Source organism: Phaethon lepturus, unplaced genomic scaffold, assembly GCF_000687285.1.
Source record: "Phaethon lepturus isolate BGI_N335 unplaced genomic scaffold, ASM68728v1 scaffold5261, whole genome shotgun sequence".
Lineage (NCBI taxonomy): Eukaryota > Metazoa > Chordata > Aves > Phaethontiformes > Phaethontidae > Phaethon > Phaethon lepturus.
The window spans coordinates 3,857-65,053 of record NW_010519707.1 but is presented as its reverse complement, the minus strand read 5'-3'; the positions used below and the strand labels follow the sequence as shown (position 1 = coordinate 65,053).

Sequence of the window (61,197 nt, the reverse complement as noted above, 5' to 3'; positions counted from 1 at the left end):
AAGGCCCGGGCTGTCCCGCCCGCCACCGTGTCCCAGCGACCCGCCGCTGCGCTGCCCCGCAGCACGCCAGGGGAACAGGCGTTCCTCTCTAGAAGCTTGTCTCTCTTTTCCTCCAGCCAGCGACCGTTTCGTTTCGCAGGGTTTCCTCACTTAGAGCGGGGTCAGGCCGGGCGCTGCAAGACGGTGTGCTGCGCTCGGTGCCGAGGGTTCACGCATGCCAGCAGCCTGCCTGAGCCGATGCAAGATAATCCCCAGCGCTTGGCTTCCGAAGGCCACTGGCACGGCATCTGCCCAGGCGTTTGCAAGCCTCCTTCCCTTCCCCTGCATAAGTGCATCTTTCATCCCTTTCTGTTGCAGGAGCTCTGCTGTTTCTCTCCAGCTCTTGCTTGAAGCTGTAGGCTGCATGTCCTAACATGTCCTGCTTCTCCATCCTGCAAGGGATGCATTTAATCCTGGAAAGGAGTTCTGTGGCCCTTCTCTACATGCAAAAAGCATGGTGACCCCTCTGCCTGCAGCCCTGGGCAGGCTGAGAGCTGTGGTCTGCACCTGAATCCAGTTCATCTCGCATGAGTCAAGATTAGGAGGATTGTGAACCTGGAAGCCCAGATAGCTGCTTGAAATTTTGAATTGTTGGCATAGTTGGGTATTACCACATTGCGAATAGAAATGCTGCCCAGGTTGTGTGTAGGCCTGAGTATGTTTAACCAATAGGCGTATAAGCATAAATAACTTCATTATGGCCGTGCTGAAGTTTGGGAGCTTGGAAAGACGCATCCAGGTTACCGATGTGAGGTTGATGGAGTATTTTGCTAAGGGGGTGTGCTCAAGGAGAAAGCCAATTAAGCTGCAGTGGTCCAGAGACAATTTTAAGCTAGTGCAGGGCATCAGCTTGGTAATGAATTGTGCCAGTGGATAAATTACATACGTAGTATGTATACATAGTATACATACATTAGTATGGCTAAAATTGAAGTAGACCACTCCTAAATGGGGATGGCCTTGTTATTTGAATACAACTCTTTGAGATGACTTGGACTTTGTAGGGGTTTTTTTGTCTGCTCGTTTAGCAGCAGTTTGCACTCTCTCCATTGTTGAAATATGTGCAGAATGTGAGCTACCTTCTCACTTTTCTTCTAGGCTGTTAATGTTTTTCTTCTGTACTAGGTGAACTTGAGTGGAGACAGAGGAGGAAAGTTTGTGGTACTCTTCTAGTTTGTGCTTACAAGAAAGCTCAGATTTATGGAGTTACCAGCTTGCGATGTTGCTTTCCATATATTGCAGAAGCTCAGAATACAGTTGTGTAATGCCCTCTGAACTTTGCTAGACTGGTAGAGTTTGATTTACTCGCCATGTGGGGAGTAGGGAAAAGCCTCAAGGTATCATAAGGGTTAAAAAGCAAACATACAGCATCTTTAGTCTAAGATACTGTATTCTTTGGAGAAATTGGAAAAATTGGTTACCATGATGCAAGCTACGAACCTGGTAATTTGTTTGCTGTTCTTTAGTAAATATATATATTTGCTATATATAGCAAATATATGTCCGTATCTTGATCTTATGTGATTAAGGAGAGAGAAAAGGGGGGGGGGGAGAAATGCAAGCAAATTAATACATGTTGCTGAATAGGTGACATGCTGGAAATTCACGTAATAACTTGCTTCATGTAGAATTGTGCCCATACTTTCAGCAAGTTTTATGGATTGGGGTGATCTTTCCCATTTTGTCTGTGAGAATGTAATTATTATAAAATAGTTACCAGTGCTTTTTAATTATTGTTAGTTTTTGTTAACATCCTGTTTTATATGTTCTAGCTGAAAGTCATTGCTATTGATGAACAGTTGAGAGTCATTTATGAGGATAATGTTCATTTTGATAAAGACCTTCCGGAATTTAAGTAAGACTTTTTATATTTTACTTGGGTAGTATAATTTAGAACTTTGGGGATTGGGGCAGAGAGGCTGTTGGCTTATTTGGTCTCACTGATATGTGTGGAGGCATGGAAAAAGTTCATGCCATGTTCATGTTTTGTACTTGGTGAGGGTAGTATATGCTTTTGCCTTGCTTGGTATGAAAATATGGCAAGAACTCCCAACAGGAAATTAGTAAAAAAAAAAAACTACCCCAAAATATTACTTATAAATAAACCGGATTTTTTTTCTTTTGGGGTTTTCATACTTGTGGACATGAGTTTCATTTAGGGATACAGAAGAAAGCACCTCCTTTGCGCAGAGTGGAATGCTGTGATAACAGCAAGTAAATTGCATGAAGGAGCTTCTAAAAGGCATTTGGAGACAAATTCTGTGGTTGCAAATCTCCCAATAGGATGTAAGATGACAGTATTTGTTTACTTCAGTTAGTAGGCTAGAGTTAACAAATGTCATCTTCTGTAATCTCAAGTTTCAATGAAGTACATCTACTTACGTGATGGTTTAACAGCAAAAATTGAATTTCACCTTCTAGATTCAAGCCACTAATGGTGACAGTTAGGAAACTTAGAAATAACTATGAATTACATGGAGTCAATGAGCACTATCAGCATTGGAGTCTATCAAAAATATTACTTCCAGGATCAGAGCTTTTCCTTGCAAATTAGTTACTTTGCAATTGGGTCAGACATTATTTATGTAACCTCCTAGGAGCTGGCTTTTACTTTTTCAGGTTTCAAAAACTGATTGTATCCTTGCTCGTAACATAAAAGCATTGCAGACTCTCTTTGGTTATTAGTAAATTTGAAGAACTTTGCTTGGTGGGGGAAAAATGCTTAATTTATTAAGAGAAAATACTATTTTTCTTTAGGACCCAAGGTGGAGTCTATATTCACAGTGACAGACTGACAGTCACTTCTCCCGTGCTAATGTGGGTCAAGGTATGAACAAGCTTTGTTTATTTCAACTTCTTCCTTGCTGTTACTGAAATGGAAATGTATTCCAAGCAATAGTGAAACTCGTCATTCAAATCTACATAGTACTTTTGCTTGTATTCCGTCTCTTTTAAGTGTTATTCTGTGTCTTTGGTATGCAAATATTGAAATTATCAAGAAATGTAGTGGAAGTTGCTAACATTTTGAAGGTTTTTTTGTTTGTTTATTCACTCTCTACTATTGTAGCAATTGTACATGTGATTAATCCTTTCCTGACTTTCCCTCATTTGAAAAAAGACAATTCTTTTTTCCCTCATCTTCTTGTTTCATATGCAAAAGGAGCAGATGATGCTTTGCCTACCTTAAATATGTGTCTTTGTAGCATCCAGGTTATTTGCACTATTTTTTTAGAATAAACTTTACTCACCAATTGATGTCTCAAATGGTAAGTGGTTAAAAAGCAATTTATTCAGTGATTCCCAGTCACTTTGACGGGTAGTTTTTTTGAAATACAACATTCTTTTCTATTTTAAAAGAAGGCCTTCCTTGCTTATGTGCAGATTCTGCAACACTTGCTCTCACATGGTACTATATAAATTTGTCTTACGAGTGTGATTTTAACAGTTAAGATATTTCAAAGGTCACAGACCCCCAGCTGGTGATCCATGGTAGTTGACAAAGGTTTTATAAATTTGGTTGAAGCTGGTCTTTTGAATCATAATGAACAGGGACAGTTGTAATTATTAAATGAATAATATGATGATATAGGTGTATGATGTTTCTTGGGAAATTTTGAAGTCTTGCAGTGGTTCATTTGTCAAGATAGTCTGGGAGATGCTGATCTGAATGAGCCTATGTAAAGACAGATTAATTTTGGTTTTAACATCCAGTAAAATGTGGCAAGAACAAAATTAGCCTAGATGCTTAAAGTGCTAAAATTCACTTGCATTAGCCTTATATTAAAGAGACCCTGAATTTTCAGCTGACACTGGCATCAGTGGTACTGAAGATACCTAAAATCTTGTAGGATGGTGTGCAGAGTGCACCCCATTAAGATTTCATAGATTTCCAAAGTAAGAACAGGAAAAGATAATTCTGCTTTGTGTCTGGCACTCTTACAAGTGGCTTTTCAATGAACTGGAATTCTTTAACTCCTGCCTCTTATTTAGGTTTCAAAGAATAGATCTTTGTCATTCATCTTGTTTAAAGACGTTTTTTTTTCCCTGTGTGATTCAACTTTTCTTTCATGGACTCTTACTTAGTAAATTAATTTATGCAGTGTCTTGAGAAGTCCATAGTCATTAGCTAATTTTTCATTGTCTGCCAATGAACTCTTTATCAGTCATGACATGAATTTACTGTTTAATTCCAGCGATTGTGAGTATGCATAATTTGATAGCTCATTACAGTCATTCTTGATTCTCTTTGTTCTTGTAGGCTCTGGATATGATTTTGGAAAAGATGAAGTCTTCGGGCTTTAAATTCTCTCAAGTCAGAGCTTTGTCTGGTGCTGGCCAGGTTAGTTTATAAAGAAAAAAATCAGTCTTTGTATATTTCTTCAATGGAGTATGAGGTACAGTGATAAATTTCATTTAAATAATTGTATCTCTGAAGACCATAATGACATCAAGTAAGACCAAAACTTCTATATAAGCATCCATTAAAAGACATGTTCCTCAGGGGAACTTAAAACCTGAAGCACACAGAGCAATCACTAGAAGGTAGTGGGAGTGGAGGATGAGGTTTACAGTGCAGTTGTTTAGAACAGTATAGTGTGTAACTAATTGGTTCCTGTTGTTCAAGTTCTTTGTAGATACAGATTCTGAAATGACTGGGGTCATCTTCAATTTCAGCATATCCAGGTGCGTGTGGAAATGGGGTAATAAAAATAGTGAGGAGCACAATTAGTTAAAGGCATAGTGACATCCGGTTGAGCACAGTTTTTGATGGCTAGGATAGAGATCTGCCTAAGAACAAAAACCAAATTATGATAGTCTTTGATCCATAAATGACAAAGATGCTGCCGTGATTTAGCCTGTAGTGTATAATGCCTTTTTTCTGAGATTTATAAAACCTATCCTGATGTTTAGTCAGCCAGTCTGCTAGTACTTTGGTGAAACAAGGAAGTCTTTTATAACTTTCACAAATGATATCCAGGGTGAGGATAGCACCAAAGTGTTAAGCTAATTCTGATGCATGAGGTTTAGGTTATTCATCTTGATATATCTGAGTCTAATTAATCAAAACTCTTGCTTTGATCTCCATGTTTCATTGACTTCAGTTGAAAGTCTGAGCAAAGTGTCTGAAAATCATGGCCTGTATCAAGGCTGTGTTATGAATTCTTCAGTGGAACAGAAGTTAGGGACTGCAAAGTAACCCCAGCTTACTCACATGAAAAAAGGAAGTACATTTCTAGATTGCCTGTGTTCCCTTTATTTTACCTGTTCTCCAACAAGGTGGGGGTATCAACTTGGTGCTACATTCAGATTCTTTCAAGTAGATCAGATTTCATTTAATTGCCCCTTTCCAACCCACATTATCTCTCTTCCTTTCCTCTTTGAAAAACCTTGTCTTTATGCTGCAGATTACTGCAGAGGTGCACTGATGTACCAGTGTTTGTCCAAAGAAGGGACAAACTTCATCTTGATTGTCTGCAGAACTGGCAGAGAGATGTGAAATACAATCTGAATGACACTGTGGTCAAGTAATCTGTGCCCTGGGGCTTCTATATGCACTTGGTATCATCAGGACTATTAGTGGATCACTGGATGGTGCTTTGCAGTTTGCCTGGGGTGTCCTACAGGTGCATAACTAGAGATGCCTGGCTTGAGGAAGCTGCCTGAGAGATGGAGCTTAAATAACCTTCTCAATATTATGCAGTCTATTAGTGGTGACTGGGGCAGGCATGTAACTGAAGAATCTGGGGGCTGTGCTGAAATAGCACAGAACTAACAGGCTTGACTGTGGAGCCCTGGCTACAGCTCAAAGAGCCCTCAGAGAAGTATCTAATACCATGGATTAGCAGTATAATAATAGTTCCCACTAGAAGTTGCTATAGTTCAAAATCATCATTGTCTTTTGACTCCTACATTTTCTAATTTAGTATATGCTTTGCTCAATCTTAGAGAATCTTTTAGTGAGGCACTTAATTTGAAAAGGTGCAGCTGTCATAGTTCGGAGAGAGTTCTCTGTCCTTAAAGTTTGAAATTCAGATCAGGATATGAACTTCATGGATTGGGAGGGCGTTTCCAACTTCTGTTTCTGTACTTTCTACAGCAACATGGGAGTGTGTACTGGAAAAAAGGAAGCATCCAAATTTTAAAGAATGTATCATCTGAACTGCCTTTACATCAATCACTAAAGGTAATGTGCATAAAAGACCTTTGAAGGGAGATCTACAATGTTCTTTTTCTGATACTTACACATTGCTTTTCTCCTTACGAACCTTTCCTTTTGTCTGGCTGAGTTGCGTGCCCCTGCAGCATAAAGTGAAATGCACTGGTTATTCCTTCAGCTCCAGGGCTTTTGACATTTCCTGTTCTCCTGAGTGACAGTATGTACTGCTTTAAAAGCTTAGATGTGCCAGTGGGTGTCCCAGAATCTTTCTGTGTCAGAGTCACAGCCTGTTTGTTCTTTCAGGAAACATAACATTTTTGTAAGCAACCTGTAAATATTTTATTTTTTAAAAAATATTTGTATTAACAAAAAGTTGTGGTGAAAAATATTCTCTTACCTGAGTTTACTTGCAGTGCTTGTGATTTCATTAGAAAATATTAAAGAAAAAAAGACAAGTTTACACTTACCTCTGAAAGGATGGAAGTGTAATGCTGTGTGGACACAAACTCACAAGAAGTACATTGTTGAACCTTGGCATATTCTGTGTGTGTGTTGTTGGTAAGTTTTGAACATAGATTTGACAAACTTTTATTTAAAAAGAAAAGTTAGGGAGGAATCAGCTTTCCTCTTGAAGACTCTTACTGTCCTTACTTCAAGATCAAAAAGGACAATTGTATGTTGAAAGGGAGACATTTGTGTAACTGATCTATTAAATTGTAAATTTTGGAAATCTCATCTGTGCAAGACTCATGGAAATGGAATTAAAATGCTCTCGGTGATGTACTAAGCCTCAGTTGCACTTCCAAATGGTTATGCCTGTCATTAAAGAGAAATCTGTTAGTAGAGCCTGTCATTAAAGAGAAATCTGTTAGTAGAGCTGCAGAAAGATAATCTGATTGTTTAGAGAGGAGTTCTAAAGAGTAGGGCTAAACTTGCATAAAAGGGGCCAGGGCTTTGGCTACCAAAGGAGTGTACTTGAGACACCATGCTGCGCGGTATGTGAAGTACACATCGTGCTGCATGTTACGTAACAGTAGAAAAAGCCTCTTCCTTCCCTCTGATGTCAGGTTTGGGTTAGGCTTTTCACCACTGGCTGACATGCTGCCCAATATCCACTTTCCTGTAATTATTGAGAGGAGACCAGAAGGCACGTCAGAGGACTGAACTGTGAGCTGATATGTAGGTCTGCTGTATTGCTGTTACTCTAGCAGGGACTTCCTAGAGATCAGACTTACTAATAAAGGATATTGTTCATTGCAGGCTTGTTTTTCTGTCAGTAACAGCCCCATCTGGATGGATTCTAGCACAGCTTCCCAATGCAGTGCTCTGGAGAAAGCAGTGGGGGGAGCACAGCGCCTAGCGAGTATCACTGGTTCTCGAGCCTATGAGGTAAGGAGCAGATGGGAAGAAGGTCCTCAGCAGTCTCCTGACAGAAGTTGTTCTGCCATTACGGTGGTGCCACAGCAGATAACGATCAGCCATTAACTAAAAAAGAGAGAGTTTCTTCAAAAACTCCAATGAAACTGTGCTTTGCAGTAGTCTCACAAAGAAAGATGTGGAAATTGTAAAGTGGAATTAGGCAAACACTGGAAATTTTGCTGTAGGAAGCAGCTGCGGTGAGCTGTTGCATTTGGCCAGTGGTTCCAAAATACAGTGGTTGGTGGCCATGCTTACAGTCTCAGGGCCTGGTTCTCCCCTGGGAGCTTCTGTGCAGCCACATTTCTGTTGGGATGGCAGTCCAGTTTGTGTTACAGGTTCACTTGGGGTTATGACCCCTCTGTTTGTGGATCATGGCTCTAGGTTACTTATGCAATTAAAAGATTGGCCTTTTAATGTTCCCTGAAGGCTAACAAGCAGCTGTTGACCTAAGAGAAGTGAGTTTTAGAAGTTCAGGACACTATTAAAGAGTACTCTGTCACTCATCTCCTCTTCCTGGCACTTCCCTCTCTCGTAATTCTGATAATGAGTTATGGAGTGGGAGTGGGGCTGCCTTCCAGGCATCTCAGCACCTGGCTACACTTACTGTTGGTTCAACAGAATAAGGCTCTAACCTCCCAAATTGCTGATTCTGTTTTTGAACCATCATGTAAGGTTTATGGCCAGCATTGAAATCAGACTTTGCATACCACTAACCGTTTATTTTTAACTTGCTAAAGGTTAAGGTTTCAGTGTTAGAAGTTTTTTGTTATTTGATGTAATATGTGGATGAAAAATAATTATGCTTACAACTGTTATTAGCCTGTGCTGGAGTTGCTGCTTTGAGTAGGAAACTTCTTGCTTTGCTCGAAATTCACCTGCCTCAGAGAGGTACATAGGTTGGGTGGCCTAAACCTCTTCAAGGATTTGAAGGCAGCATTTGAATTGTGCTGGTTCTTGGGCACAGAGTAAGTGTGATTCATTCCATTGAACTGTCATTTCTGAAATGTAAATTATGGATAGTAATGCTTTTTTCACTTTTTTTTTCCAAAAGGTGAGCAAAATTCTCATAATGAGGCTATGCGTTATAGCCTGTTTAGTGCAGATTGCCTGCTGTGCACTGACTTTCATCATGCATCAGGCAAATTAAATATCCAAAGTGCAATGTTCTGAACTCATTACACAGAGTTAATGATTATTGACTCCATTTAGGGTTTGTGTTTCTAAGCATTTGCATTTCTTTCTCAGCGTTTTACAGGAAACCAGATAGCAAAGATTTACAGCCAGAATCCAGAGGTCTACAAGCAAACTGAGGTTGGCTCAACTTCAATACACTTATTGGAAACTATAGTTGAAAATCTTTTAAAATTAAGTTTGTGGGGATGTCAGACTTTTTTGCTAAGGGGTATTTTGATTTTTTCTGTTTGGTTTTAAGATTAAAACTGAAAATTTGATTATTTTGTTTTTAGTTTTGTTAAATTATTAGTCATCAGGCAGATAAAAATCGAGCATCATCTCTTGAATGTTACACTTAACACAGCAGGCTCCATTGGATCTCACCTTTGTGGAAGAAGTTTTAAAAAACAGACTTCCATTTGGGTGGTAATAAATTTTATGTATAGCAGTTCGAACACAAGTGAGTAATTAAGCACACAGTTGAAATTTTCACACCTAGAACTGGGCATTTGCATGCAGAAATGTGATTTCTGTGCCGTACAAAGCTGGCATTCTTGCAGATGTGCTTAGGAAAAAAGCTGCAATCTATTCTAGACTTTTTTCATAGTTTTTCCCATGAGGAGCTACTTTGATTCTATTATTGCCAAGGAATTGCGTTGTGTAGTTGGTTTCCTTCTGATTTTTAATTTTCAGAAATCAGCTTGCAATTCTATTACTGTCTCAGTTTGTTGAGTCTGCATCTAGCTGTGACTGAAATGTCATGGTTTGAAGCAAGGTGAAAATTCCATGCAAATACAATGTAAACGAGGGAAGGGCTCCTGTCCTGTGGTTAGAATATGCCCAACATCCAGACCAGTGAAGTCAGGCTGCTTGTGTTTTTGTATTACTGCGGTTCTTGATAGTATTGATGATAATTTTTTTGTGGTTTTTAAAATCTGACGGCTTGGGGACTTCATGGGGAAGTGAGTTGCAAAGTTGACTGTGTATTTTGTGGAGCAATGTTTTTTTTTCCCCCATTTTTTCTTCCTAAGTACATCTTCTATAACCTGTATGTTACTAAGTGATGGGGTGACACAGAACAGTAATACAGTCTGATCATAAGCTTAAGACTAAATTTGGAGAAAAATGCATTAGTGGAGAGGAATTGGGTCCATGGAACTGAAAACTAGTCATATGAAGCTCAGAGTTTGGGGGCTGATGGAATTGATGGCACCTTTTAGCTATAAAGGATATGCAAGATGTGCTCAAGCACAAAATGTCTCTATATCAGAGTTGCTCTTGGGGACCCTCAAGAAGCACTGAGCAGCTTGGCAGTCTGAATGACATGTGGAAGGTAGATGTTTTTCCTTCTTCTACATCAGCTTGCTAAACTGGCTGATTCACAGTTTAACTTCATCCTTTTCCTTCCATTTCAGGCAGCTAGTGCCTGTTGGGGCACCACAGAAGGTAGGCCTTTGTTATCTAAGCACAATGTGATACATTCTTGGGGAGAGATGCATGATGAGCAAGTGCATCATTACGTTTCCTGGCCATTATAACCAATTCGTAAAGCTCTGGCTATCATCTGTCTTTGAATGCTGTGTGAAGCGGTGATTTTGTGATCATTAATAAAAACACTGTCACTGCTTGCTCACTCTACCAGATTTGATTCTGATTACTTATTGGGTGACACTCATGTTCCTTCTGAATTAGTCAGAGCACACAATAAGGAATTTGTCAGCTTTTATGCCAGCTTCTCGGGAATGCATAATACTTGATCCTGCAGAAAGCTTTATAGTAGCTGGTTAATTTGGTAGTTTTTCTAGCAGATCTGTAGTGGAGGCGAGTTCATGTTAGATCAGTGCTTTGTGTCATGTGGCCAGGGCATTTTTAGGCCAGTACTAGAAGTTCTACAGCTGGATTTAATGCATTGTTGTAATATACCCTGAGGCAGAGCTGCAGGTAGTGGATTATTACAAGCTCCTGGGAGTAACTCCTGGGAGGTCTGGGGTCTCAGCTGGGAGGAAGGTAAGAGTTCACGTAAAGGTGCTAGCAGAGCCTTGCCAGAGCTGCTAAAAAGCTTCCAGACTTGTGCTCTGGGTTGCCCAGTGCATTTCCCCTATCATCAACATCTAGGTGTGCTTGGGTTTTTTTTCTTAGTGTTTTTCCTTGAAATGAGATTCTGTGATACACCAAAGCTGTGAATTAATTTGTGATAACAGAGTATGCTAATATACTAGATATATTTTGCATGTTTCAGAATGCAAAACTGTTAACAGCTTTTATCATGGGGTTACTTTTAGATTGATATCTGCTGTATTACTTAGGCAGTACGATAGAACCGAATAATCCTTCTAGGTGTATTTTTGTGTGCTTTCTGTGCCTAATGTTAAGCTTTTATTAACATTTGGTGCTTCTAGTTACTTAATTATTTACTTTGTTTGAAGTGAATAGTGATGGCACTCACTATCTCATACCTTTTCTTTCAGAGAATCTCTTTGGTTAGTAGTTTTGCAGCTTCCCTTTTCCTAGGAGCTTATGCACCGATTGATTACAGTGATGGTAAGTGTGTGGGCTTTTCTCGTAGTAACAATTCAACAGGGAAATATGCTGTTTCATCCCCACCTTACATAAAAAGGGGACAAGGGCTCTGCTATTTATTTTTGTCTTTAAACTTTAATGACAGATATATTAGATTTTAAGCTAAGTTACTCCTTTTTCATTTGTTGCTACTCTTGATACTGCTGTCAGCTGTGCTTATTTATCTCCATCATACTGTGATTCCCATTTCTACAAAATAAATCCACATAAAATATTCTTAAATGAAATTGTACCTTTTTTATTACTTTATGATGTATAAAGGAATGTTGAAATATCTATTTAAAAGCATGAAAAAGTTGTGGATTTTTAAACTAGACTTCATAGTTCTGATATTTGTTCTTTGGTTTTCCTGGTTTGGCTCTGAGTTGCAGAGGATGTGAACGAAATGTATATTGTGATTATTTTTTCCCCCACCTAACTGGAGTATGGATCTGTAACAGAAATATCTTTTCAAAATGAACCAGAGAAAAAAGCATAAACCAAGCAAAAAAAATCCAAAACTCAGTTAAAAAAATATTTAACCTTCCGTATCTCTCTATTCATCATAACAAAGACAAAAAAGTGACAAGGCTAGTGTCTCTCTTTTCTGTTTTGTGTTATCTCAGTTATCCAGCTTTTAAATGGCAATTTGAAATGGCAATTACAAAGGAAATGATTTTCCTGGGAACTGTGCTGTTATTTCGAAATAGCATTTTTGATTCCTGCTCTGAAACTAAGAGAAGATATATTTCAGAGCTGAAAGGTTAGATAACAAGGCTCTCTAAGGAAATTTTGCATTATAGAGCCATAGGTGACACCCATATGTTAAGACCAACTCATTTTTTCTCCTTCGTTGTTCCATCAAAGCTCATAGGAAAAGGCAAGACACCTCAATTTTAACTAATGGACAACTTATTGAATATCAGATCTCCCAGTTGTACTTGAGGCCTTAGAAATTGCAAAGCAATCCATGCTTATTTTGCAGCAGTTGTCAGATTATTGCCTCTGTCTTCTAGTCCCGGTCTGTTAGCCATATATTTCACAGCTAAATTTTTTTTTTTGTGTGTATTAATGGCAACGACAACTCTTTGGAGATTTACACTTTGCTCCTCAGTAGACCCAAATACTGAGCACTTCAGCCTCTCAACAAACCACAGAACTAGCTCCATGTACCGCATTTCAAAGAGGGGTGGTGAGATCTTCTAAGTACTTTTTCTGATAAAGAAATATGTTGATTTTTTATTTTTCAATGAGAGTGAAGTGTGAATTTTGAGTCAAATGTTTAAAAATATAAGCATTAAAAAAAGTTTGTTTTGGGGTTGGGTGGTTTTTTTGGGGTTTTTTTTGGGTTTTTTTGGTTTTTTTCCCCTCCAATCTTACCTCTGCCTTTTCTACTTGGAAGCAAGTGGGGGAAATCCATGCTGCTTCAATTTCGGAACATGAAAATTTCTGTGTTTGGTTGCAAACCAAAACATTTTAAACCAAAGAAAATGAAAATTTGCTCTATTGGAAAATTTTCTTAGAAACTGTATCACATTTTTCAAACAAAGCTCTAGGAGGGCTTGTTCTGTTACACCTCTGCATATTTATGGAACTTGAGTAAATGTTATCTACTGTTCAGAGCATGTAAGATTATTAAATCTTTGTGTGAAAAAAGATAAGAGAACTAAGCAGGATGTTATCGTTCTCTTTACAAGACAAAAGATTTTTAGACGTTGTAAGCTACATTTAGTCTTGTTCGTTCCTTTCTTCTATTAACATAATGAGAGAGAATTCTAATTCCAGTAATAAAATATAATTATAATGTATGCAGTAGTTTTTTGGATCCAACTTAAAAACTTACTTTCTTGTAATTTATGATTTCTTGCCATTCGCTTGATCTTTTACATTGCACCTGTATATTGTAGTTTAAAATGCATCTCTCAAAATAACGTTCAGATAATAGACCTATTCTTCATTTCTGTAGGTTTAACTTCAGGTCATACCGTCTTTAAAAGACCCTGTCAAATTGTTTAGCTCTGCACAATAACTTATCTCTTTAAATTTGCAGGTTATTGTAGGAAATGTGCTATTCAGGTTCAGGATGTTTTTTTTTTTTTCTTTTGAAAGGTCCAATCTTGTAAGGTTCAAATCACTCCTTGTGAATGGCTGAGCACCCTGGGTGATTGATTTAAAAAAAAAAAATCAAATTACTTTCTGGTGGAATGAAGAATGATTTTCATTTATATTGTGCAGATGTTAAAAGTAAGATACATTTGGGACCTAAACAACTTGAACACTTGAGGCATTGTTTCTTTTAGAAGACACCTTAAAGAACAGCTATTCAGCTCTTGACCTAGAGAAGCTTTATCTTTTGAAATGCTTTTCTAAGAGCCTTAGGCAAATCATAGCTTATCATACTTGTTTTTGTTGTTCTATCAAACAAGGATGCTTTGAACTGAAGCCTTTTCAAAAGGAACCGTGGCGGGCTGAATTTACTCCTAATGTAGCTTGCATGGTGCCAGCAGAGTTACACTGCTTATGATTTTAGCTCACTGAAAAGGGGATCCAGAGTCTGTAATACAGATGCATTTAGCTGTTTATAAATGTATGCAAGTATTGATCTTTAGCTTGTGGATTAATAAAACCAATTAGTCTGCATTGTTTGGTCTTTGTAATGAAATTGTTTCGTCCCTGCCTCCCTAGTGTTGAAGCACTTATATGTTTGTATATGTAGTAGATATTAGCAAGTTCTGATTGTGGTCTTGGTCATTTTATGTTAAAAGCTAGTGATGCTTGCAGTGAAATACTGAATCCTAGTCATCCACGTTTGACCCTTTCCTCAGTCCTTACTAGACTGTGGCCTTGGCTATTGACCTTCATTGCGGATGGGGTATCCATTTGGAGTGACAAGTTAAAGGGCTGACTTTGATCCCCCCCCCCTCCCCCCCCGCCCTTAGTTCTCAGATTATTACTTATTTTATATGTAAAATGGCTAAAAAACCCAGTAAAAATGGCTTAAGCACACCATTCTAACTTTTATTTCCAGAAGCAGCATAGATCATGACCAGAGGTGCTTGAGTTAGGAACTCGCTGTGCATCACTCCGCATATAATTAAAGGCAAAAGAGAAGTGGTTCCAGGGAGCATTCAGCTCTGGTTTTTGTTTTCCACTGACTAGAGGTTCTCATGCAAGTGCCCACAGTTGCGTGGGATGAATCTAGGCCAACAGATTAATAGTTCTTGTAAAATAGTTGCTTCCCATCTTATAAATGAGTTTCTGAGGGTGGGGTAAATTAGCTCATCGTTCTTTTCTCAGGGCATATTAAAGTCTTTGTGCCATTATATCTACCAGTCAATAAACTGAAGTGTTGTTTCTGTATAATATAAACTTAGACCTTTTCAGTCATAAAGGTTAGTGTTTTTCCAGTTTTATTGCAGGAAGGATTGGAGGCTGTCCTTATGTCTTGCAAAATTGCATTGGAGGGTACTGGTTAAACGTTTCTCTAGGCTTGAGGGGTGCGGAGGGGAAAGGATTTTTTCCAGAAAAACACGAAAAACAACAACTAACCTTTCTCTAGTAAAATTCATATTTATTTAAAGATCCTGTTGCTTGCTGATTAATTTAATTTAGCGAATGGTTCTTGGCCTTTTAAATTAGGGACTTCTCCAGGAAAGTTTATAAATGTACATATTTCCTCATAGAAAGCCTTGTTATGCCCGAGAGCTTGGGACATGAGGCTGCTCACACCTTCTGCCTCCAGGAAGTGCAGGCAGTGATGCTAGGCTCAGTTTACCCTGGAAGGACTCAGTTTATCCCTGGAAGGAGGGGATGGCTAGATTTAGGAGTGGTATCACCTAGAGAACTGAGAGAAGCTGGAGCTAAGTCTTGCCATCTTTCCTCTTCCAATGGGTGGTAGTGGTTTTGAGGGCAGAAAAAGGAAATGCACCTTTTGCCTGTGGGAGGCGTGTTGCACTTTCTGCGCTGTCAAATTCCAGCTGTTGCATCATAGGCTACATAAACCAGTGCATAATTTAAGTGTGTTCAATTTGCCTGAAGTGGGATTGATTGATATTAATAAATTTATTTCTATTTTTTATATTATTAAGTATAATCCAAATATCCTACGGTTTGGCTTGGGTTATTGTAGTGTTTCAGCTGGAGTATGCAACACTTTCTGTTTGCAACGCTGTGTGAAGCATTAGGTCCAGACCTTGCAGACCTTGGTCCTTAGGAATGGACTGTGCAAATAGATACTTTATTTATAAACATTATTAAACTCATTATTAAGCCTGTGAAAAAGGGTGCTGGGAGTTGATAGGGTAGGTTCATTGGTGTGTGCGTAACCGGAACCAGCAGTACTGCATGTGTGTGGAACGTGTGGCAGGTGTGTGCCCCTCTTCGGAACAAGAGCACTGCTGGAGCCTTGTGATGTGCTGGCTGAGATGTGGATTGCATCCTTTCTCTTCCTCTGCGTCCCAGCATCACAAGCATAGTCTTATTCCACAGACACTGCATGTGGGTGAACTTCACCGTCTCTGTGTTTTAACAAGTTTAACAATGTATTGAATTGAAGGAGTTTTCAGGTTTTCCACTGCGCCTAGCTGAGAATGTGGCTGTGTTTCTGAGATAAATAAGTCATGGGCTAAATGGTCTTTGAAATGAAAATGTTGTTAATCTAGAATAAGACTAATATGTCCCTGGACAGTACTAACCAGAAACACATACAGATTTTCAAGTCTAATGAAATGTGCAATTAAAGGCATCTTAGAAACATAAGCAAGGGGTGTGGAGTGCTCAGTGTGTTATGTAGATTCGGCCACTAACCAGCTTCAATTAATTAGAAACCAATGCACAGCCCTTCCTCAGGTCTAGCGATAGTTCTGGTGTAGAAATAGGTGACCAAATGAGTTATCTAGGTTTTTGCAACCTGTAATTCAATTCACAGAATCTAGACTTCGGAGGTGTTGCACGCTTGCAGGTGTTGCAGATTTCAGTTGGGCTTTTCAGCAAAACTGAAATGACAAAACAAAATCATAACTTTGGTATTCAAAGCTGGACTCTCCAAACCAGCCTCAAAATTAGAGGCTACATTTGAAAATGTGTCCTCTTGCTTTTTTTGGACTTCTAAGCCTTTATTTTGTAATTTCTGAAGAAGGAAACATTGATATGGAGGGAGGTTAGTCAACATGGATTTAGATACTGATTTGATACTGTACTCAAAGGTAGGAGTAGTGTAGAGGCATACCACCCAGGGTTGAATTTCTTCATTGTGGTCTCAGGTGAGCACAACACACCTTCAAGTGATGTTGCTGCATCAATGAAGTCTGTCTAAGGTGGAAGGAGTTGATGGGGAGGCATCCATGTTCTTCTTTTTGCACTTAATTTGGGAATAATTGCATTGTCTAGTGTGTTGTGCATCAGAGAAGCTTTTTCTGCTACCTTAACAGGTGAAAGCTATCCAGAGGCTGAATTATCAGTATCCTTTATGCTTAGAAGAGCTAAAACTAATCTATCTTAATGTAAACTATGCATCTGTAAATTTTCTGTTGCCTGTAATGAGGTGGAGTTTTCTGATACAGTACTGTCTTGTGTTTAATGATATATGTATGCTTCTTGTTTTGATCTGTCTTGTAGGTTCTGGTATGAACTTGCTGCAGATTTGGGAAAAGGTATGGTCAGTGTCCTGCCTTGATGCTTGTGCACCTGGATTAGAGGAGAAACTAGGATGCCCTGTACCATCCCATTCAGTCCTGGTATGTGCTTGTCTAGAAGAGTTCTAAGCAACAAATAGGGCTTTGTGCTAAGAGTTCTGCTAATAGTACTTTCTTGGAGTACATTTATGTGTGCGCATGAGCGTTTGTACACCATTATCCTCAGATCTACACTGCTTGATTTAATATTTCCAGGTGTGTTGTGGATGTGTGTTCTGCCAGAGCAGAAACAGACATCTTTAAAAACTGCTAGTTGGTGTCTGTTGTAGCTTTCATCAGTGACCCCTTGGATTCTTGCATGCCCTGGGCTATGATGAGAAAAGTTTTGGTAGATGCTCCAGACTCTCTGGGGTGTCCCCGCACACCCACAAGCACCTGGTAACTACAGAACTGTGCACAGTATTACTGTAGAAACAGAGCCCAACATTTGCATTTCTTGACAGGGACCTGTTTTAAACTGTTTGTACAGTTAATGAGGTAATCTTTATGAATAATTCGGGATATTTAAAGCTCCTCAGTTCATGTAGCATAATGGTGAAATCAAATCAAGTCGCATATCTCTTAGAGTAAATGAATTTAGTCTTACTACCCAGCACAAAAACAGCTATTGCTTTAGCTGGTGCACATGTAAGAGAGTGTAGATACCCATCACCTGATCTATCTGAATTCAGTGCTGATCTTCTGTAATGGAGAGGAACATACACAAATTCATATAGGTGTCCTTATATTTTTTACAGATAGTTTTCTTCTTTTTTTTTCTCTGTGGCTACCAAATGTAGCTTAAAAGAATACAGTTCTTGACCCCTAAAATAATAGGGGTCATATTCCAGCATTTGATGTTGTGATGTATATTAATGTTGTGTTTCCTTTTATGTTTGCATTGAATTTCTAATTTCTGTGTATTAATATTCATGTATGTGTGCAAAATAGATGGATGTGTTTATGTCAGTGGGTGTGAATAACTGGAGAGAGACCCCAAGCTAAAATGGTACTGTTTACTTAACCTATTTCAAAATACAATCTGAGGGTATTTCTGTGAGGTTCTCGACAATAAAAAAATTTGGTTAAAATCTTTAAAATATTCATTCACACCTTAAATACACAGGAATGATTATTACAGCTTCTTTGGGGTTTTCAGTTCTATGTAACAACACATTGTGTCATACATTGCAAGATTACTTTCCATTTTTTAAGCTTTTTTGCCTCTCCCTTTCTTTCTTTCCTTAGGGGCCCATTTCTCCATATTATAGTCAGCGTTATGGGTTTAGCCCAGACTGTAAAATAGTAGCATTTACAGGAGACAATCCAGGTAAGATGATTAAATGTATAAGATTCAGTGAATATGATTATGTCCTAAAATTCAACGTCAATCTCATTGGTTCTCAGGTGCTCCCTATACAATGGAAGAATACCGTGTTTATCAACATTAATACCTTTTTCCAACAGCCTTCCATCACTGGTTCTTCTGAGGTGTAGACATCTTGGATAAGCTGGGCATGACAAATGAATTCTCTTTTGCCTAGTAATAGAGGTGACTTCATTTGCTTCTTGATAACTTCAGTTTTGGTTTGCCTGCCCCTAAGAAGCTATTCTTACTATGAACTGCTAACATTTTAACTTAGAAATTACGAGTTAAAAAATTGCTGTTGCATCTTTTCAAGCAAAAAGGTTGAGATGGACCTTATAGGCTTTCTCTAAAAATTAGAGCTGTCCTTTTGTCAGACTGATAGATCTCGGTATAAAGGAAGGTGTTAATTTAGGGTCAGTTTTTGGAATCCTGGAGAATCTTTCAGTGTAAAGACGAGACATCTGTTTCTCAAGACTGTGAAAATAAAATACTTATCTGTATTACAGTAGCATATGCAGGCTTGAATCAAGATGGAAGGCTTCATCATTGTATATTTTACATTCATATTCTGGGACATGATTAAACTTTGCATTTTCCAAAAGTCCATTTTTCTTCTAGAGATTCAAATATGGCTTAGTCCAATAAACATGTGAGTAGTCTCATGTAAGTGGGAGTGTTTCTCCTTTAAAGTGTGTTGTTAAGTAAGGGCCTGCTGTATTTAAAACCTGAATACATAAAACATTAGACTGTTTTATGCAGTTCCATAGTATTTTGTCTTAAGCATTTTGATTCTGTTAAAAACCACTCCCTCACCCAATGCTTTGCCCATCTTTTACGGTGTATAGGCCAAGGCCATCACGAGCATATTTGCTGTTCATTTTGTACCTTGAGATGGTGAATGTGATGTATTATGATGTCTCATGCAACATGCTATGATTAAGTCAAATGAGTAACTTTTTATTTGGTTTTCTGACTTTTTGCTTTCAGCATCATTGGCAGGGATGAGACTTCAAGAAGGGGATATTGCAGTAAGTCAAAATGTACTCCCGAAAACTGTCCATATCTCTGAATAAATGAAACACATGAAATGTAAAATACCTGTATGTTATCAGTTGAATTTATCTCCTAGTGTTGATTTTCTGTTTATTGGATTCACGCTTGTTTTATTTCTATCAATCTGTAAGCTGCCTGAAAGATTTTAAGTAAACTCTTGTGACTATTTTTAACTAATACTCCAGACATTAAAACGTAAGCCTCCATCTAGTATGTATTTCAATGGCCTGACAACCTAAGTCAGAGCTAGTTTCAACACGAATCCAATTGACTTAATGTGTAATTTAAAAACAATTAGTGGTAGTAACAAATGGTTTTAATTTAATTTCTGTATTGCTTTCCATGCACATTGTGATAACGCTTCAATTATTTTTTTTTTTCTCCAGATTAGCCTTGGCACAAGTGACACATTGTTTCTGTGGATCCAAGAACCAACTCCTGCCTTAGAAGGTCATATCCTCTGCAATCCTGTTGATTCTCAAACATATATGGCACTTTTATGGTAATAGCATTTATTTTTTGTACATCTGGGATCAATAACTTACATTTCTTTCTCTGTGTTAGTATTTTTTATTTCTTTTGCAAAATTATAATGAATAGAACATTCGGCATTCTGTAGAGTATATGGCAATGTACTGCTGAAACATTTGCCTCAACATTATAGCATTGCTATTGTTTGAGTACCTGAAGCTGCAGAGTTGTGGAGGGTAAATTCTCATGGCAATAAAAAGCTGAAATTATTTTTGCATATATGTAGAGCCAGTTCATTATGAGTCTAAGGTAATACATTTAATGTACAGGAATAACAATCTTCTGAAATATAATAATGTGAAATGTCAGAAGCTTGACCAGACTGTATAACTTCTGTGCTCTGCCAGTGGTCCAGGAGGGGCATAACAGGGCAGGTGAAGATTCTCTTTTCATACAGGAGTATAATCAGTGCTGTTCTGGGACGTATTAGGCTGTGCATATGGAAAATACTGAGGTCTCAAGAAACCCAGCTGAGACAATGATCCTCATGGTAGTTTTTGGCTGCTGTGATTCAGGAATTGTTTGGCCCCTTGCCATACAAGTAGGTGGAAAGATGGCCTGAAGCTATGTTTTCCCTCACTGAGTCACCGTATTCAGGGCAAAAACTTCCAAACCAGGTCAGAGTGCTCAGGCAAATATTTACAAGTAATATGCAGATAAATTTTGTGTCTAAATCCCCTGGACTGTAGGTGCTTGTAACTCAAAGCTTCAGCAAAGCTCAAATCTGTCCTTTAACTGTAATGTCGAGTCTTACCTGTACAGTAATAGGATGCTGTAGATGACAGTGGGAACAGTGCTCGTGAAGTTGAGTTCAAAAGCAAGTTACTGGGTTTCATAGTATGATTTCCCAGCAGTTGGGGTTTTTTTTGAAGTTTTGCATTTAAGTTTCTCTTTTACCCAGTATTTTTCCCACTTTAGCTGTGTAAAAGAGCTATATAAACAACGTGTTTGTGATAAGAAAGGACAGGCACAGGCATTTTTCTGAATAACTTTTCTGAATAACTGCCATTCTTTTACTGCAGCTTAACATGTGCGGAAGGCCAAACCTGCCTTTCAGAACAGAAGGTATTTCTGTAGCCATGCAGATGTAGGGAGTTCCTGTTCCCCCTGCCTAGCCATTTCTACCCTGACACTGCCCCTTTTGCAGCAATGCCCCTTTTTTTATAAAATAGTGGAGTTAATAGGGGACTTACCTGGGTTAGTAGAAAAAGAGTGCCAAGCTGCCAGGTGGAGTATTTGTACAGAAAACTCGAGTAACTTCAGCTGCTGCTACTGAGCAAGTTCAGTAATTTCCTTGCCCTCTTTGTGGATATTTCTGTGCCTTTCCTGGTGAGTTGCTCTGATAACTCTGTGCTGGAGAGTATTCAAACTGCTTTCTCTGGGTCTGAGTCCAATGCTGCAGTATTTTGCAGGACTATTATATTTACAGAGGAAGCAAAGGAGGTGGCTGCGTAAAGGGTGCAAAGACCATAAACACTGAACAGATGTATAGTTTACAGCGTGGTTTACTGGCTCTGGACCAGAACTGTGCAGATGCAGCTGTGCTGCTTTCCTTTGCCAGATCCTGGCATGGAGCTAGACCTCATAAGTCTTGTTGGACCCAAGCTGACTCCATCCTGGTACCATGCCCCTGAAATCATAAATGCAATGTAGATGGCTCCTTACAGAGTCATCTCAGAGTGATCTTTTTAGTGCTGTGTCAGCGTACTTCTGACAACACCTAATTGAGCTACCTCTGCACCCACAGCACAGAACATTTCTCTCTAAAGCAGTTACTAGCTTCATCTGCAGATAGTCCAAAACTAAGTATTCATCTTGGCTGCTGGATGCAACCAGGCTTGATGAAGCCCTTCATGTGAGTGCTGGCACAGTGCAGAAACACAGCTCCACAGGACCTGCCCTAGGGCCAGCATGGTCAGAGCTCCTGCTGCTGCTGCATCAGTGCGTACCATGTGTTCCCCAGTGCTTTGAACTCCAGGAGACCATAGTAATTCAAGCAGTGGGCTGCAACTCCTGTGCATGAAGCTCTGAGGAGATGTCTTAGCTGTTCAGAGACAGCCTGGGTTTAGCATGGCCTGCCAGACTGGGTCTAAGCTGACTCTTTGGAGAGATGTGTACCAGCATCTCTGCACTGCGTTCCTCAACATGTCCTGTAATATGTTTTTTCTCTCTTATTTAGTTTTCTTCCTCTCCATCTTCTTCCATAATGAAGAAATGATTGTATCCTTTTGTGATCCTGTATTCAGCTGATATAATAAATTCCAATATTGAGTAAAACAACAAATTGCTGTAAATATCTAGAGCCAAATGTTTTGGAAAATACATATGGTATGTTTGTGTGTTTCAGTTTTAAGAATGGCTCTCTGATGAGAGAGAGGATCAGAGATGACTGTGCTTCAGGCTCGTGGGATGAATTCTCCAAGGCCTTGTCATCTACTGTTGCTGGAAACAATGGAAACTTGGGTATGAACCTTAGCATATGAACCTGGGAGTTCCAGTGTTTGCTTAGACACATGTTTTTTGGGGAGTTGTACCTACTTTTTACTTGGGTCAAGATAAAGGCGAATAATTAAGTTAACTAGAGCAAGGGCAATTCCTAATGTATGCTTAGCTTGCCCACAGAGCATTTCTAAGTGTCATGATAGTATTTTTCTTCAATATTCACTAAAGAAGAAAATTATATTTATGGAGCTTTTTTGGTCATTGAGAGGGTGTTAGTAGCATCTCAGCTGTAGAATGTTTAAAACTAGTAATTTCTGAAGGAGGCTTTCATTAAAGTTCGTTTCTTTTTGCTGAAGACTCAAACCAAGTGGATTAAGTAGCTCCATATTATTTCTTTCTCAATCTTCAACGGTTTTGATCTCTAAACATTACTCTAGAATCTTGCTCAGTGCATGTGAGCAAAGCAGGAATATGAAATGGTATCTAGATTTTCTGCATTTTCCTCAATGCCTGTCACAGTGTCATTTCATCCCTGTTTTTTCCACATTATGCTAAGTGAATGAAATCAAACAAAATGATGATGGAAACATTTAAAAAATATTAATAAACCCATGTATTTGAAGTTTCAAGTTATTTTCTTTCCTGCAGTTTAACAGTTCACTGGTGTAGTATATAGCTCTGAAATAAGTTATTCAAAGGTAAGTATATGTGTAATCAAGCTGAAAATTAACCATTGCAGAGCTGGATTTGAAATCATTGCAATCATACTAGATCTGAATTGATATGATTAAAATGGATATAAAAAACCCTGTAGATAGCAAAGTTTTTTAATGTCGATATTTAAGCTATAGAAGACTTCATTCCTTAGGAAAGTGAATTTAAGATACAGTTTCTTGACACTGTGAGGTTAGCACCGGTTTAATTTTTAGAAGTTCTGTTATGTTGTCTGTTGAATGCAGTCTCTGTGGGGTATTAAAATGACCAGGAATCTCTCTTCACTAGAAGACAAATCAATTCAGGTGTTTCAGAAAATGGGAAGAGTAGTGTGTGAGAAGATGCCCCTGGAGGCTGCGGAGGTTTGGAGATGGGCAGAGGCAGCTGCTGGAGTGAGGTTGGGAGAATGAGAGGAACAGGGGTAACAGGGAAAAGAGGGAGTGGTGAACAGATGAGGGTCCTGTTGCGTCTGGGAGGTAGCTGAGAAGGCTAATAAACTGAGTCTACTTGAAGACCTCATCTGTCAGATTCAGGGTGGCAGCAGGGTCAGAAAGGAAATTTCCCAGGTAGGGCCTGCAGATCTGTAACCTGCAGTGTTGCTTACAGGCAGGTTTTCAGAATGTTTAACCAAAAAGACTGTGTGCTAAAGCACAATACTGGTTTTGGTTTTTGGCTAGTATTCATAGGGCTGCTAGGACAGCATACTCTTGTTCCAAAGATCTGAACCTTAGAAACTCTCCTCAGTTTCTTAGCTATTCTGTTCAGTTTTTCTGTCCTCATTTTCTTTTTTTGTCTCCTTCCCTGAATATCTTTTCTGACCAACCATTCTTGCCATCAGCACAAGAGGAATCTTTCTCACACTTTTTGTCTAGCTGTCCACAAAGCATTACTACCTTTCTTCAGATCTCATCAAAACTATTCAAAGACCAACTCTGCTTCATGACTTAAAATATCTGATGTTCTCTGATAAGGTCCTGAAACCTAATCCAGTGCATGAAGTGCTCCAGTATTCCTGTACTCTTCTTACTGACTTACCATTTTTTCTGTTTGTTTTTTTTCTTTCACCCTTGCATAACAACCACTGAAACTATTTCTGAGATGTATTATATATTATGTATGTTACTTGTATGTGTGTGTGTTCTGCTGGATGTGTGCTCTTTTGTAGGCTTTTTGTTTATTATATTGTTTGGATGCCTAGAGCCAGACATGCTGAAGATCCACATTTTTGTAAACTGGAAGTACTTAAATTCAATAAATGTCTGGACTGAAATTAGTTAAGAAACAGGCTGTGTGGTGACTCAAATGACATGATAAACATTCATTATCATTTTAGCTGTGTGCTGAAATAAGATTGCAACTTTGGGCTAGGCGCAAACATGACACTCTTTAATGTTCCTTGGTGCAGGCTTCTACTTTGATGTGATGGAAATTACTCCTGAAGCAGTTGGGATTCACAGATTCAACAGAGACAACCAAAAGGTAGTAATAATTTAGTTAACATCTCAAACCTTGAAGGAGTACTGTCAAGATTTGAAATCTTTGCCGTTATCTTTTTTTTTTTTTTTATCTGAGATACTTGCTTTCAAGTTTCATTTATTGATGCAAGTCCCGGTGTTGATTTTCATAGTATTTGGTCTGTAGCTTGAGAATATCTACAGTGCAAAGTCCGAACTAGAACTTACATGGTATTTTTTTGAGGAAATATTTCCTTTACTGGAAAATGTGGATTTACTGAAACCAACACTGTTTCTGAAACAGGATTAACTTTAAGCTTATTGAGAGCTTAGTACACTTACATGACTTACTCCCCATCTTCTAAGTTTCAGAGACATAGATAACGGTGTGTTGAAACTTTGGGCTATAATATTTTTGTCCTGCTCTAAATCTGTATGTAAAGACCTCATTTTGCTGTCCTGCATGTCTTGGAGTAATCTACAAGCCACACAGAACTATGTAAGTAAACACAGGCTCAAGTGCAGTTGAAATTAAAATGGAAATTATGCTGTAGAAAGAAAAGCTTTTTGTATCTTTTCTTCTTTTTCTTTTGAGGAATGGATGTTGTTTAAATGTCTGGCTTTCTGGGTGTTGCTGAAACTCAACAGATGTCTTTGATCAGTCATGACTCCCAGTCGATTAGACCTCACCTAGTTGAACAGAGATTGACAGTATCTTGTGTTTGCAGTGTAGCACTAGTCTTTCAAATGTTTGCTGTTTAAATTAATGCTTAATCACTTCTAGCTGTTATAGAAGTTATAGGCACTTTTTGTAGTGCATGGAAAAAGTCAACTTTTTCTGAAAGATTCTTTGTTTGTAGTTCAATATTTTCCTACTTCTGTTGCCTTTCTCATATTATGGTTGATGAAAGAAAAATGTTATATACAGAAATTAAATAAATTAATGAAAAGATTGCATAGTTTCACTCTTGTGCAGAAATCGTTTTAAACTTTTGTGACATGGCTTAATGCATCTGAATTTTATCTACTTGCTTTACTTTTATATTTTTGAGATACTGATTCTTAAGCAGCTTTTGCTGCAGGGAAATGCATAGAGAACAGTTTGCAACTTGTGCTAGAACCTCTTCCCATCGTGCATTAATTTCAAGTTTGATGGATTTGCCAATAGCACTGAGATTATGCGTTGCGTTCTCTGTCATGAGTCTTTAGGTCCATGTTGTGTCTATGAATGAAGAACGGGGCCTAGCAGAAAGCAGACTTCAGGGTGAAGATAAGGATAATCAACCATAAATCTGTCTTGTGTTTTTAACCAGTCTCTAGCTTGGCACTGTATACTGTGTAAGGTGCTTGTTAACTTAATGCATTCCCTCTTTCGTACAGGTTTCAGACTTTCCAAAGGAGGTGGAAATACGAGCATTGATTGAAGGGCAGTTCATGTCCAAGAGGATTCATGCTGAAAAGCTGGGATATAAAGTCAGTAAGTATAATGAAAAAGCTGCAGAACTAATGGCACTAGAGATCGAACACAAAGGCAGGACTCCTGACAGTATTGTGATTTTTGTCCTGCCTGATAGATACAGAAACTGGTATGAATTCTAAATTAGCCTCCTGGAAAAAAATTTGACAATGTGTTGGGGGCCAGTTTTTGCAGATGTTAACTTTAGAAGGACCAATGGTTTAACTTTAAGATGACTTCTTTTTCAAGTATTCTTGCTCGTTCATTGTTACTGAGCTGCATTGCCAATTTTTAAATAAGCGTTTGAGCTTCGATAGCTTGTTAAGTGAAAAGACCAGCCTTCTGCCTAAAGCAGGAGACCGTAACTCAGAAAATCTAAAATCGATGTTCAGTTCCTGGATCTGCCATAAGCTGCTCACTTACCTTTTTACCTCAATTTTCTGTTAATAAAGCAGAAGCCCTTTCCCTGTCTTGTGATCTTAGAAAGTAGAATTTATAACATGAATAGTTTTTAGCATGTTGAAACAACAAAATCAGACAGTATTTTACCTATGGAAGTAGGATTGGATCATTATTAGCTGTGCAATTCTACAAAAAGAATACAGACAAGTTGGTAAGATGTTTTATTGGTATTTTCTGTCAGGGTATCAGCCAGTGGCATCTTAAAAAATACTCAGTTAACTCATCTTGAGGGTTTTTAACTAATGTTTGCTTTAAAAAAAAATCTTACTATTTTTATTTACATCCCGACCTTCTTTACAAGCCAGTCCTGACCTCCTGCTTTACAAGCCATTGCTTGACTCATACCTGCAGGCTTTTATCCATAATCATGAAGGATAGAATTTTTATTTTTTATTTTTAAGAGAGAACTCCAGGAACTGAAAGTTGAGAAAATGGAACTCTGGATACAAATTTGTTCCAGATACTGGAACAAATCACAGGGCTTGGCAACACCACCTCATAAATTTATTAACATAAGTAATAAACTTATTAGCAAAATACTAAACTGATTTGTTAATAAGTTTGTTATATACTTAAAACTGTATTTATTTGGGGAGGTTATTTATGGAGACAGGCAGAGATGCAAATAGATGTGTTTAAATTACCTGTTTATCCTTCGTTCTTAGATTCTGCTGCACCAAAAGCTTGGCTTATGTAGCCTAGAAAGCTCATGGCTGAAGAGGATACTTCTGCACTCTGTAAATGTCAGGAGTTAGACAAACACCAGAGTGTGAGAAGAGCTATTTAAGATATCAGACAACTCTGACACAGAAACAAAGGGGTAGAAATTATCTGTGAATACATTTAGTATAAGTAGTTTGAGGATGTGGCTTAATAAGCTGTAAAAACTTTTTTTTTAAAAATGCTGTAGATGCCTACAGTAAAAAGGAGATGGGTGTGATTGCATTGTGTTCCTGTAGATTCCTTGGAACCTTGTATGCTTTTGTTTTGTTGCATCCCAAGGGTCTTTTAGCTATTTGGTAACTAACAGATGAGTTGCTTTAAAAAAGAACTGCTGTATGTAGTGTAGGCTATATGCATTTCCCTCTTTTCCTGAGAGTGGTATTATTTAAATGTCATATTCTGTTATTTGTGTAGGGATGGCAGGCTTACATCTGCATTTGTTGTGTGACAGCTCTGAAAACAGGGTGTATTCTGAATGTGTTTCAGGGTACAGATGAGCATTGTGGAAATTACTCTGGTATTGTTTAATAGCTGCTGTTTTTCAGGCCGCTTTTTTTTTTTTTTAATGTGATTTAAAAGTTTATTTATCTTTTGTATAAAATATACAGTCAGGACCCTTGTGTTTATTCAATTCCTTTTAGGCCTTGTCTACATTGGGAATTTACTTTGATTTTTTCCAGGAATCAAGCTGATTTACATTCAGAAATATAATTAGAGCAGTGCAAATTTTGGCTGCTGCTGTTGTTGTTTTTTACACCAATGGGAGAATACAGTAATAACTGCTCACAAGATCCACAGAGTTATATGACGACACCTATTAAATTGATCTGTAACAGAAATGAAGTGACATGGTCAGTCACCGCAAATGCTTTGCCATGGTGTCCTGAGGTTTGTGTGGTGCCACCTCTAAGTGATGTGAGTGAGTCAGAAACCCGGCTAAGAATTTCCCTACCTCTGGCATCAAGGTGCTGGAAAATCATTTTGGCAGAGTCTCTATTCTTGGGCCAAATGCAGTTTGGATGACTGTAATCTTAAAAGCAGCAGTGTATGTGGAAGAGAATTTTGTAAAAATAAATTAAAAAAAATCTGTCACATGGAGTTCGTGGTTATGCACTGTGAACATGACAAACATTAGATAATCCCTTAGAATTTACTTTCAGTTAATGAATATATTATCTTGCTAGGAGTAGTATTTTGAATCCTCGGTCTAGCTAGCTCTGCAGGAAGAAGTGCAATGATGCTGAAAAAGTGTTTTACCTGTGAGCTTTTGTTCCCAGTTTGATGTGTTCAGTACATTATAAATCTTACATAAATTGCAAATAATAGTTTAAAAAAAACCCTTTAAAACAGCTCCTCAGGTGCTGTTTGTGCTTGTGCACAGGTTCCAGTGCAGCTCCCGTGCCAGTAGAGGGCAGGGGATTCTGTCTCATGATTTTTGTCTCGGAGGCTGGGATGTGTGTGTCAGCCTTGTTTTGAAAATGGCACAGAGGCACCAGATGATCCTTAGGAGAAAAGTTAAACTTTACATTAATCGTGATTTAAGGATTTTAAAAGTGTGTGTCACTCTGTTCTAATTGCTCTAATCTTTCTCAATCAGATTTCAAGGGAAATCATTCAGTAACACCCTGTATCCTGTTTTGCTTATGTGCTTAGGGGGTGGATAGTGCGTTGTGATCTAGAAATAAACAAGTGAAGTTTGTTCTGTGCCTGTTGTTTACATCCTCCGATTCAGAGATTCATGTAGATAAGGTGTAGATTTGCTGTTCTGCCGTTATTTTCCTGGATTTTGCTTATATCATAAACACCTTCTGTTTTGTCACTTCCTTTTTCTGCTTGCAGCCATCCCCTTTTGAAAGCTAAACTCACAACTGGAGTTGAGAGGCTAGTCATACAGACATGCTTGCTGCGTGGTTTGAGGACTGTCTGAAGTCAAACCCATGGCAACTTTATAGGGAAATGACAGTGTCTGCAGCTCAGTGACACAGGTGATCACAGCAGCTATAAAGCTGTCAGTGGTGCAGACTGATCTGCCAGTATATACTTTAATAATCTTGATGATCACTTCAGAATTGCTTCTATTCCTGACCAAGCAATCCTAAAAATCATATTGACACTGACTGGAGAACATTGCAATGGTCCTTGCTTGGACCTAGTGAAGCTGCCCTGCTAAAGACCCACAAAACTGATTATTCTTGGGAGCAAAATCTACACCCCTGCCCACTGATGGGTGAAGTAAATATTGCCATGATGTATGTTACGTATGCTGAAGGAAAACAGCACACAGGTTCTGATGTTGATCCCACATGTAGTCAGTTGATATTTAAATGATGTGCTGGTCTACAGTGTAGAAACCTTCATGTTAATGGTAATCTGAGCACTAGTCTATACGTACTGGGTCAGATGTGTGCTAGACTTGTGTTAAATAAGCTTTTGTGGGACTGCAGCAGCAATTAATAAATCCTGCCTTGTAAGTAGGCTGATTATCTGGAGTGGGGTCTGTGTTGAAGCTGTCAGGTTGGAACAGGGCTTTCTGCCTTCACATTGTTGGGCCTGTCAGTGGGTTCATAGTACTTCAGTTGCCTGATGTGCTGTTTGTGTCACATTTATACCTTTAGGAATCTGATTCTGCCACCTAACTGTCATTAGTAGGGGGAGATGGATAGAAGGTGCCAAATTTTACAAGCGCAAGCTTTGTCCATTAAATCCTGCGTCTGTGTTTATGATGTGATTTACAGTTTCTTATGTACATAAATCCATTGCTTGCAAATAATGCTGGTGCCATGAATTCTACTCAGTGTACTTGGTGCTTAAGTACTGGCTGGGGTGACAGACATGCCCATGGCTTTGCACTGGTGTAAGAATGAGCCAATTTTTTCCCTTGTGATACATGTTACTGCTGTTTCAAATGTGTGAAAGTACATCTTTCTGATTGGATATACAACGGGATGCATTCTTAAACAAAACAGCAGTCCTGCAGTGCTAGGAAAAAAGGAAATGTCAGACCATGCTGGGCCTGATTTCTCAGTGATTAGAGGGGAAACTTACATTTTCTGAAGAGCTCAGCCTTAAGATTATGTGAGGGCAAACTCCAAGGTGCCAAATTTCCTTTTTCTTCAGGTGGTGTTTTCTTCTGATGCTCTTTTCAGCAGGTTGAGGATGGTAATAATGTGTGGCTCTTTGTCTGCAGAGAAGGCAGTCTGATGGCGCGAGGGGAGCTCAGAAAATATCAATTAGTATAACACGGAGCGGTTGTGTTTCATTGTTCATGTTGCCATGTGGAGGCACAGAAACCTGAAGGTGAGGCATGAGGCTGTCACTTCACAGCAAAGTGTTGGTCCATTGGAGGATGAAGTGGCTCTCCGGTTTGGCAAGGCTAGATGCCACTGGTCCTCGGGACACTCCAGGGATAACTTTGTGTCAGGCTAGGAGGCAGGTTTTTCTGCTAGTTGTTGTCTGTGACTGGCTTCTGTGATTGTTGTCTCCAAAACTCTTAGGAATTATCAGGAACGTTGCGGTTCTTGTTCTGTCAGTCACCTTTGCCTTCACCGCTAAGTGTGTTTCTACTCCAGTTGTAGCAGTGTTTTGGCTGAAATGAGGAACGCTGTGAGTGAGGCCATTTTGTAGTTGCATACAGATTAAATTGATGTTTACGCCCTGCAGGATTTAAATTTCTTAGAGAAATCAATACTAAAATGTTGTGTTGGCTTCGTGCTTGTCTCTTGCTGTTTGCTGCTAAGAGTGCTGATGGTGTTTCAGCAGCATGAGGGTGATGGCTTTGTTAGGGACCTTTTGCTTCAGCAAGTGAGTGAAAATTGTTAAAAAATATTCAGGGGACAGTGCCCTTGACAGGAGGTAAGTCCTCTGTTTAAAATAACAGTGAATAGTGGTAACGGTCAGATTGGAACATATGTGAATAGTGATGGGGTAGAGCGTACCGCTTGGTATGCAGTACAAACAGACCATAAATACCACCCTTGCCTTTAGATCTTAAGCCTATATTTCTGAGGGAGGAGTGTTGGCTCAAGAAGTACTTACAAATTCATCAAAGGCAGGATCTTCCTCCCAGATAAGCCAGGGATTCTGCTGCAGAGGATATTTGTATTTTCTTATGAAACTTCTGGCTGATAACAGTGCCAGTGTCAGACGGGCAATACCTTGCCAAGAACTTGACCGTATCCCCTCTTATTTCCCACAGAGCATCGGACTTTTAGCACGTATCAGAGCCTTCTAGGCACGATCAAGCAAGGCTTGGTTTTAAGCCAGTGATCTGGAGTGAAAGGTTGGTTAGCTCATTACCAATTCCCTGACCAAGTGTTTTACAAAAACAGCTTTTTATTATTACTTGGCTCAGGAAAGTACAGTATTAGTTAAACTAATTTTTAAAAGGGTTAGATAAAATGTCTCTAAAGGAAATGACCTAATGTGCTTTAAGGAAGCTGCTTACGTGCTCTAGAATTTTTCATGCAGTGGCTATTGTCTTGCTTTTATTTTGTTTTATTGTTGTTATACATATACAGGAAACACAATGAAGGCAGAAACTCTGAAGAGTTAATAAAAAGATTGGAAGGGGTATTATCTGTCTTTCTTTCCTGACACAATGATAAAATGCTGTCATTGTTTGAACAGTCGCTTTTAATGTTTGGTCAGCAAAAGACCAAGTATGTAAATGGTTCAATTCCTGTGCCCTGATGTTAGGAGAGATTGTTTATGACTGTTTCAGTGGATGTACTGTTCAAGCACTACTCAGAAAAATAGTCAAGCTGTCAGTTGGCTGGTTTTGTTAGAGCTTCATGGATCTCTAGAAGCTGGGGACTTGGAGATCAGCTGGGTTATCTAATAAATCTCCTTTTATCACTTGTTTTTTTGAGACTGATCTACAGCTTTAAATCCGTTTAGATTAGCAAGGAAATGACATGATTGCAGTCTACAAGTACCTTCTTGGGGAAAGGAAACTTGATAGTATAGGACTCTTGAGCCTTACAGACAGAAACATTACGGCTCAATAATTGGACGTTGAAGGTGGGCAAACCGCAAACGACAAGCAAGGTTCAGATTTTTAACAGAAACTGAAATCAAACAGTGCAGCAGTTGACAGTGGTGTAGTGAATTCTTTTGCACGGACAGTTTTAAGAACAAGTTTGGGTTTTTTTTTCTAAAAACAGGTGCTGCTCTAGTCCAAAGAGATAATTTATCTTATAGAGAGTGAGTTCAAAGGATCAGCGTGGTTCATTCTGTCTCAGACACATGGGGATCTGTAAGAGATGCCATTGCTAGGAAGCTCATCTGATTCACAGCTATATATACAGTGCTTTGTATTAATCATTTATACCAAGAGCCGCTGATGGTATCACTGTAAATGATGCCCTGTTCTGATGATCATTCTGCTTGTAAAATATTATATTTACCTTAGTTGCCACTTAGTCAAATGTTACATATTTATTATCTTAAATCTTTCTGTATTTTCATTTTTGTTGCTCAAATGTGACAGGTCTGTTAGTGAACTCTAATCAGTTCTCCCAAGATTCCCTACTTCCTCCAGTTGTCTTTCCTTTTTTCTGGTTTAAGGTGATTCAGCTTCTCTTACAGATCTCATGTTATGCATCCATTCTGAGCACTAAGTGTCTCAATGCTTTCAGCTGCATCAACCCACACGAGGTTTTTCAGTGTTAACAGGGGTTCTACTAGATAAGTTGTTCTTCCCCTACCTACTCTATTTGCCTGCACGTACAGTGATTTTTAGCTGTGATTGTGTTTGTTGCATGAGATTAGACAAGACAGATTTGCCTTAGTTTAAAAGGGAGTATTGCCTAAGTTTTTAAAACAATTTTAAGTATCTAAAGCTTTGGTTCCATCCAGGCTTTCATTTCCAGAGGACAGCTACTCAGTGCTTATACAGATGATCTCAAAAAAACCCCAACCACCCTCCACATTTCTTGTTTAAGTAAAAACCAAGTAAAAGTTCACATGTCTGTGGACAAGGCGAATTTCACAGTCTACTTGTATAACTTTAATTCCCTTCAGACATGAAAGAATTAATTTGGACAGCTTTTTTTTTTATTTCTTGCCTGTGGTTTTCAAGAACGCACATGAAGGGTATTCTTTTTTCTGCCTTTAAACTATAATGATATTTAGCCTGTATGTGGTGTGTCTAATTTATGCACTAGCAAAGGTATGCATGGCACATGTAAAATGACAGGTCTCAGCTCCAAGGCTTTCACAGTGTCAGTTTAGTCCAAGTGTAAACGGTGGCAAAGGATGGGAAGTTCATGAAAAATAAGCTTCCAGTGCAATACGTACTCCTAAAGTTCTCTCCTTGACGTAAGAACAGAAATTTTTTAGCTTTGCTGTTGGAGGCTGGAATTTGGGATCAGTGACAGGACTGACCTGAAGCAGAAAAATCGGATGTGTGGAAGAGTGAGATTAGAGCATCCACAGAATTAAGTCGCTTAATGATATGGTAGGTACCATGAAATTCCTGATGCCAGCTTTTGGACAGAGATATAATTTCTCTCTGATGTTCAAAAGGCTGGACTTGACAGTCTCTTACAGTGGCCTTCAGCTCATAGGTGCTATATTCTTAGTTGGAAAATGTAAAGAAGTTGCGAAAGAACACAAAGAAGAAGTTTGCTTGAATCTGAAATTGTATTTTTCGGAATGCACTTACAGCGATCGTACAGCATGAGGCAGACTTACAGTAACACTAAGGAGTACATGCTGAGCATTCGTACATCAATTACTACTCAAGTAGAGAGTGAGTTTAAAAATGGCCACTTCTCTGCCACTTCTGTTGGTTTTAAAGTTATTGGTCTTCCATTTGGCAATATTTGAAGCTTAATAAGAAATTTCAAGAAATTTCTGAAAGCTGGAAATTTGAAATTAAAAATTGAAGTATGTATGTACAATAAGCAAAGGGTGGGTTTGTGATGATTTTATTTTTGAAAGTGTCTCAAAGTGAAATTGTTCTCTAAAGGATAGCTCTACTACAGATAAATTCACTTGTCAATCTTCATCTGAAATGTTACTAAATTGTAGCTTAACTTTTAATATTTTACCTCCTTATGTGCCTATCTTGACTGATTCTTCTGAAAGGTGTAAGTATTAGAAGTTTTCAGAAGTTCTGGTGGATAAAAGTTTCACCATGAGGGTGGTGAGCCACTGGCCCAGGTTGCCCAGAGAGGTGGTAGATGCCCCATCCCTGGCAACATTCCAGGTCAGGCAGGACGGGGCTCTAAGCAACCCGATGTAGTTGAAGATGTCCCTGCTCATTGCAGGGGGGTCGGACTAGATGGCCTTTAGAGATCCCTTCCAACCCAAACTATCCTATGATTCTATGAAAATTCAATTAGGCCCTGTTTGCCAAAATCAGCTAGCGTCTTTCTAAAAGATAAATCTGTGTGCTTTTGTATTTCCAGTTTTGCAATAACACTAAGTGAAAGGAATGGCTGCGTAGGAGTTTGAATGAGCTGAATGCCCTGCCTGAAAAACTCCACTAGAAGGTGTTTGATGTGCTCAAACACATAATATTGAATTGTCTCTTTTTACGAAACAAGAATATTAACAAAGGTTAATTAATATTAACACTAAACAATGTATATTTGTTATAGAAGTAGTATCAAATGCCAGTAGTATTTTAGGCAACAAATGAACCGACTTGGACATACGTTCAATTTCCTTAGCCTAAAGTTGGTAGCCAAAGTTTCACTATACTTGCCTATCTAGTCAATCTACTCCATCATTGATAGCAGCTTTCTTCAGGGTGTTCTCATATCCTGTTTTCAGCAGATTAAGATCACTTCTGTTACATTTCAAATATGGGCTTTGTTGGTAGAGGGCTTTGGATCCTAGAGGTATCCATGTGCTGAAGGAAGGCTTCTGGCGTGCTCTATTCCAGCACGTCCTTGGCCACATCCTCTGTGTTTCCAGGATTGGGTCACTCAGTTCCTTCCCCCTCCATTGCTGGTATCTATTACCGAACAGGTAAATGTCAATATTTGTCTGTAGGTAGCTATTTCCATTTATGCATTTCAAGAAGTAATTATGGAAAGCTGGATGGCACTCAGCATTGTTACAAATCAGCAAAATATTTCAGTCCTCTCCAAGGCCAACTTAAAAACAAAATAGCAGAAAATAATGTCATATATTAGCGTGCATAGCAGCAGCCCTGTGAGTTGCATTCGAATGAAGGCAGTCACTGGTCACAGAGCTGGAGGGATTTTAAAGGATATTTTCAAAAGCATTCACCCTCTTCACTCAAGGTGCTCTTGATCTTTTTCTTCTGTGTTTATTCTGGTCAAAAACGAAGTTTTTGTTATTTTGAAGTAGTTCTAATTATGATGGTAATACAAACGTACAAGTGGAGAGCTGCTTGAGTAATCTCTTCAAATTAAGTGCACTTCTAGTTAAATGGCTTAAGTTTACCTGCAAGTGAACACTTGTGCTGCAGAGAGTGTGGTACAAAGCTTTGCATTTCATACCTGATTTTGTCTGTAAGCCTGGTACCCACTGAAATGCAGGTGAGCATCTGAAGGCGTTGTGTTTGAAGTATGACACATTAAAATAAAAAATTGCTGGAATATCTATTCAAAAAGGTGGAATTGTGTTTTTAAGTAAATTGCAGGTACTCAGGACCTAGTGGCTTCCTGTTTATTTTTGTGTTTTAAATTCCTTTATTTTTCATTGCTGAAGGGTATTAATAAATTGTTTCAACTACAGTTGCTGCTATGAGCTGTGATATAGGTCAGTGCAAATTTGAAGTATTATCTAGGCTGTTGCAAAGCATTCCTGTTGAATTCAGTGTTGCCATTTGCATGAATAAGGGTTAATCATGAAAACCATGATAGTGTAGGACTACAACCCTAATTTCCAAAATCCTTGTATATGCTTGAAAATGAGCTAGATAGCTCCTTGGACGCCTGGCCATTTAACCGTTTTTCACATTATCCAAGGGGCTGAACTGATAGAGTGAGCAGTTCCAGTTTAGAGAGGCCTCAGTTTGACTTCTTGCATCCACCTCCTCTCTACATGCTTTCTGGCTGGCCTGATGGCATGTCCAACACCCCAAAATCAGCTGCAAATTCCAGGAGACTGCAAAAGGAAAAATATGTTGAGGACTGGGGTAGGATATGTTATATTCTACTGGTTAAAACAAGACAGTTTTATTTATATATATACACGTGTATATATATGTAAAAGTTTTTATTTATACACACACTCACACACTTTATATATATATAAAAATGCGTATATCATACAAATAACTGTTCTGTATCATTTAGGGGATGGGAGGCAATATCGGAGACTTACAGAAACTGTTGTGTTATAACTGGCATATTTCTCAAATTAGTTGTTTTGTCTTGAGTAGTCACTCCTGTGCAAGAGGTTGGTACATGTGGAGATGCAGAAAAATATCTTGTAAAACTCGTGTGGCTTGGGTAACTCACATGTGTCTGATGCTTGGCAGCAATACCACAAATGTATGGGAAATGTGATCTAATGGATAGTATATACCTAAGGGCTCCACATAAAAGGCTCAAAGAACAATTATCTAAGTTGAATGCAGTGTTCTAAAAACAGCTTCATCTATTTTCCTGCCATTTTTTGTGCTTTTCCTCTAAATAACTCTAATGTATATTAATTAATTGCTTGAAATAATACCAATAAATCTAACAAGGTTTGTCTAAAGCTTGACTGCGCAGAGGAAACTTCATGTTTGTTTCGGTGGTGAGAGAAAAAAATCATTTACTGAAAATACTAAGAAAGCTAATATTAATTTGGATGCAACTTAATGAAATCTTTAATGGCTTTTTAAAATTGTTTTATTTTCCTTAGATTTTAATTTGAATTAAATCATTACTATTGTTAAATTAGTTAAACACTAAATTAAGAAATGCAAATGAAGTGAGCCCAAAATCCAATGTGATTATTGTTTTTATTGATATATGTAGGCTAGTGGTGTGGAACAAATTCCAATTATATCTGATCTGTTATTTGCAGTACAAGTTCCTGACTCTTCATTAAGTGTAATACATTAGATTAAATGCTTTGCTCGATAAGAGCTTGGAAAATACTAGTACTACAATGAATGTCTTGCTGCTTTTGCCTCTTTCTTTGGGCTATTAGCACTGTGTATAATGCAGGCTGCAAGGCTTTCTAGTTTAAAGTTTTAAAATCCTGCCCAGCTGTGATCACCAGAGAAGGATAAATGTAAACCTACATTTAAATGTGGACCTAAATGTAATCTAAATGTAAACCAAAATGTAAATGCTACCTAAAGGTAACATAGTCGCAGGAGGCCCAGGAGCGAGGGAGAGTTGCTAAAGGCAACTCCATTACATACATGAGTTCACCTGAATAGATGTTCAGTGGCTTCTGCTGTGCTAATGTTAAATACTAGTAGCTAGCGAGGAAAATGCTAGTTTCACATGATATATCCCCTTATATGATTAAAACATTCAAAAGAAATGAAGTGTGTCTTCAAGTATCAGAACCCGATTATTCCAAGTTGCTCTTTTTCATTTGGTTTATATTTTTATAAAATATTGTATCCTAAACTGACCGAAATCAGTAGAAATCTAGGCAGGAAAGAGGAAAATGTATGTGCCATTTTGGGCTTGTCTGCTTGTGCACAGTCAAGGTACTTGTCTGTGTAAAAGCTCTTTTTTAATTTTTAAGCTATTGTTTTCCTCAGAAGCCATTCAGGAAGGCAAAATTGAGCAAACCAGCCGCCAAAGCTGCCGGAAGCTACCCTGTGGCCGTCCCAGGTGGAGAGAGGACACCGTAACTGTGGGTATGCTTTGCTGCAGGGCTGGCCCAGCGCAGCTCTGGGCAAGCCAGGCACACATGGTGGTACCACGTTCCCGAGCTGTGGCTGGTTTGTGCCTGTGCCGCTGCATCCGTCCCGGTGCTGCATGGGGGGCTTTCTCTGGTGTCTTTCAGAGCTCTTGTTTGAGCCGATAGAGGAATTGTATTATTATATAGTGTGGAAGAACTTGTGTCTCCTATTGAGCCCCCATGCAGAAGTGTTCTTAGTTTGCCATTGCAGTAGTATAAAAAACTTTCAGCTCAGCATGCTCCTCACTTCACTTTATTCTAGTGGTGTCAAGACATACGTCCAGCATAAATGGACGAACTGCCTCTGCTTCTGGCTGCACTGTATTTGCAGTAGGGTGTAGAGAGAAAACATGAGACCTCATCACTGTTTTACAGCCTTCTGGAAGGCACTTTTGGACTTTGGTGGGGAATCCATGCAAGTGGGATGCTGACGGAGCAGTGGCGACAGCTGATGTTTACAGCAATTGCTCTGGTTTCACTGTGTGTACATACTTTTTTTTCCTCCCATTGTATGAGGTAAGCAGCGCTAGTAGTCTCGTAATCATCCACATGAGTAAAACTGATTTGGCTTCAGTCAGCAGTTAACCTTTTCCTGGCAGGAGAACTGTTGGAGTAGTTGTGATGAAGGCTTGTTGAGGTAGTTACTGTTCTGGTTTACCCTAATATGGTGGGCATAGCTAGTGTATCCAAAGTGCTAGTTGGCTTTGGGAGATGGGATTCCAATGCTGGGGTTAAGTCATTTGCGATGTCTATGAGGGGAGCATGTGGCAGAGGTAGGACAAGACACTGAGCATGGGTGTTAGCCTTCTTACCCTGTGCCCCGAGAAACTTCTGCCCGTTCTACTTCAAATATTGGAAACCAGTCCTTTTCCCCTACTCTCTCTCTGTCCTCCACCGCCTCCTCTTTCAGTTTCTCTGTGTTCTGGGTCAGCCTGCATCCAGTCTCACTAAAAATGGTTCTGTGAAGGCATTGAAAGAGACCATAATGTTTTGTTAATAGAATGAGTGAAAAAAACTTCTTTTCTGCATCACAACGAGGACGTCATGGTATTTGCCATGTTGCTTTGTTTCACGCATTTGACTGCTACCATACAGTTAGCAAATTGCTTCTTCCCTTTCTTGATGCTTTCCTCCCATGCCCATCATTGCACAAATCTTCGGAGTGTGGCTCCAGAATCTCCCCCTGAAACACTTGTTTGTCAGTATAGTGTATTTGTGCTACTCCATTCCCATGGTCATCAGAACCCCTGTTCTGTGCCTGGAATAAAAATGAGACCATGCTAGCTCAAAAACCTCTAGTATGTTGGGCATGGTTTCTTGGTGAGGGTGAAGCCAGCTATTGAGTGCCTCATTGCAACAGTGGCATGTAGATGAGGAGTTTCTGGGTTACAAACAGAGATTTTTACCTTGCAGGAGATGTCTTGTGGTTTTGAGACTGACATTGCTTGGGCTTCTCTTCTGGAAGATTTTTGAAAAAGCTCTTACAGAGATGTTTTCAGGTGCTTCTTCCAAACTTATGAGTCTTTTTGCCACGCTGTGATCAGAGGATAACTAGACTTCCAGAATGATCCTCTGGCCATCTAAGCGCCATGTTGCAATGGCATCGTCTCGTACTTGCTTAACTGAGTTGAATGGTGTGGCACTGCAGCAAACTGCAAAGAATGAGGAGCTCCACTTCCAGGAAGAGCAAACAGTGTGTTGTTTTCAATGCATCCTAGTTAAATGGGAAGCAATTATGGAGAAGTCCTGGAGGCACTGGCATGGAGGAAAAGTGGATTGGTATTGAAGTTTAAGGTTTGACCGTGCTGCACAATAGGAGCTTGTATTGCATCTTCCTGCAAAACAGGCTGGTTTCAGGTGGATGAAGGGGTTTGCAGGCTCTGACCCAGCCCAGGCAATCAAGGCCAGTATCAATGAAAGTACAGGTATTATGAATAGTGAGGATAAGTGGTGCTGGATTAGAATATAAATCTTAATCAGGATTAAGCCTCAGCAAATATGTATCTATGGAGCAGAACGTTCTGTATGAATAGGAAACAAGCTAGATAAATAGATCCCACAATTTCCGAGGCAGCTCTCCTTCAGTCTGTGAGTGGTAGTGTCCTTTCACACTCCAAGGACAGTTCTTTTTGCACTGAGGGTGAAGCTTTTCTTTGAGATCAGATTTGTTGGCCCATGACTGAGAAAAACTTGCTGCAGGATTTGTGCAGGATTCACTCACCCCATCTGAAATTCTGTCAGGGCTGAAATGAAATGTGAGCAAGAGGAAGAACTATGTAATGGTACAGGCTCATTTGTTTTCACATGAATACATTAGAGCAAAATCTCACTTTCATGAATCAGCATTTCCTTTGTCAATAACTTTCAATATTAAACAGTAGGGTGTCACCAGGATTATACAGGAGGAAAAGTAAATTAAACTGCAACAAAAGATTTTTGAGGGTAAATTGACAGCTCAGGTCTTGATTCATGGTTCGGCTACGGAACAGGATGGGAATAACTGTTTCCTTCCCACCACGTTTAAAATTGTTTTGTAACTGAGAGATAAAAAGGACATTTCCAAATCCTTAGAGTATACCAGTTTATCCAAATCCCACACTGTACTGAGAAACGATTCCCTTACTCCCTTCCATGTTTTCAGAAAATTGCAATGCTCAATCAGTTTGCCAAGGTGTGGAGCATATAGTAGTACACTTCCCTTGTTGCCTAGAAAGAAAATAGCTGGTGTTTTAGTATCCTCACATGCTGAAATGTGATATTCTTCAGCTGAAGTGCAGTGTTTCCTCCTCTTCCTTCTTGCCAAATCCACTTTGTGTTTCCACACATTAACCTCTTCCTGACCTAGTGCCACTCATGCATGAAAAGCCCAAGTGCTTCTAGGTTGCAAGCATAGCAGTTGTCTAATATGTTTGTCTTGACAAGGATTCAAAGGGAAATACACAATTTTATGAATGTTATTTATTAAAATTATTAATAATCTTTGGGAAGTTAATTTGGAACACTTTTTTAAGAGAAAAGACTGCCTTTAAAGCTCTTGAAACTGGTGTTTAAATTACATAGGTGTCCTGCTATTCTGATCTTAGAGACAGAAATTATTTTACCTTGGGACACACTTGGTTCATATCCTTAAGTATCCATGGGTTTATATAAATACAAATACATACACTTTCTGGATTTGTCACTTTAGTGGCACCTCCTTCCTCACACTTACTTGTGTAAGTGTTCTAGACTCTTAAAAAGTTCATTTTATTCTTTCACTTGGCATTACCAGTTCAGACAGCCAGTCCTGAAATGCTTCTGTCTGCTTTAAAACTTCACAGAAAATTTAGAAGTTGAAGAAAAGCCAAGAAAAAACACACTTGCAGCAGGATCAAGAGTGATGGAAATCGCAATTGCTTCTTTAGTTGCAGAACAGGTTCTGCACAGACAACAGCAGTGAAAGCTTCCCTACCTTTCAATCCCAGCTCTGACTTAAGGAAGCACCTTTAGAAGAAAATTTATGTATTTTTGTATAAAGGGGCTTTATCTCTAGTCTGGCCAATTTTTTTGGTCTAGATTTAAATACGGACATTGTCATCCCATTGACTTGTTGCTGCTGGTGATGCTACTTGTGGTTAAGCATGCTCTGAAGTGGCTTCCTAAGTTCCTAGCTTTAATTTCTCACCTCCTGCTGAGAGCCAGCAAGAAGAGTTGTGTCATTTTCGACCTACTGTATGCTTAGCAATTCCTGGCAGAAATCCCTTAAACAGGGAGATGTGGCTTGGGCCAAGCTTCTTACAACAGAGAACTTCCAGTGTGTTAGTCACTGTGAATATAAACATTGAGAAAGGTCTTATGATATAATGAGAAAAGGCCAAAGAGGTGAGCTGTGCATCACACTACTTCATCCAATGTACATATAATCCTGTGTTACACATTCAACCCTATCTCCAGGTTTATCCTCTGATATGATGAGAAGCTCATGCTTGTGACTTGAATAAATCATGTAAGTTGCATGTTAAACAGGGGAATGGTCTGTCGGGAGCCTCATCAAATTCAACAAGGAAAAATGTCAAGTCTTGCACCTGGGGCACATGAACTCCCTGCATTGATAAGAATCTGAAGGGAAACTGCTGAGAAGGACGTGGGAGGTCTAGCTAAAAAAGAGCCAGCGGTGTGTCCTTGTGGTAAGGAAGGCTGACAGCATACAGGCTGTATCAACAGGAGCACAGCCAGGCAATTGAGGGAAGTGAATTGCAGTCCTTTATTCAGCAGTCGTTAGATCACATCTGGAGTACTGTGTCCGGTTAGGGGCCCCGTAATGTAAGAAATGCATTGATAAAACTGGACCAAGTGCACTGCTGATGCTTGGGGGCTGGAGGACCTGCCCTGAGCAGGAGCTGGGCTTGTTCAGCCTGGAGAAGAGGAGGTTTCAGGGGTACCTAATGGCAGCCTCATGCTGAGGTGCACTGCAGAATAATGAGACGATGTCCATAAATTGATAGATGAGAGTTTCTGATGGGATATACAAAAGAGAATTTTCACAGGGAGGAGTATAAATATAATGCCTTTTATTAGTGGACTCTTGGTAAGTGAAGGTCTTGAAACCTTGTCTCAGAAATGTAACAAGACAAGGCTAATTTTATGTTGTTCTGCTTCTGAATAAATTTGGTATTTTGACCTAGTTCTGTCACTCTGCAGCCACGAGCCAATTGGATCCCTCAGCTGCCACCCCATCTCATTTTGCCTCATTTGGACAGATAGAGCTAATTACAGTAGGTACTCTATCCAAATTTTTATGGATTAATTTACAGCATGATGAACAGAGTCAGTGATGGAGATGCAACCAAGGAAGAGAGGGATGCTCTGACCTTGTCACTCAGATGGATGTGGAGACATACTGCTCTTTTCCCAGATGGCTCTTGAGTTTTACAGAAAGTCAGTGACATGTTTAATTACTTCTGACAAATAGAGAACGCTTTCTCTTTTAGCTGTATTGTGTTTATGCCCTTCATGACAGTGGAAAAAGGCAAAGCAGCATCTTGACCAGCCACCTTTTGAGTAGGATATTATGGATTGAAAGTCTTAGGGTTGAAGTACAGGCTTTCAGCTCCCATTGACTCTTGGTGCTGTCAGGATTAGAAGTGCCTGATACAAGAAGGTGCTTAGGTACCCGCCTGTGAGGTCAGTGGAACTTAAATGCATACCTAAATAATGTTGTGCAATGAGATGTTTTCTCAGCAATCAAGATGTAGTTTACATGCTATACGGCATTTGATAACTCTTGTTAAACAGAGAAGATTAATTTGAAATTGCATTAGGATATGGGAACTAAGGTCAAGAGTGTTGCAATCTCCAGAATTATGATAAATATAATTAAAGTTGTAAGACTTTTGTCTTCTCTTAACTTTTAAAACAAACACGTGGCGGGGCGGGGGAGAAGAATGGCTATACTTGGAAATTTAGAGCTGGTACAATCAAATGTCTGTTTGCAAGATTTGAAGGTGCCTTATTTGTTGGCTTGATGGTGAATTTTTTAAACAACCAGTGTAAAATACTTTCATGTATTTTGTGATAGGGAAATGAAAAATGTGAAAGATGTGTCTTCCCCACTGAGAATTCTTTTGGACCAGCTCTGGTTTGACCTGATTTACAAGTGGCAGAGAATTAAGGGGAAGTTCTTTCAAGAGTGCTTAAGGCTGCAGTAGTTCTGCTGCTGCTGTTGAAGGTAAGAATGGCTATCCTGAGTCAGGCTGAAGGGCCAGCTAGGCTAAAGTCTTCCTCTGACAGTGGCCAGTCTCTAATACACAAGCAAGGCTTGAACAGCTATTATATCCTCCCAGCTTCCACCAGTCTGCAGTTTAGTAACTTCCTGAGCCTGAGGTTATTTTATTTAACAGTTGTTGACAGACTTTTTCCCATGAACTTCTCTGTTCACTTTTTAAAAGCATGTAGGTTTTTGGCACCCATGGTATCCTGTAGCACTGAGTACTTCAGGTGAGTTGTGCATTGTGTAAGAAGTCCTTATTTTTTGTTTGTGTTGATCTTGTCACCTGATAATTTCATTCGCTCGTTGGTAGGTTTTGTACTAAGAGAAACAATGGATAGTTATTCTGTGTTTATACTTTCCTTGACTGCCTGTGCTCTACTGGCCTCCTCCTGGTATCCCCTTAGACGTTTCTTTTCTTGGCTGAAGAATTCTAATCAAGACTTACTCATGTCTTGTTGGAAGCTGTCCCACACCTTTGATCAGTCTTGTCTATATTTTCTTTTATATATTTCTATATTTTTTCTATTTTTATTATTTTCTTTCTGAAATGTAGGACCGGCACTGCACTGAGTATTCAGAGACTTCTATTTAAAATGTGGCATAATACTGTTTCTGGTTTTATTCCTTTTATAAAAAATGTATTGTACTCGCTTTTTCAATTTTTGAGTATTGATCTGATATTTTCATGACGTTATTAAAATTTACCATGCTTTACTCAAAGATAATACTTCAGAGCCTGTTGGGTGTGTGAATTTAGGTCTGTTCTTTTTATGTACATTGTACTAATCAACACTGAATTTCATCTGCCATTTTGTTTCAGCCAATTAGCTGAGTATGGATCTCAGTTATTGAAAGCTCCCCATGTCCAACTGGGAGCCCACTTAGATAACTGACATCACATTTTGTCACCAACACACCTCTGGTACTAAGGCAGTTTTAAGCAAGAGGTTATATTTTCCACAGGTAACATTACAACAATTTGGCACTTCATTGACACAGCTTTTGCATGGGTAACGTATGATTTGTTCTGAAACATCCTTTGTTGACACCTCAGTCTGGGACAGGTGCTCCAGCACATCCCAAATTAAGACCTTCTTCATACATTATTCTTGAACAGTCTCAGTGTTAGTTAAGAGTGTTCTAGGCTCTCTTGCTGCCTTTAATTTCTTTTTAACGTGCTCTTCCTTTTTATGTCATTCCACTTAGCTGACATTACATATTTCTGCTGTGGATTGATTATTTATTTTGATTGATTGGCCCTTCATAGACAGATTCTATCTTAATAGAATCATAAAATAGTTTGGGTTGGAAGGGTCCTTTAAAGGCCATCTAGTCCAACCCCCCTGCAGTGAGCAGGGACATCTGCAACCAGACCATGTTTCTCAGAGCCCCATCCAACCTGACCTGGAATGTTTCCAGGGATGGGGCATCCACCACCTCTCTGGGTAACCTGTGCCAGGGTTTCACCACCCTCATGGTGAAAAATTTCTTCCTTATATCTAGTCGAAATCTGCCCTCTTTTAGTTTAAAACCATTACCCCTTGTCCTATGGCAACAGGCCCTGCTAAAAAGTCTGTCCCCATCTTTCTTATAAGTCGCCTTCAAGGGTGGGGAGGGAGGGGTTAGAAGGATGCAATAAGGTCTCCCTGGAGCCTTCTTTTCTCCAGGCTGAACCTCAACTCAGTAGTTCATACTAGCTATTACAGAGTGGTTCTTCAGTAGTAACTTTCTGAACCCATGTATTGTCTCCTTAAGATAAGACAGATCAGGAGTTGCTGCTTTTTTTCTAGGGTTCTGGAGAAGTTGTAGCATAAAGCATATGCGAGAATGATGTTTACCCTAACTCATATAGGGATAATTATAGTATCTCATTGTTACTGTATTGTCTGTCCAGGCAGTCGTGCTGATCTTCTTGTGTGTGTTTTAGTCATTGTTGTCATTCTGGGCAAATGGTCTGCTGTATGGTCCCAATATTGATGTGCTATTCAAGCCATATGGATTATGTTTCAAGTTGGTACAATTAACTTGTTTGTCTGCTCTCACTTCAGGTTTTCATTAATGTATAGCAACACTCACTGCTGTGGTTTTCCTATATCTTTGCAACATAATTTGTTCTTTTATTTTACAGCATGTAATGATTGTCTGCCTTTCACCAGTATGCTGCTTCTGTCAATATCCTCATTGAAAACTAGACATTTTAAGGTTTTCTATCTTATTTTTTAGATTTCTAGTATCAGTATAGCAGCACTTCCACACTTGGCTCAGTAGCTTATTTTTTGTGCTATTATTAAACTGGAATTCTTTCTTCTTTGTGGTTTCTTGTTCAGATTTCTTAATGTCTGCCCTATCTTTTATTTATAGATACAAAATTTTAATAATTTCAGCCCTAGAAAATGTGTCACATCCATTTGTGCCAGCCTTACTGCACTTCTTAGTTTAAAGATTCTCCTGTAACATTATTAATTGTAAATGCCAGTAGTCTGGTAGCACCTTGATTTAGATGAAAACCATCTTTCCTGTATAAGCAGCCTTTCCTCCAAAAGCTTCTGCAGTAGTAGTAGTAGTACTACTACTACTACTGTAGTAGTAAATCAAAATTTAATAGTAAAAGCTCACATTGGTGACAAGAGAATTATGCCAGTACGGAGTTTTTTTGAAAAGCATAACCAAAATATTTAATAGATTTTATTGATGGAAAGGGATTTGTTAGAATAGATAAAATGTTTGCTTTACAGTAAATCTGTAGATACTGAAAATGCAGAATGGTAGTTGCCAAACCAATAGGCATTCAGGTATTGGCTATGACTTTGGAAGGATTAAGCTATAAAAGATCATTTTGTTCTACTGTTGACTTGGCACAAGATATTCAGAATCCTCAACAGAGGGAAGGATCAGGCTAATAAAGGTGGATACATGGTGTATGGGTAGGATTTGGTTGTAGGAATTTGAAAGTTGAAGACAGTAAGCTAAGCAGCTTAACATCTTCAGAATAAGAGGGAGTGAAGCTTGTAAGTGCGTCAAGCTGTTTGCTTAGATCTAGACTAAGGAGCTTAAGTAGCTTATAACACCACAAGCTCGCTAGCTCCGGAGGAAGGGACTTACAAGCTATGCAACAGCTACACTTCAAAGGCCTTACAAGTACCGCTGATGAGGCCTGCAGGGCTTCTAGAGAGCATGTCAAATAAATCTCGCCGTTTGTCTGTTTCTCTGCAGTATCCAAGTGCTTCCTTTTGTTTCCTCCTTACAAAGTTATGGGCAACTCCCCTCCCTGGAGTTACCACAGTGTTAAATACCAGGCATTTTAAAATCAGGAGGTTCTTGAATTTAGTTGTGTCCCTTATACGTGGTCTCTCTTCCTTTTCCTCACTAAAAAAAACATGCTATCATCCATGCTAGGATGTACCATTTTTTCCCTGATGAAATGTTGTAGGAGGAACTTGAAAAGGATGGAGTCCCCGGCCTTTATAGTGGGGGATGGAAAATTATATCACTGTGTAGTTGTAAGTTAGATTTCTTGGGCTCTTCAGCTTTAAATGTTTTTACTTCTTCTTTATTGTTTAGGACTAGATCATCACATGTTGCAAAGTTGCGCTGTATTGCTATAGTCCCATCCAATTCCCATTAAAATCATAGAATAGTTTGGCTTGGAAGGGACCTTTAAAGGCCATCTACTCCAACCCCCATGCAGTGAGCAGGGACATCTCCAACTACATCAGGTTGCTCAGAGCCCTGTCCAGCCTGACCTGGAATGTTTTCAGGGATGGGGCATCTACCACCTCTCTGGGCAACCTGGGCCAGTGGTTCACCAGCCTCATTGTGAAAAATTTCTTCCTTATATCTAGTTGAAATCTATCCCCTTTTTGTTTCGAACTGTTACCCCTTGTCCTATTGCAACAGGCCCTGCTAAAAAGTCTGTCCCCATCTTTCTTCTAAGCCCCCTTTAAGTACTGGCAGGCTGCAAGAAGGTCTCCCCAAAGCCTTGTCTTCTCCAGGCTGAACAATCCCAGCTCTCTCAGCCTGTTCTCACAGCATAGCTGTTCCATCCCTCGGAGCATTTTTGTGGCCTCCTTTGGACCTGCTGCAACAGGTCTGTGTCTTTCCTGTGCTGAGGGCTTAACACAGGAGTCCAGGTGGGGTCTCACCAGAGTAGAGCAGAGGGACAGAATCACCCCCCTCAACCTGCTGGCCACACTGCGCTGGTGCAGCCCAGGATGTGGTTGGCCGCCTGGGCTGCAAGTGCACATTACTGGCTCATGTCATCCAGCTTTTCATCCACCTGCACGCCCAAGTCCTTCTCAGCAGGGCTGTTCTCAATCGGTTCATCCCCCAGCCTCTATTGATACTGGGGGTTGCCCTGACACAGGGGCAGGACCCTGCACTTGACCTTGTTGAACCTCATGAGGTTCACACGGGCCCATTCCTCGAGCTTGTCGAGGCCCACTCAGCTTGGTGTCATCTGCAGACTTGCTGAGGGTACACCCAATCCCACTGTTTATGACATTGATGAAGATATTAAAAGAGTACTGGTTCCAGGATGGACCCCTGAGGGACACCGCTCATCACCAATCTCCATCTGGACATTGAGCCTTTGACCACTGCCCTCTGGATGTGACCATCCAACCAGTTCCTCATCCTGAAGGCTTGGATCAAATCAGTTGGCTTAGTTGGGGTGAAAAGCTCCTGCGAAACAGAGATGGCTACATTCACATATTTTGCTCTACAAAATAACTGTCATGTCCTCAAGAGTGTCATTACTTACTAGTAAAAAAATGACTTTCATAATGATGCTTTCTAGAGTAATTTTGTCATCTTGAGCTTTTTCTGTCCTGACTTCATTAAGTCTACTGAAGATGCACTTTAAATTATAGGCATATGACCAGTTTTCTGTTTTGCTCTGGCTCTTTGCTCCCTAGGTATTTATATATTCTTCTATATTTATATATTTATATATTCTTCTATATTTCAAAGTAGATTCTTACATGTGGTTTAGTATTTTTGTCTCTACAGACTGAAACATATGAAGATGTAAATTGGACCTTTGTAAATTTATATCTCACATAGTTTAGTTTGATTTTGCAAAGTAGTCTTTCAGGGTATTTTACACTGCGTACGGTTACATGTAGTATGTTATACTAAGAGTAGTTAAAATCACAGTATGGATGAGGATGGAAAGGACCTCTAAGATTGTCTAGTAAGAGCAGAGCCGGTGGGAGGAGGTGGCCCAGGGCTCTGTCCAGTTGGGTTTGAATATCTCCAAAGATGGAGGTTCCACAACCCCTCTGGGAAACCTGCTGCAGTGTTTGATCACATGTACAGTTTAAAAAAAAAAAAAAATGTTTAAAATAAATTTTTTGTCTTTCAGTTTATGCCCTGTGCCTCTTGTTCTCTCACTGGACAGCACTGAGAAGAATATGGCTTTGTTGTCTTACTGTCCCTCAACAAGTATTTATAGACAATAAGATCCCCCATGAGCCTTCTCTTCTCCAGGTTGAACAGTCCCAGCTCCCTCAGCCTTTCCTTGTATGCCAGATGTTCCAGTCCCTTAATCATCTTCATGGCCCTTCACTGGATGCACTCCAGTATGTCCATGTCTCTCTTGTACTCTCTTGCCCAGAGCTGAACCCAGCACTACCAATGTATATCACATGTGCTGAGTAGTGCTCCCTCAACCTGCTAGTAATGTTCTTTTTAATACAACCCATGATGCTGTTGGACGCCTTTGCTGCAAGGACACATAGCTGGATCATGTTTACCTTGCTGTACACCAGGATCCTCAGGTCTCTTTTTGCTGAGCTGCTTTCCAGCTGATGACCTCCAGCCAGTCAACCCTCAGCCTGTACTGGTGCATGGGGTGTCTCCTCCCCAGGTGCAGAACTTTGCATTTCCATTTATTGAACTTGAGGTTCCTGTCAGTCCATTCCTCCAGTCTCTTGAGGTCCTGCTGGTGGCAGCACAACCCTCTTGTGTATCAGCACTCCTCTCAGTTTTGTATCATCTGCAAACTTGCTGAGGACACACGCTGTCCCATCGTCTAGGTCATTAATGTCGCACAGTATCAGAGCAGTATCGACCCTTGGGGTACACCACTAGTGAGTTGCCTCCAACTGGACTTTGTATGACCAATCATAACCTTTAAGTCCAGCAGTTCAGCCAATTTTTTGTCCAACTCTCTGTCCATGTATCTAATCTGTACTTCATCAGTTTGTCAGTGAAGATGTTGTGGAGACAATGTTGAAAGGCTTGCTAAAATTGAGATAAACAACATCCACTGCTTTCTCCTTGTGCACCAAACCAGTCATCTCATCTTAGAAGGCCATGCTGACTAATGCCAATTGCTTTTCTATTCCTTGGTATGTTTGGAAATGGTTTCTGGGAGGTTTTGCTCCATGTTCTCAAGGATCAAGGTGAGACGGACTGGCCTGTAGTTCCTGGTATCCTCCTGCTTGCCATTGTTGAAGATAGGAGTGACCTTTGCTTTCTTCCAGTCCTCAGGAGCCTCCCCGAATTGCCATTTCAAAGATAATCAAGAGTGGTCTTACAATGATATTGGCCAACTGCCTCAGCACTCATGCGTGCATCCCATGAGGTCGCATGGACTTCTGTATGTCCAGTTTATATAAATGTTCCCTAACCTGGTCTGTTCCATTGAAGGTAAGTCTTCCCTCCTCTGGACTTTCCTCCTGGCCTCAGGGACCTGGCAGTCCTGAAAGTGAATCTTAGCAGTAAACACTGAGGCAAAGTCGGCATCAAGAACTTTGGTCCTTTATCACCAGGTCCCATTAGTTTGCAGTCATATGCTATAGACCTTGGTCTGTATGTGTGTCTAAGTGTGTTTACATGTGGGCTCATTTCCAAACAAATAAGCCTGAAGTTTGTGCTGATTTCCCAGACAAGCTTCTTCCTGTTCACGGCTCAGGATGTCAGCCAGCTGCCCCAGTGAGCCAGCGATTCAATTGCAGGGGAAGTTCAGCTTGGGTGAAAACAAAGACAGCAGTACACATTTTTCTTTTGGTTTTTAATTGCTTCCGTCTCTGTATTGAAGCATTTTTCTTAAAAATACTTCACTTTGCAGGTGTAGCCTCACGGACTTTCTCTCATCATAACTTTTCTTATCATTTGTAGCCATTAGAGAGTTTAAAATACTTTTGGCAGCGGAGTTAACACAGGTGCCCTGGAGCAACTCCCATTGGGATAATTGCATTCTTTTTACTTAAAGTCCCCTTTTTGTCAGCTATTATCTTAGGGTTCATTTCATGTCATGAGTTGTGTTGCGCGATGCTGTCTGCTGAAGAGGGTTGTATTTCACTGAACTTTTGTAGAACTGAAAATTTCGTATGCAAAGCAGCTTTTTTTTTTTATAGTGGAAGGACAATCCAATAAACCATTTTCTTTCTTATTGGAAATTGAAATAATGTTGCTTTTTTTGAATGGAAAGAAGTGTACAGGCTGGATTTTGATGTCTCATTGATTTTAACGCAAAGCCTTGGCTGTAGTTCACAATGAGAAGGTGGTGTGATTTACGTGCTGCTTTGACACTCAGGAGACTTGGTCTGCAGTTCTAGTCCATCTAGATGAGTATCTTCACTGTATCTTTTTCTCACATCTGAAATCAGGGTGGTGTTAATTCCTATCTGTTAAGGGTGTTCTGAGGATAAATTGACTTTTATTAGACTGGGATTGTAAACTCAGTCATTACATGGGAAATGAGATTCAGACCCAGAGATTTCATTTTGTGGTTAATTCTCAGATGAAGCATCTACTGAGGACCCTGTACACGTGTCTAGACCAGGGTCACTGAAGTTTTCAGGTTCACAATGGTTTATTTGCACCTTGGATGAGATGCTCATATGCAAGTAGAGGAGAATAAACCAGTCTGACACTCAATTCTGGAGAGCAACAATTGTTGCTTCTGCTGAAAGCTTTTGTAGCATATGGTTTGCATTTCTGTGTGGTAGGAAAACAGAAGATGAGGGGTAAGTCTCCCATTGTTTCTTCTGGGAATTTGTGGAAGGAAATAGTAGCCCTTGTAGCCCTTGTGTGGTGAGCATGATATCTCTGATATGTCAGATCTTTGACATATGTAGTGCACAGGAGGCCAGGGCACATATGGTAAATCTTGATGCATTTTGTATGCCTCTCTTTTCAGCCAGTCAAAATTTGATCTCAAAAAGAAAACGTGAAAGCAGAAATCTGAACATATGGCAACAGTAATTAAGGGGGTGATGTTACGTTTTTTCACCTTCAAACTCATTGCAGTCATACTGACCTTAGTGCTCTTTCCTTTCCCATGGTGCATTCAGCTATTCCCATGAAAAGTTTGCTTTCCTGAACAGGGAGACTGAGTAAGCATGTGCCATCAAGTACCTGTGTTTTTGTTTCAGAAGAAATTACGTGCTTTCAGAATTTCTTTTCAAACTGTCTCATAACTGAAGTCACATTTCAGGGGACTTCTGTGAAGGATGCGTCTCCTTCTGGAGACCGAGATCCCTTTTCTGACTGATAACAGAAATGCGTTTTGAACCTGGATTTGGCATAAATCAAGCCATGTCTTTGCTGTTGGGTTTAGAGTCAGTCTGTCTTCTGCTTGGGGATATTCTGCTTCTTATTAAATATTCAGCAGTTCAGAGAGACAGTATGACTGTATAACTTGGTGGTGAAGGAAAATTTGTGGGATAAAGCACACCTCGGTTCAAGTTCTGTCCCTGCTCTAAATCAGGTGATTTAGATCCTAAGTCAGTCTATAGGCAGCAAGGTGATAGTGTTTATCTGCTCTCTTTCTGATCTTTCTTCTGTTGTGGTCCTGGAAAAACTCTTTGATTAGCTGTCATAGCCCAACAGAAAATATCTTGCAGAAATATTCTTGACCAGCTCTCTCAGGATTACTTAGTAAGTTATGAATTATAGAACAAGGGTGCCAATACGTTCTAGGTAATAGTACATAGGGTTTCCCATTTTCTTTAATGTCTTTGCTACAGTCAGCATCTTTGTTTAGATCCTTGGCTTGTTTGCAGCTGCTATATTCTTACTTTGCATATGACAACATAAGAAGAGGGTCTAACACTGTCTTTCTCATGACCAGAGCTTTGTTTTTCCCGTTTTGTGTCATTCTCCATAATTTAAATAGCTTGACAGTATGCCTTGGTGGATTTTTAATTTTGCAGAACTTGAGTTGATTTGCTTTTGAAAAATTAACCAGTCTGTGTCCTTGAAAAGTCATTGCATCTGTTATTACCTCCACATGTGATAAGTTTAAGAAAATGATTAGCAAAGGTGTCACTCATTTCTGCATGCTGTATATCAGATCGGACTTGCTGTGAAGTAGTGAACCATATTAAAACTGTGAAATCAGCCCTGCTCTACAGGGACTACAACCAGCTGCACCAATTTTACTACTTTTTTCCCTTGCAGATTCAGGAATGATTGGAATGGAATTTGACAGTTTATTTACAGATTTGCTGTGACTGACAGGATGCCAGAGGGGAAATGTTTGTACTCCCTGAAGATAGTTTTTGGTAACTGAGGCTAAATATCTGACAGGACTTTTGCTACAAAACAGAGTGTGATCAACAGTTGTGTTACTGCAGAATTCAGTGTATCTTTTAATTTAAAATATGGCTAAAAATACAGGACTAAAGCCAGCATTTACCTTGATATAAAGTGTCCATACAGAAAAGGTGTGTGGCACTGGTGAATTCGAGCTTTCCAGTCCAATTCACAGAATCACAGAATCATTAAGGTTGGAAAAGACCTTTAAGATCATCAAGTCCAACCATCAACCCAACACCACCATGCCCACTAAACCATATCCTGAGGTTCAGATCTCTCATCCCTGTAAGAAATTAGGGAAAGGAGGATGAAAACCACTCACATTCCGCCTTCTTTCCTCTTAGTCACTGATTTTCAAACTTAAAATTTGTAGGTGCCATAAATTTTTCAATATGGGACTGGACCTCTTACATGGTAAATTCGAGTCTTCTTGACAACCAACCTGCTTCTCTTACCTTATGGAGTGCCAAGAGTTCACGGACCATGCATTGAAAACTTAGGTCCATGTGTGTGACATTAAGGTTCCTTGCAGTTTAACCTTGAAATGAATAAAATAAAATTAATTTTGTTTTCCTCTTATATTCATCCCTTGGCTTTGAAACTAGGGCAAATGGGCTTTTTCATGATCATATCATTCGGTTTCTGATTGTCAGCATAAATCTGCAGTAACCTGTCTAAAGCATCCTTGTGGTGTATAAAAATCAGTTTTATACAATGATACTTTGAAAACAGAAGCCTTTTGGAAGAAGATGCATGAGCTATACACTGTATTATATACAATATATGGGTAGTAATATTATACTCTGCATTCCCAGAAATAGTATTAAACATTTGATCAGGAAAGTATTTTTTGTTCATTAATAGCTCTTTGTTCATTTAGGAGGAACAGAAGCTTTTGTACATTGAAAAGGTTAATTATACTCAGAGTAAAGGTACTTGAATAAATTGTGTGTTTTATGGGTAGCAGAGGTTGAAGGTGGGCAGATTTGTCTAGCACAGAGAAAAAATATATTTTTATTAGATTGTTAGGTGTTAAGAAGTGCTGCCAACTAGCCAAATGTAATCTGAGTATCCATGAGCAAGAGATACTGATATATTTCAGGGGACAGAAAATACACACCTGAGTGTCTGTGTCCTTATATGCATTTAAGCCAACCCTACTGGTTATGTCTAGTATCACAGATTTTGGTAGGGTTAATTTCTTTTTTGTTTCTTTTGTTTGTTGTTGTTCTGGCTGGATCGGTAATCTACTATAGACTGGATTCTTTGCTGTATATTTTTGTTATAATAAGACTATGCATCAGGAAAGAAATGTACAGCACTATTAGAGAAGAATAAATGAGAGAAGGCAAAATGAGCCTTTCTCAGTCATGATCTTCTAGTGAAGTATGTCCCTTTTCAATACTGATACGTGAGGTATGACTTACAGAAAGACCTGAATACACTGCGTTGTACCACAACTCTTAAGGAAGATTTCTTTGGCGCTCTGGTTATTAGATCACCAGGCTGAGCCCATCTCCCCAATAATGGGGTTCTTCTGACACAATCTTTACTGTGGATACAACAGGGTTGACAGGTGAATTCTTATTTGCACTTCTTAATTGTTGGGAATAAAAGACATACTCCTGGGAACAGAGCTCAGCCCTTTCCCAAGTAAATTCTCTTTTTGTTAGACTATATGGCCATGGTTATTCTGGACCTGTGGTTCTGGTGCACGGTAACTTTTCTGTAATGGAAGAGTGATGGTTGTCTGTGTTTGCACTGTTGTTGTCTACGCAGTCAAGCAGTTCCTCAGGGAATGGGAGTGGTGGTTAACCTATTCCTATGTCTTGCTATCTTGACTATTAAAAAGCTTTTCTTGCAACAAATCTAACTTGGGCGTGTCACAGCTTAATACTGTCAGGCTTTGTTCTGTTCGTCCTGGCTATGGAGAAAAGAGTTTATTCCATTTCTCCTTGTGGATACTCTTTTATCATGTTTTCACTAGGTTTGATGTTAATATTGCCTGTTTATAGAAGTAGAAGCTCTACCCTTAAGGGCGAAGGAAGGTTGCCCAAGGTAATGCAAGAAATCATTGATGGTGCAAAGCAGAAATACAATCCAACAGCCCTGAATTCTGCTTTCCAACTGTAGTTCTAGTCTACTGCCTTTTAACAGATAGAAGACAAAAGTAGGTGTAATGTACTTTTGTTAGAATTCAGGCAGTCCTGAATGTGGATCATAAAACCCTTAGCTTCCAGGTTCTCCCTATTGCTCTAAGAAGTTGTTAGGTGTCCACTGAGCTGCTGTATTCCTGGCTGATGGCATCATTCCTGTCTTGATTAGTACATCACACTGCAGATACTACGGCTCATGCCTATGTGCAGGTTGTGACTCTGTGAGCTCTACTAAAAGATACTCTCATGCTTTCTAAGACCCAAGAAAAGTGACCAAAATAGTTAAAGAACAGGCAGTGACCAGGGTGCCTAATATTATAGCTGAAGTTCTTTAGTAGTTGGATTATTTTATTAAAAAAAACATTAGATGATATACCAGGAATGGAGTGCTTTGAGATCAGCAGCAGAGCTGTGAACTGGAATCACGAGTATTACTGAGGCGGTCATCCAGTGCCTAAAGACAAAAGCATAATTACCATGAGAAGGTCATTTTTCTAAGCAAAGGACAGTTGTAAAAACTGCCTTTACCAGGAAAAAAATCAGTATTTGTTGCATTGCATCATTGAATTATTCATCAAGATCAGACACTTTCTTGTTCAATTTAATTTGTCATTTTCTTCTAGCTTATTCTCAGCAGTTTGGATGAAAATATAACACAGTAGCACCTGCTTACAAGAGACATTGATTCACTAGATGTCTTGATTGCATAGACATTTGCTTTGGTCCAAGATAAAATCAAATGCTTTTTGTTTTAACGGGATATTCATGTTTTATGGACAAATAACTAGAATCGGTGTTATGATATCTTTCTTTTAACCTGTTCTTATTATTTTAGTGAGTTATTTCAGACCCTTAATTGAGAATAAACAAGGTTTACTCATGGATTAGATCCTTCATCTTTTATTCTGTTCTATACAGCCTCTGTTGAAACAAGTGTTTTCCCAGCAGTAATATTTGATTGTCTAGAAAGGTGTAAACATTCCTTTTCCTGAAATTGCTTCATGTATATAGGTGAAAATAACACTCACTTAGGAAATTCTAGGCATGGTTAGATTGTTTCAAGACCCTAGTCAGAGTACTGAGATGAGTAAATAATAATTTTTCTGTCATTTCACAACCTGTTCTTCTAATACACAACTATATAGAGAATCCCAGGTACACAAAGAGATCAGAATCTGTCCCCATATGTTCCTCTCACCGTGATCCCTTTTTTCTCTTTTGTTGCTTTCCCCCATAATTTACTTCATTTGCATATTTTAGTGTTTCATACCATGGTGCCTGAGTCAATTTTCTTTTGAATAATTAAACAGGTACATGCCCTTGGAAAGTCATTGCACCCTTTATTGCCACTTAATGTGTTAACTGTACGGAATTGGGGAAAGATGCTGTGTGTTTTTGTTGACTGCTGTTTTATGCAAGGATTGGATATAATGTAGTGAATGGGACTGTATTTTGGTGTATGTGGTGAACTGCATCTCGGGTACTCAGAGGATGTACCCAGACTGGAAAACCTTGTCCTTTTGCCATTTCAAAGGAAAATGTGAGCAGCCTCTTAAAAAAAAAAATATATATATTGATAGAGTTGGTGGCTATTCAGTGATGTCCCATACTTAGATGGGGCTGGGTTTTAGGTAGCGGAAGGTTTTGGCCTCTGCAGAAGAAAATTTAAAGAAAAGAATTGGTCATGAACCTTGTGTGCTGTGGGTTTGGGAGAAGGGGAAGAGAGAGTGGACGGACAGGAGGAGTTTTGCAGCTTTTTAATAAAGGTATCTAAGACTTCTTTGGAGGGGTGGCAGAGTCAGACAGGGGATTGGGGTGGGTAACATGCTCCAAGCTGCCCTGGGGATGGCTGGGTTAACAGGGAGGTTTCTGTAAGCAGTAGAGAGCTCCAGGTTCTCATTAAAATCCCGAGCCAGGTGAGCTTGAGCGTAGCTGTACTGCAGGTGCAGCTCTAGCAGTGATATTACAGGGATTTGTTAAAATTGTGCTGGCGTGGATGACTGAGTCACTGTTTCCACTGTAGGCACAATGAGGGCGCACCAGGGTAGGCCAGTGACAAAATGTGCTTTGTTAAATTACATTTTATTTTACTATTGTCTGGGAGCCATGCTTTAGTCGTCGTGTCCCGCCCCCCCGCTAGTGAATACTCTTAATTGTAAACATATTTCAGTGTCTTTGGTCACTCTAAATGACATTAAAATGTCAGTTTGTCTTCATTGCTCATTCAAGCCCTATTCTTTGCAATTAGGATAGTACTAGAAATTTATAGAATCAGAACAGTTTGGGTTGGAAGGGACCTTTAAAGGTCATCTAGTCCAACCCCTGTGCAGTGAGCAGGGACACCTCCAACTACATCAGGTTGCTCAGAGCCTGATTCAAGCCTGAATGTTTCCAGGGATGGGGCATCTGCCACCACTCTGGGACAGGGTTTCACCACCCTCATGGTGAAAAATTTCTTCCTTATATCTAGTCGAAATCTAGCCCCTTTTTGGTTAAAACCATTACCCCTTTTCCTATTGCAACAGGCCCTGCTAAAAAGTCTGTCCTCATTTTTCTTCAAAGCCCCCTTGAAGTACTGGCAGGCTGCAAGAAGGTCTCCCCAAAGCCTTCTGGTCTGCAGGCTGAACAACCCCAACTCTCTCAGCCTGTCCTCACAGCAGAGCTGTTCCATCCCTCTGATCATTTCTGTGGTCTCCTCTGGACCCGCTCCAACAGGCCCATGTCTTTCCTGTGCTGAGGGCTCCAGAGCTGGACACAGCACTGCAGGTGGGGTCTCACCAGAACAATGTAAAGGATCAGAATCCTCTCCTTCGACCTGCTGGCCACGCTGCTTTGGGTACAGCCCAGGATATGGTTGACCACCTGGGCTGCAAGCGCACGTTGCCGGCTCATGTCCAGCTTGTCATCCACCAGTACCTTCAAGTCCTTCTTGTCAAGGCTGCTCTCAATCCCTTCATCTCCCAACCTGTATTGATACCAGCGGTTGCCCCGACCCATGTGCAGGGCCCTGCGCTTGGCCTTGTTGAACCTCATGAGGTTCACATGGGCCCATTTCTCGAGCTTGTCCAGGTCCTTTTGGATGGCATCCCGTCCCTCAGGCGTATCAACTGCACCACTCAGCTTCATGTCATCTGCAAATTTGCTGAGGGTGCACTCGATCCCACTATGACATTGTTGAAGATATTAAAGAGTACTGTCCCAGTATGGACCCCTGAGGGATACCGCTCATCACTGATCTCCATCTGGACATTGAGCTGTTGACCACTACCCTCTGGATGCCACCATCCAACCAATTCCTCATCCACTGAACAGTCCACACATCAAATCCATCCCTCCCCAATTTAGAGAGAACGATGTTGTGGAGGACTGTGTCAAAGGCCTTACAGAAGACCAGATAGATGACGTTGGTAGCTCTTTCCTCGTCCACTGATGTGGTCACTCCATCATAGAAGGCCATGAGGTTGGGCGGGCAGGCCTTGCCCTTGGTGAAGCCATGCTGTCTGTCTCGAATCACGTCCCTGTCCTCTGGGTGCCTTAGCATAGCTTCTAGGATTATATTGATTTCTAGGTGGGTGTTTTCTTATGATAGGACATATCTCTGGTTAAATGTTGCAAAACAAACAAGGCAGTTTGTGTTCTTTAATGCCAACGAATAGGTTGTTGGGATTATTTGACTCATTACTCAGCATGCGGTGAGTGCTGGGGAGGGATGCCGGCTGACCTCTGCGGCAAGGCAGCTGCCTGACTCCAGCTCCATGGCAGGGAGGTGAAATCTCTGCTCCAGTTGTTGAAGGCAGAGAATTCCTTTAAAAAGCAAAACTTTTGCTCAGTCAAGCTTGAGGAGAAAGTGCAGACTGCGCTTATGCATTTGATGTTTGAGTTGATGAATAAATGTAGAATTAGAAGGGAAAGGTTAGGACAGGATGATTTTGGATTCAGTGCAATCGCTAGTGATTTATTCAGAGAAATGGGGCTCCACCCATCGATATGGTTCTTTTCTCTTGGCCTTTGGAAGAACTTACCATAGAATTGCCTAGCTGTGATTAAAATTTCCTTGTGCCAGCATGGCTGATGTGTTCAGCCAAATGCTAAATGAAATGTGTCCAATTTGGGGGTTCGTCACTGTGAGAAAACATGGGGACTATGGCAACAGTTTATAAAAGAGCAGCCTCGAGAACTGAAGAGATTAACATCTCGAGGAAGGCTACAGGCACAAAGCATACCTAAATAATGATCATTGGTTAAAAGGCATCACTGCCTTTCAGATAAAGAACTGTTATAGATTGTAAAAGAGATTATCAAAATCCCTCAAACCAGACAGTGTTAATGATGCAGATCGTGAAATATGTGGTGACTGAGATTTAAATGTGTGTTTTGATATGGATTGTATGATCACTCATCAAAAGCTTCAGACCTGTTGTTTTTTAAAGAGTGTTTTCTTTACTATCTGAATCAAATATGTCAGCTCTGCAATCTGTGGCAGGTTAATTGAAATGCAGCGAGAGTGCAAAATCTGAATCAAGCATGAGGTTGGCAAACTTTGTTCATCCTTTTATTAATGCAGATCTCTAAAAGTAACCGCTTAGCTTGAGAACTGTTGATGAAATTAGTGTGATTTTCTGTCCTTCCTTAGGAAGGATTTGGGCCATATGTAGTCTAAAGCAACAATTACAAAGATATCATATTTGACTGGATTGAGTGAATGTATAGCAGGAGTTTGAGGAGTGTCTTATTGTAGTAGTGTTGTAGTTACTTTTCAGCGTCCAGTGATGGACTTCATCTCATTTGAGTGAAATTCTGCAAGTGGCATGCCAAAAATACCATGGTAGTTTCATAATAACCTTTTCCTCATAAACTGTTATTTAATTCTATGTGATTGAATTTGGTGACATTTAGCACACATTAACGGGAGGAATTTGTAATGCTAGCTAAATCAAAGGGTATTTCAGGTTTGTTCTTTGTGAGCTGTTCTTGCTGTTCTGCCAAATCCACGTGCACCTCTGCCTGTTAGAAACCTGTGCCACACCATGCCAGAGCTTCTAATTGGGCTCCTGCCTTGAGATCAAATGATACCTTCAGAGACTGTCAGCAGGAGAAAAAAAAAAGCCACCAAACATAAATGTTTAAAAGCCTTTGAACTACAGTGTGAGGGGTTAAAGACCTTCTTTCCTTCTCCTTAGCTGGACCTTTGATTCTCATTGCAGTAATGTCTTGGCAGCTTTAACTTCCACTGATTGTACAGGAACATGATGGCAAGTAAGGATGGTTCAGGTACTAGGATGATCCACCAGGTCCATGTACCCACACCTCAGCTGGAGGGGATTGTGAAAAGGGCAGGCGCCAAAAAAACCCCTTTGCCATCAGAAAATCTCGCCACTTTCCAGTGGCATGAAGTTGTTAGGGTGTTTGAGAGTGAATGTTTTTACTAAGGGGATGTATTGTTCAGTACCCAACAGTGTACCCTTCCTAGGTCTAATATTTCATTTAAAAGCAATTTGCCTGAATAAAATAAAATATGCATGATGGGTGAACACAGATGAGCTCTGTTAATGTATTCTAATTAACTTGCTAAAAATATTTTAAAATCTTAATAAGCTTAAAGAGGATCTCTGATGATCAGATGCAATGTTAATGAGCATGGTATAAAAACATAAGAAGGTAAAGTAGATAGCTGATTGGCAGTTGCAGTGGTG

The 61,197-nt window shown here is 39.6% G+C and overlaps 1 protein-coding gene across 1 annotated transcript; it reads left to right on the top strand.

Moving 5' to 3' along the window:
- Positions 1 to 736: 736 nt before the first annotated feature.
- On the top strand, positions 737 to 26,168 carry XYLB (xylulokinase homolog (H. influenzae); the record flags this gene model as incomplete). The annotated part of the gene is made up of 16 exons (XM_010297125.1): positions 737 to 892; positions 1,165 to 1,200; positions 1,812 to 1,894; positions 2,797 to 2,866; positions 4,298 to 4,378; positions 6,137 to 6,223; positions 7,457 to 7,585; positions 8,861 to 8,926; positions 11,257 to 11,329; positions 16,964 to 17,082; positions 18,268 to 18,349; positions 19,376 to 19,416; positions 19,828 to 19,943; positions 22,320 to 22,435; positions 24,534 to 24,607; positions 25,963 to 26,168. Coding segments are annotated over exons 1-16 (1,535 nt in total), but the record flags the coding sequence as incomplete, so codon positions are not given.
- Positions 26,169 to 61,197: the final 35,029 nt, after the last annotated feature.